At 37.1% G+C, this 72,089-nt stretch overlaps 1 protein-coding gene, 1 non-coding gene and 1 pseudogene across 2 annotated transcripts; all 3 read left to right on the top strand.

Annotated features, from left to right (window-relative positions):
• Positions 1 to 41,693: 41,693 nt before the first annotated feature.
• On the top strand, positions 41,694 to 41,801 carry LOC148579683 (small nucleolar RNA R71). Its single transcript, XR_015895782.1, has one exon. It is a non-coding gene; the product is annotated as a small nucleolar RNA R71 (small nucleolar RNA).
• Positions 41,802 to 52,002: 10,201 nt separating this feature from the next.
• LOC107620507 (arginyl-tRNA--protein transferase 2 pseudogene) lies at positions 52,003 to 53,622 on the top strand (annotated as a pseudogene).
• Positions 53,623 to 65,022: 11,400 nt separating this feature from the next.
• Positions 65,023 to 72,060, top strand: LOC107622768 (arginyl-tRNA--protein transferase 2). Its single transcript, XM_016324788.3, has 7 exons — positions 65,023 to 65,612; positions 67,171 to 67,498; positions 68,118 to 68,156; positions 68,663 to 68,813; positions 69,218 to 70,357; positions 70,675 to 70,987; positions 71,419 to 72,060. Exons 2-7 carry the CDS (start codon positions 67,384 to 67,386, stop codon positions 71,533 to 71,535), a joined length of 1,875 nt encoding a protein of 624 aa, XP_016180274.1. The 5' UTR covers positions 65,023 to 65,612; positions 67,171 to 67,383; the 3' UTR covers positions 71,536 to 72,060.
• The last annotated feature ends 29 nt before the right edge of the window (positions 72,061 to 72,089 follow it).

Below are 72,089 nucleotides of genomic sequence, written 5' to 3'. Positions count from 1 at the left end.
TTTTTTGAAAAGATATGATAGAAATTAGTTTTTGAAAAAGATTTGATTTTTAAAATCACAATTAATGACTTGATTCATAAGAAATCACAAGATATGATTCTAGAACTTAAAGTTTGAATCTTTCTTAACAAGCAAGTAACAAACTTCAAATTTTTGAATCAAAACTTTAATTGATTATGTTATTTTCGAAAATTATGATATAAAATAAGAAAAAGATTTTTGAAAATTATTTTTTTGGAATTTTCGAAAATAATCATGAATTTTGAAAAAGATTTTGAATTTTGAAAAAGATTTTGAAAAAGATAAGATTTTCAAATTGAAAATTTGATTTGACTCATAAGAAACAACTTGATTTTAAAAATTTTTGAAAAAGTCAACTCAAATTTTCGAATTTGATGAGAGAAAAAGGGGAAGATATTTTTTTGATTTTTTTTTGATTTTTTATGAAAACGTGAAAATTATGCAATGCATGAAATTTTTAGATCAAAACATGTGATGCATGCAAGAATGCTATGAATGTCAAGATGAACACCAAGAACACTTTGAATGTCAAGATGAACATCATAGACACAATTTTGAAAAATTTTTAATGCAAAGAAAACATGCAAGACACCAAACTTAGAATTCTTTAATGCTTACGCACTAAGAATTCAAGAATGCATATGATAAACATGAAAAGACACAAAACAAAAAAATCATCAAGATCAAACAAGAAGACTTACCAAGAACAACTTGAAGATCATGAAGAACACTATGAATGCATGATATTTTCGAAAAAATGCAAGATGCATATGCAATTGACACCAAACTTATAACATGACTCAAGACTCAAACAAGAAACACAAAAATATTTTTGATTTTTATGATTTTCTAATTTTTTTGTATTTTTATTTATTATTTTTTTTTTCGAAAATTATTGTGAAAAATAAAAATAAGGATTTCAAAATTTTTAATATGAATTCCAGGAATCTTGCCATGTTAGTCTTAAAGCTCCAATCAAAGGGTCAGGCATGGCTTAATAGCCAGCCAAGCTTTAATAAAAATATGAGTGTAATTCAGACATGACAAGCCTGACATACCCTATCCAGAAGGATTGGGCATGACTCCACTGAAGTGATTAGCCAATCCCAAAGCAGTTTGGGTATGGCTTTACAGCCAGATAGGCTTCAACATGCTTCATGAAACACTAGAATTCATTCTTAAAAATTTTGAAGCCATAGAATAATTTATTTTTGAAAACATTATTTTTAGTAAATTTTTTTTTTCGAAAACAAGTGAGGAATTTTTGAAAGATTTTTGAAAAATTTTTTTGAAAACAAAACAAAAAGAAAATTACCTAATCTGAGCAACAAGATGAACCGTCAGTTGTCCAAACTCAAACAATCCCCGGCAACGGCGCCAAAAACTTGGTGCACGAAATTGTGATCTCCAGGCTCGAACTATTCCTGGCATGTGAGCAACTTGGTACGCGTAATCGTGATTACACATTCATAATTTGTCACAACTTCGATACAACTAACCAGCAAGTGCACTGGGTCGTCCAAGTAATACCTTACGTGAGTAAGGGTCGAATCCCACGGAGATTGTTGGTATGAAGCAAGCTATGGTCACCTTGTAAATCTCAGTCAGGCAGATATAAAGTGATAAAGATGTTTTCGAATATTATATAATAAAATAGGGATAGAGATACTTATGTAAATCATTGGTAGGAATTTCAGATAAGCGAATGGAGATGCTTTTCGTTCCTCTGAACCTCTGCTTTCCTGCTATCTTCATCCAATCAGTCTCATTCCTTTCCATGGCTGGCTTTATGTGATACATCACCACTGTCAATGGCTACTTTCGGTCATCTCACGGGAAAATGAGCCAATGCCCTGTCACGGCACGGCTAATCGTCTGGAGGCATCACCCTTGTCAATGGCTTCATCTTATCCTCTCAGTGAATAATATGCTCACGCACCCTGTCACGGCACGGCTATTCATCTGTCGGTTCTCGATCATGCTGGAATAGGATTTACTATCCTTTTGCGTCTGTCACTAACGCCCTGCAATCGCGAGTTAGGAGCTCGTCACAGTCATCCAATCATTGAATCCTACTCGGAATACCACAGACAAGGTTTAGACTTTCCGGATTCTCTTGAATGCCGCCATCATTCTAGCTTACGCCACGAAGATTCTGGTTAGGAGATCTAAGAGATATTCATTCTAGCTTATTTCATGTAGAACGAAAGTGTTTGTCAGGCACGTGTTCATAGGGGAGAATGGTGATGAGCGTCACACATAATCATCACCTTCCTCACGTTCTTGGGTGCGAATGGATATCTTAGAAGCGAAATAAGATGAATTGAATAGAAAACAGAAGTACTTTGCATTAATCTTTGAGGAACAGCAGAGCTCCACACCTTAATCTATGGAGTGTAGAAACTCTACCGTTGAAAATACATAAGTGAAGGCCCAGGCATGGCCGAGATGGCCAGCCCCCTAAACGAGATCACAGGATCAAAATACAATCCAGGATGCCTAATACAATTGTAAGAGGTCCTATTTATAATAAACTAGCTACTAGGGTTTACATGAGTAAGTATTTGATGTATAAATCCACTTCCGGGGCCCACTTGGTGTGTGTTTGGGCTGAGCTTAAGTGTTGCACGTGCAGAGGCCATTTGTGGAGTTGAACGCCAGTTTTTGTGCCAGTTTGGGCGTTCAACTCTGGTTTTGGATCCTTTTCTGGCGCTGGACGCCAGATTTGGGTAGAAAGCTGGCATTGAACGCCAGTTTACGTCGTCAATTCTTGGCCAAAGTATGGACTATTATATATTGCTGGAAAACCCTGGATGTCTACTTTCCAACGCAATTAGAAGCGCGCCATTTCGAGTCCTGCAGCTCCAGAAAATCCACTTTGAGTGCAGGGAGGTCAGAATCTAACAGCATCAGTAGTCCTTTTTCAACCTCTGAATCTGATTTCTGCTCAAGTCCCTCAATTTCAGCCAGAAAATACCTGAAATCACAGAAAAACACACAAACTCATAGTAAAGTCCAGAAATGTGAATTTAACACAAAATCTATTAAAAATATCCCTAAAAGTAACTAGATCCTACTAAAAACATACTAAAAACAATGTCAAAAAGCGTATAAATTATCCGCTCATCACTAGCCTTAAGCGGAAAAATAATTATATATCCCAATTGAATCTTTGGTTAGCTTGAGGTAGAATTATGTGTTAATTGAGTATGGGAAAATTGTGGGAACAAAAGATAATAAGGGAATGTGTCATGATAATATAATGGGAATTTGGGTGCCTACTCATGTAGAACTATAAAAATTAAAAATCTATGTGCATTGATAAACTATGTTTATTTTTATGTTTAAAAAAATCCAAAAATATTCAATAATTAAATAAGGGGACAAAATTACCCCAATGCTAAGTTAAATTTCAAGGATCAATGCATATATGATAAATTAAAATAAAAGTTGATACATGAGTAAGGAATGTGAAAGGGAAATTTTGGGTAGCTAGGTATGAAATTTAAGTTATATAGAATATATATATGTGTGTGTGTGTGTGTGTGTGTGTGTGTGTGTGTGTGTGTGTGTGTGTGTGTGTGTTAGATGAAAGCTTTGGTTAATTAAAGATTCAATTTATAAGCTTACTTAGCCATATATGTACCCTTATCCTTACCTTGGCCCCATTACAACCTTGAAAAGACCTCATGATGTTTGCATTGGTACATTAAATATTGTTGATTGGTTAGGTGAAGAACAAAAATTAGAAAGCATGATTAGAGAAGGATAGAGTGATTACCCTATACACTAGAGAGATTAAGAGCGTACATACATCATCAGTGAGGGTTCAATGCTTAAATTCTATGTTCCCTGCTTTCATGAGCTACCTTCTTGCATTTTTATCTGTTCTTACTGTATAAGAATTGAATTAGTAGAACTTGATTTGTGATTGTCTTGAAGAGCTTATTTGCCTTTTGACCAAGTGGGCAAGAATCATATAGTTGCATTCACATATATAGGTTGCATTGTATTGCATGAGTTTTACATGTTCCTACTCATTTATTTTATCTCCTTCAACTAAGCATGAGGACATGCTAATGTCTAAGTGTGGGGAGATTGATAAACCATTATTTTATGGTTTATATTGTGTTTAATTGTGTGGTTTTATCAAATCTTTACCCACTTATTCATTAAATTAGCATGTATTTACAATTCCTTCCCAAAATTACTCCATGGTTGAAAACTTGCTTCCTAGAGACTTTTAATTATGTATTTTAGTTCTCCTTTATTCCATTCGATGCCGTGATCTGTGTGTTAAGTGTTTCAGGCTTTATAGGGCATGAATGACTTGGAGATTGGAAAGGAGGCTTGCAAAAATGGAAGGAACACAAGAAATTGAGGAGATGACCAGCGAGAAGTGACGCGGACGCATGGTTTACGCGACCGTGCGAAATAGAGGAAATTGCAGTTACGCGCTCACATGCCTGACGCGAACGCATGGATTGGAAACTGCACAAGTGATGTGAATGCGTGGACGACGCGCACGCATGGCAAGGCAAAACGCTAGATGACGCGAACGCCCGTATGACGCGATCGCGTGACGTGCGCGATCTGCAGAATTTGCTGGGGGCAATTTTGGGCCCTGTTTTGACCCAATTTTCGGCTCAGAAATGCATATTAGAGCCAGGAAACATGCAGAGACCAGAGGACAACATTCATTCCGCATAATTTTAGTTTTAGATCTGATTTTACTCCTCCTCTAGGTTTCCTCTACACACATTCATAGTTCTTAGGATTTCGTTTTTATTGCTTTTTGGATTGGGATATTGAGAAGAGTTATTACCTCCGTCAAGACTTCGTCATTCTAGTTTGTTTCCTTACTTGTCACTTACTCTTTCATATCCTTAATTTCTTCAGAATTACTATTGGATTATTTTTAGAATTTATTAATACAAGAACTATTTTTATTTTCAATTGATCTTTTGGATTATTATTTATCATGTCTCTCTTTATTTCTCTTCCTTATTTTGTGAAATTTACATTCATAATGAGCGAGTAGTTCCATAACTTGATTGGGAGATGATTGAAAGGAGAACATTGAGTTGGAACACTCAAGAGAAAAATTGTAATTGGGTCTATTGTTGGATTGCTCTCTAGTCACTGACACTAGTCCTTCCCAAGGGAGAGGATTAGGACTTGTGAATAGAAATTGCCTTCCAACTCGCTTGACTTTCCTCTACCTAGTAAAGGATAACTAAGCAGAAAAACCTTCAATTATCACTTTTATCTTGGGAAAACTCCAACAAGGATAGGACTTCTGACTAATCTACTCCCGGTCAAGGTTTTTATTTAAATTACATAAATTCTCTGATTTAATTTCCTGTCTATCAAACTCAAACCCTTTTAGAAAACATCTGATTAATAAAATAGCACATCTTTCTGCAACTCGTTGGGAGACGACCTGGGATTCATACTCCCAGTATTTTAATTCTAATTTTGTGACAACCCTTCTAAATTGATAAGCAGATTTTTGGTTGGTTAAGAACTATACTTGCAACGCATCTCTTATAATAATTTCTTAACTCGCCAATTTCCGCCACGTCAACCATACCTTAGCCGCTTTTCCGCTTAACCCGGAACACTTCCAAATCACCTTCCCACAAGCTCTCAAAGCTTTAACATCTCCAAGAATAGATTTTTAGCACACCAAAGCCCTTTTCTAAGCTTTCCAAAATCTCAATCAAGCTTCAACACACACATAAACACTTCCTAACCACAATTATCACATCCAAACACAACAACTCAATGCCCAAACATCATAAAGCCACAAATTCCACTAGGGTTGAGAGTCTTACCACACCCAAGAATCTAGGAGACAAGGTTACTCTTCTCCTTCAAGTTAGTTGGATCCTATAACATCAAAGAGCCCAAAATCTCAACACTTTTTTCCATTAAATTCAAATTTAAGGGCTGAAGAACTGGACTAAAATCATGGCTTACCTCACGAATAAAGTAGTGGGTCTTGTAGAGCTCGTCACGGTGAATGCGTGGCCGCAAACAGTGCGGTAATCGGAGCTCCGGATCACAAGTTATGGTAGTTTGAAGATCAAATGAGAGTTGGAACTTTGGAAGAGTGTTATTCCCCTTTCCCTTTCCATTTTTCAGCGTGTTCTTGTGTCTAGTGAGGAGAGAGAGTGCTGAAATAAGGATTTTAGGTTTAGTTTGGTTGGGGTTTAGGGTTTAGGATGGGTCCGGTTGGCCCGGTTTGGCCCGTTCGGTCCGATCTTGGGCCGATCTCTATAAAATTGGTATCGAAATTTTCGTCTCAATCTCCTCTATCATATTAAGCCATAAAAATCACATTTTTTGCTTTCTAGAATAAATTCTCATTTATGGACTAATTAGTCATTAATTAATCGGGTTTTACATTCTACCCATCTAATTGGGAATTTCGCTCACAAAATTCGAATTCAATTACCTGAGAATAATTGCGGATAGTCAGTTCGCATCTCCGACTCAAGCTCCCAAGTGTGCTCCTTAACACTGGATCGATTCCATGCCACTTTGACTAACGAAACTTGTTTTCCACGTAAACGTTTGATACTTGTATCGTCAATTCTGATCGGAGTCACTGGAAGCGTCAAATCTTCTCTTAACTGAACTTATTCAGGTTCTAACACATGGCTAGCATCAGGAGTATACTTCCGAAGCTGTAACACGTGAAATACGTTGTGCAGGTTCAAAAGGTGAGGTGGTAGAGCCATCTGATACGCCACCGGCCCAACCCTCTCTAGGATCTGAAACGAACCGATGTATCGAGGATTCAACTTCTTCGCTTTAATTGCTCTACCTACTCCTGTGGTTGGAGTAACTTTAAGGAAAATATGGTCTCCTTCCTCAAATTCCAAGGGCTTCCGCCTCTGATCGGCGTAACTTTTCTAATGACTCTGCGCTGTGAGTATCCTATCTCAGATTTTCTTGACTTGTTCGGTAGTCTCAGCTATCATCTCCGGCCCCAACAAGCTTTTCTCCCCAGCTTCATACTAACCTAGTGGAGATTGGCATTTCCTCCCATACAAAGCCTCATACGGAGCCATCCCGATGCTCGCATGGTAGCTGTTATTGTATGCAAACTCTACTAACGGCATATACCGATCCAAACTCGTCGGTTGGTCCAAAACACAAGCCCTCAACATATCTTCTAGTGTTTGGATCGTCCTCTCAGATTGACCATCTGTTTGAGGATGGTAAGCCGTACTCAAGCTTAATCGGGTTCCGAAAGCCTTCTGAAATACACCCCAAAATCTTGAAGTGAAACGAGGATCTCTATCAGAGATTATAGTAGCAGGTACACCATGAAGTCTCACAATCTCCTTTATGTATAACCGTGCTAGTTCCTCAAGGGTGTAATCCATCCGAATGGGTAGAAAATGAGCCAACTTCGTCAATCAGTCCACAATCACCCAGACAGCATCAAAATCGGCCCTAGTCCTTGGCAATCCAGACACAAAGTCCATCACAATGCTCTCCCATTTCCATTGTGGAACTTCTAAAGGTTGCAACATCCCGGAAGGTCTCTGATGTTCAATCTTCACCTTCTGACAAGTTAAGCATTTTGAGACGTATTCTGCCATATCATTCTTCATACCCGGCCACCAAAACATCGCCTTTAAATCATGGTACATCTTAGTACTCCCCGAGTGAATAGAGAATCCGCTTTTGTGTGCTTTCTTTAAGATATCTTGTCGCAAAGTGCCAACATCAGGCACAATGATCCTATCCTTGAATCTCCATAGCCCATTCTGATCCTCTGACACCCTCCACCACTTTCCTTGCTCAATAGCTGGCAACACCTTTGGTAACATGTCATCGTTTTCATGGGCCTTTGGTGCACGAAATTGTGATCCTTAACAACGGCGCCAAAAACTTGGTGCTCGGAACGTAATTCACACACTTTGTCACAACTTCGCACAACTAACCAGAAAGTGCACTGGGTCGTCCAAGTAATAAACCTTACGTGAGTAAGGGGTCGATCCCACGGAGATTGTTGGCTTGAAGCAAGCTATGGTCACCTTGTAAATCTCAGTCAGGCGGATTCAAATGGTTATAGAGTTTTAATAATTAAAAGATAAATAAAACATAAAATAAAGATAGAGGTACTTATGTAATTCATTGGTGAGAATTTCAGATAAGCGTATAGAGATGCTTTCGTTCCTCCTGAACCTCTGCTTTCCTGCTGTCTTCATCCAATCATTCCCACTCCTTTCTATGGCAAGCTTTATGTAGGGCATCACCGTTGTCAATGGCTACTTCCCATCCTCTCAGTGAAAATGGTCCAAGATGCGTTGTCACCGCACGACTATTTATCTGGCGGTTCTTGATCATACTGGAATAGGATTCACTAATCCTTTTGCGTCTGTCACTACGCCTAGCACTCGCGAGTTTGAAGCTCGTCACAGCCATCCCTTCCGGGATCCTACTCGGAATACCACAGACAAGGTTTAAACTTTTTGGACCTCAAGAATGGCCACCAATAGTTCTAGCCTATACCACGAAGACTCTGATCTCATGATCAGAAGGCTAAGAGATACACATTCAAGCTTGTTTGCATGTAGAACGGAAGTGTTTGTCAGGCACGCGTTCATAAGTGAGAATGATGATGAGCGTCACATAATCATCACATTCATCATGTTCTTGTGTGTGAATGAATATCTTAGAGAAGAAATAGGCTTGAATTGAATAAAAAATAGTAGCACTTTGTATTAATTCATGAGGAACAGCAGAGCTCCACACCTTAATCTATGGTGTGTAGAAACTCTACCGTTGAAAATACATAAGTGATGAAGGTCCAGGCACGGCCAAATGGCCAGCCCCCATAAAGGTCTAAGATAGCATAAAACTAATCAAAAGAACTCCCTTAACATGATAGTAAAAAGTTCTATTTATACTAAACTAGTTACTAGGGTTACAAAAATCAGTAAATGATGCAGAGATTCACTTCCGGGCCCACTTGGTGTGTGCTTGGGCTGAGCATTGAAGCTTTCACGTGTAGAGGTCTTCCTTGGAGTTAAACACTAGTTTGTAACCTGTTTCTGGCGTTTAACTCTGCTTTGCAACCTGTTTCTGGCATTTAACTCCAGAATAGGGCAGAGAACTGGCGTTAAACGCCAGTTTGCGTCATCTAAACTCGGACAAAGTATGGACTATTATATATTGCTGGAAAGCCCTGGATGTCTACTTTCCAACGCAATTAAGAGTGTGCCATTTGGACTCCTATAGCTCCAGAAAATTCACTTTGAGTGCAGGGAGGTCAGAATCCAACAGCATCTGCAGTCCTTCTTCAACCTCTGAATTTGATTTTTGCTCAAGTCCCTCAATTTCAGCCAGAAATTACCTGAAATCACAGAAAAATACACAAACTCATAGTAAAGTCTAGAAATATGATTTTTATTTAAAAACTAATAAAAATATACTAAAAACTAACTAAATCATACTGAAAACTATGTAAAAACAATGCCAAAAGCGTATAAATTATCCGCTCATCAGTCTTTAGGAGTTCGGATTTAAAGTCACTTGAGATCTGCAATCGACTCAAACATAGAGTTCCAGACATTTCTTGAACACTAATCTTCCGACTCTCGAATTCCTTGAGTAACTTCTCTTCTTGAAGCATCATCCAAGCCGCATACAAAGGCTTTCGACTTAACGCATCCGCCACTACATTAGCTTTCCCCATATGGTAATTCAACTCAAAGTCGTAGTCCTTCAGTAACTCCATCCATCTCCTCTACCGCATGTTAAGCTCTTTCTGATCAAAGAGATATTTCAAGCTCTTGTGATCAGAGAAAGCTCGGAACTTAACCCCAAAGAGGTAATGCCTCCACACCTTTAATGCAAACACAACCGCAGCAAGTTCCAAATCGTGCGTAGGGTAGTTAACTTCATGAGTTCTCAACTGCCGTGAGGCATATGCCACCACATTACGATGCTTCATCAGCACGCACCCTAGGCCCTTTAGTGAGGCATCACAATACACCTCAAACGGTTCGTTCGGCTCAGGTAACACCAATACAGGCGCGGTGGTCAACCTTTGCTTCAACGTTTGAAAGCTCTCCTCACACTCAGAAGTCCAAACAAACGGCGCATCCTTGTGGGTTAACTTTGTCAATGGCAAAGCTATTTGCGAAAACCCCTTGATGAATCTTCGGTAATAGCCACCTAAACCCAGAAAACTCCTTATCTCAGTTACTGAGGTTGGTTGCCTCCACTCCATCACTGCTTCCACCTTAGAAAGATCTACAGCTATCCCCTGTTTACTCACCACGTGCCTTCGGAACTTCACCTCACTCTTCTAGAATTTACATTTAGACAGTTTCGCATAGAGTTTCTTTTCCTTCAGTATCCATAACACGGTCCTCAAGTGTTCCGCATGCTCCTCTTCAGTCTTGGAATAAATCAGTATGTCGTCAATAAAGACAACAACGAATTTATCCAGAAACAGACGGAAGACTCTATTCATATAGTCCATAAACACTGTAGGAGCATTTGTCAATCTAAAAGACATTACAGTGTACTCGTAATGACCATAACGAGTCCTAAAAGCGGTCTTAGGGATGTCCTCACCCCTCACCCTTATCTGGTGATAACCGGATCGCAAATTGATCTTGGAGAAAACCCCAGCTCCTTGTAACTGATCCATGAGATTGTCAATCCTTGGCAATGGGTACTTATTCTTTATTGTGACCTTGTTTAGCTGTCTGTAATCCACACAGAGTTGCATACTCCCGTCTTTTTTCTTTACTAGTAACACTAGCGCACCCCACGGAGAAACACTTGGTCGGGTAAGCTCTTACCCAACAGATACTCTAACTGAGACTTTAGCTCGGCCATTTCCAGTGGTGACATCCTACAAGGAGCACTCGAGACTGGTCCAGCCACAGGCACCAACTCGATAGCAAACTCAACCTCTCGGTTAGGTGGGAATTCATCAATATCATCGGGAAACACCTCTGAAAACTCACACACAACTGGAATTTATTCCAATCTTTGATCATCACCCGAAACACCCGCGGTTAACAACAGAATACCCTGACATTTGGCCCCAGAATAATTCACCATCATAGAATTCAAGTAATAACTATTCAACACAACTGGCCCTTCTGTATCTTCCGGCATAAAGTACACCGATTTTGTAGAACAGTCAAGCAGAATATGATTCTTAGATAACCAGTCCAAACCCAAGATAAGATCAAAACCGGTCATCGGTAAACAGATTAAATCATGAACAAAATCACGTTGCTGGACCCTAAATGAAACTTGCAGGCATCCTAGCCTAGTTATCATGGCTTCATGGGTGGCATTATACACCTTTAGGTCATAACCTAAGACTACAATCTTCAATCCTAACTCACTAGCCTTTTCAAATGCAATGAATGAATGTGTTACTCCCGAATCAAATAAAGCATTTAAAACTTGACCAGCCATTTCACAGTTACCTCGGATAAGTGTATTGGATCCCTCGGTACCAATAGCCGAGGTGGTGAACACCCGACCAGACTGCTGTGCTTTCCCTACACCTTGCTTTTGCTTCTCCGGACAGTTTGCGGCTTTATGCCCCGCCTTACCACAAGAATAGCACAAGCCCCATCCGGCCTTGCACGGGGCTCCCGGATGGTGACTCCCGCACCTAGCACAAGCTTGCTCATTCTGAGGCTGCTTCCCAAACCTTTTCCCTTGGGAGTTGTTGTTGTTGGGCCTCTTGAAAGAGCCTCCTCGCTTGAAAGGCGGACCTCTATAAGCAAAGCTCTTCCCTCAATTCTGTGGGAATGGTCCCCTATGACTTCCTCTCTCCGCAGCCGCCTTCTTCACACACTCCTCAGCAATCCTGCTCTTGTTCACCAACTCTGAGAAAGTTCTGATCTCCATTGGCCCCACTGAACTAAAGATATCGCTCTAGAGTCCTCCTTCATACTTAATGCACTTCCATTCCTCAAAGTCTCCGGGAGCTCCCTGACACATACGGGAAAACCTGAATAGCTCCTCAAACTTGTCTGTATACTCAGATACGGACATAGCACTCTGTTTTAGCTGTAGTAGCTCGAGTTCCTTGGCCATCCTGGCAGAATTTGGAAAGTACTTTTTATAGAACTCCTCCTTGAAGGCATCCCAGATGATAGGGTCATCACCCTGCTGCAGGAGACATCAGACTCCTTGCCACCAATGCGATGCTTCCCTAGTGAGCAAATAGGTAGCAAACTCAACACACTACCCTTCAGGTACCATCTACGCTTGCAATGCTCGCTCCATAGCCTGAAACCAGGTATCGGCTTCAGTCGGGCTAGTGGTTCCCTTGAAATTAGGTGGGTTAACCTTCAAGAAGGTTGCCAGTGTCATTGGGTCCTGAGCTCCACTTCTGCCATTGCCATGGTTGTTCATGTATTGTCCAAGGGTCGCAGCAGTGGCCTTCATAGCAGCAGCCATATTCTTTAACGCCGCCATAAAATCTACCGGGTTATTTGGGTTAGCTCCCGGTCCCAGAGTACTAGTACGACCTCTCCCGCGACCTTGACCACGTCCACGAGGCGCCATCTGGTTCTTATACACACCAAACAATCGATATTAAGTTGATCAATCTCAATATCGGAAGTCTAGTACTTCAAAGTCCCAAATGCATGCTCATGAACGTTTATGCCAGTTATATCAATTAGATATCCTAATAGCACATAAACACAGACACAGAGAATGCACAGAAGCATAGTCATTCCGTCCCTCAAGCTCTACAAGAACGAACTGTACTGATACCATAATGTAACACCCTACCACACAGAGCCTTATGCTTAAGTCATAAGACAGAGGTGGCAAGGTATTACAACCTCTAAAAATAAAATTTAGTACATATAGTATTGTGAAGAATGTTTATAACTAGGAGCCTTTGAAGAAAAAGGGATAAAACAAAATTGTAACTCGAAAGGCACAACACTCCGATCGATAATGTCACGAAACACATAAGGGTAAACCAACGCGAAAATGTATATAAAGAGTGCCAAAAATACAAATATCCAAAACTCAAGATCCAGTTGCGAAGAAAACCGGCCCGAGCATAGAAGTATATATATATATATATATATATATATATATATATATATATATATATAAAGTAAGAAACCCAAAGAAAACCCAAAGGGCAATATATATATATATATATATTATTTAGTGGAGATAAAAGTATCTAAGTGAAAACATAAAACCAAAGTAAAGTCCCAAGAAACAAGGATCTTCGCTAATCCAGAAGTCTCCAACATGCCTCAGCGAGGAGCCTCACGTCCTACATCTGAAAACCACAAAATCCGCATGGTGAGAACCGGAGGTTCTCAGTATGGTAATAATGCCCACATATCTAACATGTAATGTCCTGGGAAAGCCGAAGGCAATCCTAGAACTTCCACCAGATAAATCAAAGCTTATAAATAGACTAAACTATAAATGGCAACTGACTAAAGATCTTCAGTCTAACTAATACTTCCCTTTCTAATTCCTGCAGACCACCCAACCGCCAGCAGTAATATAATATAACAAACACAATTATATTAGACAAGAATATATACAGATAGGAAGTAGTTATGACATTTAGACAATTAGCAGGTAATATGCAGTCAATTAGGCAATTCTAAACAATTCACATAGTATGCATATGATGAATGCATGTCCTAATGGCTGATAAGTCTCATCTATTAGTTATAAAGCCAACCCGACAAGTCCTGGTAGCTAACCATTGGACTGTCCCTCTGTCATGCATCCCCAACTCGAGTTATACTCAATCATAAATCATAATTCATATCCAACACCCTCACTGGTATATATTCATGGGGGCGAGCTCATCCGAAACTTTTACAGTGTCCGACCACACTTACGATATAGGGTCAGCAGAGTATCGAGTCTCCACCTGGAGCACATGGTGGCTAGCCACTGCTTTCTTCCAGGGAAACTCGTATCTCAGATAGTGGAAGTGCAACAATCACATTTCATTCAATACGAATATATGCAATCATACTCAGCTATAATTCACAATGGCTCAGCCATAATCTGGAAATATCTCAGCTATCCGGCTCATAATACAATCCATAACCAACCAATTTATTAATAATCACAGCCATTCGGCTCATGGCATATAAAGCACTTCCACCACCATCCTCCGTATCTCGTACATTCATCTTTGATCATCATTGATCGTTAATTCTCCCATCGCTAGGCTTATCATAATGGTTTAAGACATAAGGGGTGAGATAAGAGGTTTAGAAGTATGAAATTTGGCTTTGAAAACTCAAAAATTAACTTTAGGATGAAAACAGGGTTGCGCGTGCACGCGCACGCGTGGAAGGCAGCAAGATACAGTGATGCGTACGTGTCCCCCACGCACACGCGTGGAAGGCAGCAAGATACAGTGACGCCTGTGCGTCAGCCACGCGTACGCATGGGTGCGTTTTGTGCCCCAGGCACAAAACCGGCACAACTCTTGGGAATTTTGGCTGGGCAACTATGTTAGCTCATCGATGCGTACGCGTCGGCCAGGCGCACGCGTGGATGGCGAATATTTGAAAACGATGCATGCGCATCGGCCACGCCTACGCGTGGGTGTGCGTTCTGCCAAAAATTTTATTAAGTTAAAAAGCTGCATAATTCACAGTTTTAAACCCCAATCTTCCGACGGGCATAACTTCTCCGTTTCAAATCATTTTTCACCCGTTCTTCGAACGGCATAAACATTTCGGATCCAATTTCATTTCTAAACAAGTTTGGCATAAATTGGGAATCCAGAGTCCAAGTTATGATCCATCAAAGTATGCCCAAAAACCACATTTTCATACAAAATCACAAAGTGCCATTTTCAAAACAACCAATTCCACCCCTTTTTTAAAATCAACCAAAACATACCAAAAATTAACCTCAAGCCTCCTGAACTCATACATTGACATTTCTATCAAATCATAACCCACCAATCCATCATTTTAACCAATCTCAACCAAGTAACTCAACTTCAAACACAATATCATAATATACATATTTTTTTATCCCAATTCCCAACAATACCATTTCCAATTAACTATCAATACACACAATCAATATCACCCTCACCATTAATATGGCTTCACCCACAACTCAACCTCAATTAATCATTTAGAATATATCAAAACATGCATATATCTCATGCATCACCCCATCAAAACATCAATATTCATTAATCACATACACAACCAAATAATTTATCTCAACCATTCCAACAACATCAAACATTCAAATCCTATCTTAGGGCCTCTAGCCTAAGTTTTTACACCACATTACATTTTAGATACAGGAAACCGAGACCATACCTTAGCCGCTTTTCTGCTTAACCCGGAACACTTCCAAATCACCTTCCCACAAGCTCTCAAAGCTTCAACACCTCCAAGAACAGATTTTTAGCACACCAAAGCCCTTTTTCAAGCTTTCCAAAATCTCAATCAAGCTCCAACACACACATAAACACTTCCTAACCACAATTATCACATCCAAACACAACAACTCAATACCCAAATATCATAAACCCACAAATTCCACTAGAGTTGAGAGTCTTACCACACCCAAAGATCAAAGAGACAAGGTTACTCTTCTCTTTCAAGTTAGTTGGATCCTATAACATCAAAGAGCGTAAAATCTCAACACTTTTCCCATTAAATTAGAATTTAAGGGCTGAGAAACTAGACTAAAATAGTGGCTTTCCTCAATAATAAAGTAGTGGGTCTTGTAGAGCTCGTCGCGGTGAACACGTGGCCACAAACAGTGTGGTAATCGGAGCTCCAGATCAAAAGTTATGGTAGTTTGAAGATCAAATGAGAGTTGGAACTTTGGAAGAGTGTTATTCCCCTTTCCCTTTCCTTTTTTCAGCGTGTTCTTGTGTCTAGTGAGGAGAGAGAGTGATGAAATGAGGGTTTTAGGTTTAGTTTGGTTGGGACAAGGGCCTAATATGGGTCCGATTGGCCCAATTTGGCCCGTTCGGTCCAATCTTGGGCCGATCTCTATAAAATTGGTATTAAAATTCTCGTCTCAATCTCTTCTATCATATTAAGCCATAAAAAAAATCACATTTTTGGCTTTCTAGAATAAATTCTCATTTATGGACTAATTAGTCATTAATTAACTGGGTTTTACACTTATTCTTTGGATTTAGACCATCATCACAAGCTTCAAATAGGAAAACTCAAGGATCCTAAGTTATGCGCCACTCAAGGAATCTCAAGGCAAACTCCAAAGCCCTCACGCCAAACGCCAGGCATTCCATAGCACTTCAAGTTAGGCGCCACCAATTGCATCCAAGGTGTGCTCTCACATGTATTTAATTTATATTTAATTTATTTTTAAAAAGATATTAATTAGATTTTTAAATTTAATTTCTAAATTAATTCGGTTAGATATAAAAGGAGAAAAAATTCAATCCTTCGGGCTTTTCTTCTCTTCTCCTATTTTGCACTTTACACTTTTCAGTTTTTACATCTTTTAGGATTCTCTGCACCATGAGCAACTAAACTTCCATTGTTAAGGTTAGGAGCTCTGTTTATTTGAATGTATTAATAACTATTGTTTTCTACTTCTGATTAATACATTGATTTACATTTAAGAATCTGTTTCGTTTTTCATCCTACGGATTAGAGTTATTGGAAAATAACTCTTTTTTAACTTGAATTCTTATTGAATCTTGGAAAAATTATCTCATCTGAATAATAGCTTGAAACTGAATTCTCATAACTCTCTAATTATCTGGATTTATGTGATACGTGACATATAATCATATCATCTTTGGATCTTTAGAGTTTTGTGTGGCTTATAAACTAGGGTTTGAACTTAAACCCTCTAATTAGATTAAGTGACCAAGGAATTGGTGGTTAATTGAGTTAGAGGAGAATTAAATTACCAAGGAATTAGAGTCTAATCATTTAAAGTTTGCTATGAATTGAATCTTTGTATGATCAAAGTGGTTAATGAGAATTGTTAATCCTGAAATTTGAACATCTCCAAAACCTTAACTATTTTCTCATATAATTCTCACAACCAATTTACTGTTTGTTTTCTCAATTTCTCTGATTATTGTTTAATGCAATTTGAACCCAAAACACTCCTTTGTTCTTGTCTGACTAAGTAAATCATTTAATTATTGTTGCTTGGTCCATCAATCCTCGTGGAATCAACCCTCACTCACCTGAGGTATTACTTGGTACGACTTTGCGCACTTGTCGGTTAGTTTGTGATTTTCTAAATCCACACCAGTGGGCTAATCACCAGTTCATAATTTTACCACTTTTAAACTCAATTATGTCAAAAGTATAGTCTAAACTTGCAACCAACTTACAATCAAAGTTTAGAAGGTTGTCACAAAATTAAATCAATAATCAGGAGTTAAATTCTGAGTCATTCTCTTTTGGACTTGTAATTGAATACACATAATTGGCTATAGAATTTGGGAGGTTGAATAGGAATGTGAAAAGGTAAGGTAACTAGAAATTAAAGAGAAACTAACAATTAAATAGCAATAAGAAAAAGGCAATAAGGAAGTAAACAACTATCTAGTAAGTATGCAATTAAAAGGGAAACAACTAAGAAGTAACTACACTAGGAAACAATGGAATTAAACTAAAAGAACTAAGAGAATAAAATCAATAACAAAGATAGTAATCAAATACTTAAAAGGCATTGGCTAGAGCTAAGAGTTTAGACTTCCTATCCTTATTATCAACCATAAATATGGTAATTATTAAGAATTATTTTCACTTCGTTATTCCCTGTGTAACAACCCGAATTTTTATGCCGACATAATGTTTTTCAAAAAATGTTATTTTCAACAATTAGTTTTATTTCGATGAGTTAATTCCGAATTTCAAAGTAAAATAAATGATAATATAATTTTATTATGTTATTAATTTATTTCACATGCTATAATTATAATAGAACTTAAATAATAATAATATTATTATTATTAAATCCGATATTTGCCGATATAAGTAATTATCAGTATTTCTTAATGAGTTAAGAGTTGCTAATGCTTTATTAAATATCTTTCATCCTTAACTAATGTCATTTATATTATTAATTCATATATATTTAATCCTCTATATATATATATATTATTACTTGTGTAATAATATATTCAATTTTTAAAATTATTCATTTAAAATATTTATAACTTGAACCGCTAACTCAATAACTCCAAAACTTGACACCTAGCCACTATATTACCATTAATTATTATCATTACCATTAGTTCCATTCACTTGGCCGAAGCCTCTAAGAGAACAAAGAAAAAGAAAATGAAAATGTGGTTTATATGCATATGTACATATATATAATCATGACACATGTTTCATTCATTTATTAACCATGACACCTAATAACACTTAACACCACAAATCCTCATATATCACCATCAGCTTTAATCATCTTCATTTTTCTTCCTTCTCCACTGTATGAACTTGAAAGAAAAGAAAGAGAGACCGAGAGTGTGCTTGAAAAGAATCGTGACCTCCCATAAACTTTTGACTTTGATTTCTTATGATTCATAACTCCAATAAAAAATCTAATCCGATAAAAAGTGTTTGTATCTTCCTCCTCTATATGTTGGCGTCACTTTTATTCGGTAGAAGTTGATGGTAATGTAGCTCCTCTTCCCTTTGAGTTCAGCCAATTGGAGTTCTAAGAAGCACATACGATTTCTGACGTTTTCTTCTTCATCAGCTCGGTCAAAAAAATTTTTCAGAATTTTCATTGTTTTGATTTCGTATAGAGATAGAGTTTCGATAAATTTTCACTGATTAAATTTATATTTGATAAGTGAATTGATATTGTAATTGATTATTGATTGAATTTGCTTGAGATTATGTTGAATTTTTGTGAAACTTTGATAATTAGTGATTGATGATGGTTCGGCCGGGGAGGAGCAGCCCAAACTGTAATGCATTAATAAGATTTGGGTTGTCACAATATTAAAAATTAAGTAAAATTTGATGAGGTTTAAGTGGCTAAGTGATTATATAAAAGTTACAGTGAATCGGTAATCGTAAAACTCAAAAAACAGATTAAGATTTAAAATGTATATTTTAAAAAGAAAATAAAAAGAATTTCAGTTCTTTGTGAAGAGAAGAAACATCCATAAAGAATTATTTTTAGGGGATATAAATGTATTTTTATGAAAAGATTGAGTTTAATATTATAATTATATAAGTTTTCGGGTATTTTGGGTAATAAATAAAGTTCAAAGATAAAACGGGTATTTTATAAAAGTTTGGGATTATTTTTATAAATATGAAACAAAGAATGAAGTTTTAAATATAATTTTATAAAATATTAAGATCAAAAATAAAATATTAAGGAGATCGTAGTTTAGAAAGTAATTAATAAAAGTTTGAAAATAAGGTTTTATAAAATAAGTTTTAAGAGTATTATAAATATTATTTTAAATATTTGTTTAAAATTACTCATTTATATTAGAGTAAGTTATTATTATAATTATTACTTATCAAACATATTATCATATAAGAATATTATTATATGTATTATGAAGAATAAACCAAAATAAACTTAAAAATTTTAGAAAACATCAACTTAATTAAATAACCTTATGATTTTTTTTTCATAAGATATTTAGTGAAATATGAGGGAATAGTGCGAGATAGTTTAAACTATTGAGGATAAATAAGTAAAAGACTGAAGAAAGAGAGAAGATAAATCGACACGTGTGATTATGAAAAGTCACGAGAGGGTGAGAATAGTATCGTTATGGTGCCAAAGGATAAAAGTTAACAAGTCATGGGCTTTGTATATGAATGATTGTGCAGGAACGCCCGTAAATATGGAATTGCTTCCAAGAGAAAGGGTTACATGCTTCAACTGGAATCAGCACCTGCAAGTACTTACAGAGGTCATGTTCGACATACTTCAGCTGGAGAATCAGCGCCTGCAAGAAGTAGAAACTTGCAGAGGTTATGTCGCTAGAATGCCTTATCCGATTTGCGAGTTGGATTGCATCGGGTGCAGGTTGAAACCGACAAATGAGATCATTACCTGTGATAGGACTAGGCATGCATCATATTTATTTGTGCATTTGCATTTTACTTGATAATGTAAAATTGTTTGTGATTGTCTTCTTGTGTTTGCATATTCCTTAATGGTATTCTGAAATATTGTGACTGATTATTTCTCTGTAATTCTTGTATATTTGACTTGAATTAATTGAACTGTGATAATTCTGATTTAACTAACTACTCCTGACCCTACTAAGAACCCCCAGTTTTTATCCCTTCCTTCCCCATCAGATGTGATTGAGATTTCCTCTGACGACGACCGTTGATGCTTGGAAGCTGAGGATGTGGCTTTTGGGAGCTTTTGTGTTAGGCTAGCTTTTGTGTTTAGTCTCTCACTTTTGATTAGACTCACTGAGAGAGTAGGATGTATATAGATGACTAGGCAAGTTTTTGGGAGCCAACTTAGGAGCTTCTTATATGGACCAGGTCCCAGAGTGTTGATTATGTATATAGTAACAAGATGTGAAGGGTTATACGCTATATATATATATATATATATAATATGTATGATGTATATTATCTCTATCTCTGATGGTTGTGTTATTTTATTATACTTATTTAATTATTTCAGTTTTTCTGAAAATTCGATCACTCGCTAATACGATTACAGGCTTAATATTAAATACTTAGTTAACTTTTAGGAAAGCAGGTTAGTGACGCTTGATTTTCAGTATGATCATGACGTACTAAAAATTGTGTTATTACACCCTAACATCGGAGAAAAGTCAAGTAGGCATAATTGATCTCAATCTACAAATTCTAATAAACTTACCAATCAAATTTGGTAAAAAATTAGTGTTAGTGGAAACCAAATCAACTAACAATCCTCATTTACCACTAAATATTGGACATTGATAACTCAAGGATCCCTAATCACTCAACCCCAAATCAAGAGTTCAAAAATCTACTCCATATCTAAGGTAAGTATTTCATCGAACACTTGGTGAGCAATAAGAGAAAATATCATAAAATTGTGAAAATTAATCAAAATTAAGTCCAATTACTAACAAATATCAATAAGAGCAACTCAATTAATACATATAAACCATAAAAATATCAATGTATTAATAGAAATTCAAAATTTAACAATGTTCATGAACTAAGAAAATAACAAAGTAACTCAAGTAATTCTAAAAAAGATTAAAGTGAGAGAATAAGAAAATTAAAGCAAACTATAATTAAACAATGTTAAAATTCAGAATTGATTGAAAATTTGACAAGAACCTAGAAAAAATCTAGAGAGAATTATGAACCAACTATCCAAAAACTATGTAGAATGATGCCCCCTTAGTGTGTGTTTATCCCCCTTGGATCTAGGCCTCTAATACTTCAAAATGGGGTTGAAGTGGGCCAAGAATTGACTCCAAAATTGCTGTCATATGCGTCTTCAAGTGAGACATGCACTGTTTGTCATATGTACGCACGCACTATGAGTACACACGAATTGAGGGGAATGCGTACGCATGATCTATGCATACACTTGATAGCCAAAATTCCAAATCTTCAATTCTTCATGATTTCTTCACTTTTGCATGCTTTTGCTCTATCTTCTAAGTCATTCTTGTCATATTAACCTGAGATCACTTAACAAATACATCACGGCATCGAATGGAATAAGAATGAATTAAAATTGACAATTTTAAAGGCCTAAAAAGCATGCTATTAACTCTTAAGCGCAATTTAAGAAGAAATCATAATAGCATGCATTTTTGGTGAATAAATGCAAGATAAGTTGATAAACTCCACATTTTCTATCCAAAAATTATCATGAAATAGGGTTTATCAATCTTCCCATACTTAGACACTAACATGTCCTCATGCTAAGTATCAAAAGACAAAAGGAATTGAGAAAATAGTAATACTTATGAAATGCAAACCATCTATATGAATGCAACTAATATACCTAACGTCAATATGCTTCTATCCACTTAGTTACAAATAAATCAATTTTCAAGAACATATATTAGCACATAAGACCAAAAGCAATGCGTAATAAATACAATCCCACTTATTTAAGTTCCAAAAAAAATGTAAACAAACTTGTAGGATGATAGTTCATGAAAGCTGAAAACATAGAGTTGAGTAATCGAACCCTCACTAGATGTTTTTACACTCTAGTCTTGATAAACCACTATTTCATGGTTTATCTTGTGCTCAATCGAGTAGTTTTTATCAATTCTTTACCCACTTATTCATACTATTCGCATGGTTTTACATTTGCCTTCCTAATTATGTGCTTTGATTGAAAACATGCTTCTTTGGCCTTAAGTTCCCTATGTTTAATCATCTCTTATTACTATTAGATGCCTTGATATGTGTGTTAAGTGATTTCAGAGATTACAAGGCAGGAATAGCTCAGAGGATGGAAAGGAAGCATGCAAAAGTGGAAGGAATACAAGAAGTTGGAGAAATTGTTAAGCTGTCCAACCTGACCTCTTCGCACTCAAACGGCTATAACTTTAGCTACAGAGGTCCAAATGACGCTGTTCCAGTTACGTTGGAAAGCTAACGTCTGAGGCTTCGATTTGATATATAATTTGTCATAGCTGCTCCGAAGCCAGATGACGCGAATGCGTGGATCACGCGGACGCGTGACCTGGCAAAAGTGCAATCCGCGCAAACGCGTGGACGACGCCTCCGCGTCACTATGCCGCGACCTGAACGTACCAGAATACGCTGGAGGCAATTTCTGGGCTATTTTTGACCCAGTTTTCGGCCCGAAAAACACAGATTAGAGGCTATAAAGTGGGAGAATGCATTCATTCATGAGAACAAGCTCATAATTCATAATTTTAGTTCTAGATGTAGTTTTTAGTGAGAGAGGCTCTCTCCTCTCTCTTAGGATTTAGTTTTAGGATTTAGGATTATTTCTTCTTCATCACAGGTTCAATGTTCCTCTTATTTATTTTCTACTTTTATTATATACTTTTAATTATTATTTATCTTTTCAATTTGGCTTATGCTACATTCATGTTATGATTTTCTTAACTAATATTATTTGAGGTATTTCAGATTTAAGATTGTTTTACTTTAGTTATATTGATGCTTTTAATTTAATTTAGATATTTTCTTCCTTTTGGCTTTGGTTAAGTAATTGGTAACGCTTGATCTGTCAAATAAAGTAGTGGTTGAAATTGGGAGTTGCTCCAATAACTCTAGTCTTTCCATAGGAATTGACTAGGACCTGAGGATCAAGCTAATTAATCCACTTGATTTACCTTCATAGTTAGAGGTTAACAAAGTGGGATTAAAATCCAATTCTCATCACAATTGATAAGGATAGGACTTCCAATTCTAATACCTTGCTAAGAGTTTATTTTATTATTTCTATTTTATTTTTCTTATCATTTAACATACTGGTTTCTTACTTTCAAAACCCCCAATTTACAAGACTCATAACCAATAATAAGAACATACTTCCCTGCAATTCCTTGAGAAGACGACCCGAGGTTAAAATACTTCGGTTATCAATTTATTTAGGGGTTTGTTACTTGTGACAACCAAAACTTTTGTAAGAAAGGTTGATTGCTTGGTTTACTAACTATACTTGCAACGAGAGTTTACTATAACTTCTAAACCATCAATCTTCAGTTCTTCAAAATGGCGCCGTTGCCGAGGAATTGCAAACGTGTGCCTTATTATTGGTTATTGTAAATATTTGTTTTTTACTTGTTTATTTGTTTTTATTTTTTTTTTATTTTTTACTTTTTCATAAATTAAGAGGTTATTGGTTTTTATTTAGTTATTAAAAATTTTTTCAAAAAAATTTGGTGTTCATCTTGATCTTCAAGTTGTTCTTCGTGTTCATCTTGACCTTCAAGTTGTTCTTAGTTGTTTTCTTCGTTTTGATCTAAAAATTTTAAGTTTGGTGTCATTTTATTGTTTTTCTCTTTCCTCATTAAATTCAAAAAAATTCAAAATTTCAAAATTTCAAATTTCAATTTTCAAAATTCAAATTTAAAAATTTAAAATTCAAATCTCAAATTTCAAATTTTAAAATTTCAATATTTAAATTCCAAAATTCAAAATCCAAATTTTAAATTTTAAATTAAAAAAAATTTTAAAAATCAAACCTTTTCAAAATTTAAATCTTTTTCAAATTTTCATCTTATATTGTTAACTTTTTCAAAATTCAATTTTCAAATTCAAAATTTAAATTTCAATAACCTTTTAATTTAAAATTGTTTTTATTTTCGTTTTTAATTTTTATTTGATACTATGAAATCTCACCCCTTTGGTTATGAGTCTGGTTACAATTATGTTGCAGGAAGAAGAAATTACAATGAGAATAGGCATCAAGATTGGAACAATCAAAGATGGGAGGAGCCACAAAGATTTCATCAACTGTCATGGCAACAACCACCTCCAATAGACTATCAACAACCACCACCATATGCCTATAAACCCTTTCCTCAACATGACTTTGGACCACAATACTCACAAGCCCCTTTACACCATTTACCTCCATATGACCCTAACCCACATCCACCATACCAACCACCTTATGAACCAAATGAACCATACATAGATCCACCCCAACCTCCATTAGATAACAATACACTCATCTCTAACATCATTGGTCTCACCTCTACACTCCAAAATCTTATATCCCGCATGAACCAACCCTATACCTCCAATATTCAACCCTCAAGCTCTAGTGCACTTCCTTTTCAATCATATAATGATCTTTTCATCCCATCACCACCCTCCATGGGAGAGCACCAACATCCATCAATCCAAGAGCAAGATGATCCCAATTATGCTATTGATACGGAACAGGAAAGAAGGAATCATCTTCGCGAATCCATACTTCATAAGGAGCTAGAGGAGGCCCTACGGGTAAAGGTAGGAGAGACCCTTGAAGATGAAAGAGTAGTTGAAAGTAGTTATCATGGAAAGAAAATCATCGAGGATGAGTACGATTTTATACTTAAATAACTGGACAAAGCAGCAATTATTAAAAAGGAAGAAGTGGTTGCAAACTTAAGAGATGTTGTACCTCCATTGGAAAGTCCAGTCATAGAACCTCCTTCCACGGTGTTTAATGTTGATGTTGAGGAGAGCGTACAACCTCCAAGGCAGATCATGGTTGAAGACTTTGTAGAGGTTGATCAAGAGATGGAGATTAAAGAAGAAGAAGCACAGCCTCCCATGCCCTTGGTGAGCAATGAAAAAGAGATTGAATTGGAAGAAAGCTACGAAGAGGAAGAGGTTGATATTGAAGAAACTTGCAAAGAGGTGGAAGTTGTCAAAGAAGAGCACAAGGGAGTGGAGCTTACAAATTCGTTAGAAATACCTCCCCCTAAGTTGCCATCATCCTTCACAACATTTAAGTGGGTAAAATTCATATCCCTTAGCTTTCTAATTCCACTTGAATATGGGCTACTGGAGATGGATGGTCAACTTAGAGCTCTTTGTGGCATTAAGAGTAAGAGGAAGATGGTTAGTGGTTGGAGTTGTCAAGCAAGGTTCAACATGATTGTATGCTCAAAGTTTAAATGCAAGGGTTGGTGTAAAGCTCAAATGAATGGGTCTAGGAAGTTGTTTGGCCGCTTTAGTGAGAATTCAGATTGCTTGCTACCTAGATGGAATCATAATGATCAACAAGAAGACGGGTGCAAAAGCAAGATTTGGGATCCCGGAATTCATTCTGGCAATCAACACTCTTGGGGCCTTGTCACTTGCTTTAACCTACTTGAAGGCTTTCTGCGCCTAGTTTGGGATCCTGGAGGCTGTTGGCATTCCAAACATTGGTGGAGATTTCTGAATGAATTCAAGCACAAGCCACCACAACAGGAAGCTCACCAAATGTCCAACTTAAGGACTTTAACTAAAAGTGCTAGGTGGGAGACAACCCACCATGGTATGATCGTTCCTTTTTCATTTTTTATTTAGTTTTATTTATTTTCGAGTTTTATTTTATTTTATTGTATTGAACCTGGAGTTTTGCATAACATTCATATTAGCATTGCATTCTGCATACTGCATTATTAAAAAAAAATTCGCACACGGCGCGACAGCGTCGCCGACGTGTCCGCGTCACCAGTGCGTTTGGAAGAAAAGGAAAGTGAACAGAGAGTCACGCGAAAGTGTGGCTGGAGGCGTGCCTTTGGCACAAATTAATCCACGAGACCGCGTGGATGATGCGTTCACGTCATTAGCGAAATAGCCTCCCCACGCGTCCGCTTCACCCACGCGAACGCGTGGCCCTGTAAAATCGACGTAAAGGGGTGCATGGCAGAGAGTTATGATGGAGCGGGGCTGGAATGGTGCTAGCAGCACAAGCCCCACCATGCGAACGCGTCACCCACGCGTCCGCGTCATATTGAAAATAAGGCCACCCGTGCGATCGCGTCAACCACGCGACCGCGTCACCCAAAAATTTGGCGAAAAGAGTTTCGAACAGAGAGTTGTGCGAACGCGAGGCTGCACTCGCGCCAATCGCACAAATCAGGCCACGCGATCGCGTGACCTACGCATCCGCGTCACCTGACCTTATCGCGCACCACGCGACCGCGTCGCCTGCGCCGCACAACTTATCCAGATCAGCGCCAAATATCATATCTTTTCTTCCCCCAAATCCTAATTTTTCTTTTCCATTCTTATTTCTTTCTTCTTTTCTTCTTCCTTCTTTACTTTCATTCTCTTTTACTTAATTGCATACTTTCATTCATTGCATTTTAATTTTGTGCATATTTTTATTTTCTTTTCTAAATTTATTATTTTTTTTTCCATTGGTGTTACAATTTTCTTATTCAACTGTTGCATCTTTTCTTGAATTTATTTTGGTGCTCAGTGACTTGTTTTACACTGTTGGATAATATTATTTAAGTCAATGCTAATCTTTTATGATATTTGTATTAATTTTGCACTGACATTAATTTATATTTTCTTGCACTCTCTTCCCCATTGTTACAAATTTTGTACCACTGGTATGCCATGGCTTCTATTGTTTTCTCACGTACATGTTGAAGCTTCCATGTAAATGAGACCCTTTTCATTTGGCATTAACCCACCCATACTTCATTTATTTTCTTATCTCTATTTCTGGGTTACTTTTCTTCCCTTTTTCTTTCAGGATGGCCACCCGGAAGGGAACCAAAAGACGTTTACATGGGAAAATAAGACAAGTCCATCTGCACAATCTTTGAAGAAAAGCGCCAGTTGGAACAACCCGTCCACCTGCACATCTCAGCATGCACCGAGGAGGGTGCAATCTTTAAGTGTGGGGAGGTCGATACTGATCTCCATGGGTTAGTTACTCTTCTATCTCAACACCAATGGTTTATTTTCCTTGTTAGTTGTTGTATTTACATGTTTGATTGCATGATTATTTGATTTTGTGCATATTTTATCACTTGGTTGAAGTAATATTTTCTTTTTCAAGAAACATTTTAGAGCATTTCACTAATTTGAATAAAATTTAATGTTAAACTTGTTTGAAAAAATATTATACTGGAACATGGTTTAGAGCTTGAACACACAAAACCTATGAGATTTTTTGAGCCTATTTGAATTGGTTGCATTTTACCAACCAATGTTTTATTTTTGGTGTGTGTTTTTCTCTCTAAAATTGTGATCTTTGTCTTGCTTAATTCTATATTTCCATGGTTTGATGTATGCATGCACTTATATGATTGAGGCCTTTGTTTCACTGAGCTTACATACCCATATGGCCTTACTCTTTCATTATTCTTTGCAAACCAATGTTGAGCCTATTATACCCCTTTGTTCTTTACTTTAGCACATCATTAACTCTAAGAGGAAAATAATAATGTCCTTAATTTAAATCCTTGGTTAGCTTAGACTAGTGAGAGTGCTCATGAATTAAGTATGGGGAAAATTGAATTTGGAAATATTTGGTTTGAGAATTGAGTATGTTAGAATTTTCTGAAAATGTGAAAGAAATGTTTGGGACATGTTCATGCATTCAATAATTTAATCATATGCATTGAGAAAAACAAAAGAAAAAAAAAGAGAAGTGAAAAAAAAAGAGCAATTAAGCAAAAAGGGGACAAAATGCCACAAAAGTAAGTGGTGAAAGCAATGCATATGTACTGTACTTGAAATTAGAATGCATGAATATGTGGAAAACATGGTTAATGGATAGTTAGATGTGGTATTATGATTACATGGATTGTCTAAAGTTAGGTGAAAAGTTTAAGTTAATTAAGGATTCAGATTTTAGTCCACTTGACCAAATACAATCCTACCTTGACCCTAACCCCATTACAACCCTTAAAAGACCTCTTGACTTGTGTATTTGTGCATTAAATTTTTGTTGATTGGTAGAAGAAAAGTGGTGCACGAAATTGTGATGTCCAGGCTTAAACAATCCCCGGCAACGGCGCCAAAAACTTGGTGCGCTGATCTCAATACATAATTGTCACAACTTCGATACAACTAACCAGCAAGTGCACTGGGTCGTCCAAGTAATACCTTACGTGAGTAAGGGTCGAATCCCACGGAGATTGTTAGTATGAAGCAAGCTATGGTCACCTTGTAAATCTCAGTCAGGCAGATATAAATTGATAATGGTGTTTTCGAATATTATATAATAAAATAGGGATAGAGATACTTATGTAATTCATTGGTAGGAATTTCAGATAAGCGAATGGAGATGCTTTTCGTTCCTCTGAACCTCTGCTTTCCTGCTACCTTCATCCAGTCAGTCTCATTCCTTTCCATGGCTGGCTTTATGTGATACATCACCACTGTCAACGGCTACTTTCGGTCATCTCACGGGAAAATGATCCAATGCCCTGTCACGGCACGGCTAATCGTCTGGAGGCATCACCCTTGCCAATGGCTTCATCTTATCCTCTCAGTGAATAATATGCTCACGCACCCTGTCACGGCACGGCTATTCATCTGTCGGTTCTCGATCATGCTGGAATAGGATTTACTATCCTTTTGCGTCTGTCACTAACGCCCTGCAATCGCGAGTTAGGAGCTCGTCACAGTCATTCAATCATTGAATCCTACTCGGAATACCACAGACAAGGTTTAGACTTTCCGGATTCTCTTGAATGCCGCCATCATTCTAGCTTACGCCACGAAGATTCTGGTTAGGAGATCTAAGAGATACTCATTCTAGCTTATTTCATGTAGAACAGAAGTGTTTGTCAGGCACGCGTTCATAAGGGAGAAGGATGATGAGCGTCACACATAATCATCACCTTCATCACGTTCTTGGGTGCGAATGGATATCTTAGAAGCGAAATAAGATGAATTGAATAGAAAACAGAAGTACTTTGCATTAATCTTTGAGGAACAGCAGAGCTCCACACCTTAATCTATGGAGTGCAGAAACTCTACCGTTGAAAATACATAAGTGAAAGGTCCAGGCATGGCCGAGATGGCCAGCCCCCTTGATCTAAGAACAATGCGTTCAAAGATGATCCTAAGATCCTAAGATGATCAAAAGATGCCTAATACAATAGTAAAAGGTCCTATTTATAATAAACTAGCTACTAGGGTTTACATGAGTAAGTAATTGATGCATAAATCCACTTCCGGGGCCCACTTGGTGTGTGTTTGGGCTGAGCCTGAGTGTTGCACGTGCAGAGGCTATTTGTGGAGTTGAACGCCAGTTTCTGTGCCAGTTTGGGCGTTCAACTCTGGTTTTGGATCCTTTTCTGTCGCTGGACGCCAGATTTGGGCAGAAGGCTGGCGTTGAACGCCAGTTTACGTCATCAATTCTTGGCCAAAGTATGGACTATTATATATTGCTGGAAAGCCCTGGATGTCTACTTTCCAACGCAATTGGAAGCGCGCCATTTCGAGTTCTGTAGCTCCAGAAAATCCACTTTGAGTGCAGGGAGGTCAGAATCCAACAGCATCAGCAGTCCTTCTTCAACCTCTGAATCTGATTTTTGCTCAAGTCCCTCAATTTCAGCCAGAAAATACCTGAAATTACAGAAAAACACACAAACTCATAGTAAAGTCCAGAAATGTGAATTTAACATAAAAACTAATGAAAACATCCCTAAAAGTAACTAGATCCTACTAAAAACAATGTCAAAAAGCGTATAAATTATCCGCTCATCACAACACCAAACTTAAATTGTTGCTTGTCCCCAAGCAACTGAAAATCAAATAGGATAAAAAGAAGAGAATATACTATAAATTCCAAACTATCAATGAAACATAGCTCCAATCAAATGAGCGGGACTTATAGCTTTTTGCCTCTTGAATAGTTTTGGCATCTCACTTTATCCATTGAGGTTCAGAATGATTGGCATCTATAGGAACTTCAGATTTCGAATAGTGTTATTGACTTTCCTAGTTTAGTATGATGATTCTTGAACACAGCTTTTTTATGAGTCTTGGCCGTGGCCCTAAGCACTTTGTTTTCCAGTATTACCACCGGATACATAAATGCCACAGACACATAATTGGGTGAACCTTTTCAGATTGTGACTCAGCTTTGCTAAAGTCCCCAATTAGAGGTGTCCAGGGTTCTTAAGCACACTCTTCTTTTGCTTTGGACCTTGACTTTAACCGCTCAGTCTCAAGTTTTCACTTGACACCTACACGCCACAAGCACATGGTTAGGGACAGCTTGGTTTAGCCGCTTAGACCAGGATTTTATTCCTTTAGGCCCTCCTATCCACTGATGCTCAAAGCCTTGGGATCCCTTTTTTATTTGCCCTTGCCTTTTGGTTTTAAGGGTTATTGGCTTTTTCTACTTGCTTTTTCTTTTTCTTTATTATTATTTTTTTTCTATTTTTTTTCGCCCCTTTTTTTTCTGCAAGCTTTGTTCTTTGCTGCTTTTTCTTGCTTCAAGAATCGTTTTTATGATTTTTCAGATTATCAAATAACATGTCTCCTAGTCATCATTCTTTCAAGAGCCAACATATTTAACATTCTTAAACAACAACTTCAAAAGACATATGCACTGTTCAAGCATACATTCAGAAAACAAGAAGCATTGTCACCACATCAATATAATTAGGCTAAGTTCAAGGATAAATTCAAAACTCATGTACTTCTTGTTCTTTTGAATTAAAACATTTTTCATTTAAGAGAGGTGATGGATTCATAGGACATTCATATCTTTAAGACAAAGTTACTAACTACTAATGATCATGTAATGAAGGCACAAACATAGATAAGCACATAACATAGAAAACGAAAAACAGAGAAAGCAAAAACAAGGAATGAATCCACCTTAGTGATGGTGGCGTTTCCTTCTTGAGGAACCAATGATGTCCTTGAGCTCTTCTATGTCTCTTCCTTGTCTTTGTTGCTCCTCCCTCATTGCTTTTTGATCTTCTCTTATTTCATGAAGCATGATGGAGTGCTCTTGATGTTCCACCCTTAGTTGTCCCATATTGGAACTCAATTCTTCTAGGGAGGTGTTGATGTGCTCCCAATAGTTTTGTGGAGGAAAGTGCATTTGAGGCATTTCCGGAATCTCATGGTGATGAGCTTCTTGCACCTCTTGAGCTCCATGACTGGGCTCTCTTGCTTGCTCCATCTTTTTCTTAGTGATGGGCTTTTCCTCTTTAATGAGGATATCTCCCTCTATGTCAATCCCAGCTGAATTGCATAGGTGGCAAATGAGGTGAGGAAAGGCTAACCTTGCCATGGTGGAGGACTTGTCAGCCACCTTGTAGAGTTCTTGAGGTATAATCTCATGAACTTCCACCTCTTCTCCAATCATGATGCTATGGATCATGATGGCCCGGTCTATAGTAACTTCAGACCGGTTGCTAGTGGGAATGATTGAGCATTGAATAAACTCCAACCATCCTCTAGCTATAGGCTTGAGGTCCAATCTTCTTAGTTGAACTGGCTTGCCTTTGGAGTCAATCTTCCATTGAGCTCCTTCTACACATATGTCCATAAGGACTTGGTCCAACCTTTGATCAAAGTTGACTCTCCTTGTGTAGGGGCGTGCGTTCTCTTCCATGTATGGCAAGTTGAACGCCAACCTCACATTCTCCGGACTAAAATCTAAGTATTTCTCCCGAACCATTGTAACATAGTTCTTTGGATCCGGGTTCTTATTTTGATCATGGTTCTTGGTGATCCATGCATTGGCATAGAACTCTTGAACCATTAGGATGCCGACTTGTTGGATGGGTGATGAGATATTTTGGTGAAAAATAAATTTCTCCCAAAATACCCAAAACTAACCGGCAAGTGCACCGGGTCGTGTCAAGTAATAAAAACTCACGGGAGTGAGGTCGATCCCACAGGGATTGAAGGATTGAGCAATTTTAGTTTAGTGGTTGATTTAGTCAAGCGAATCAAGATTTGGTAGATGGTTTTGTGACTTGCAGAATTAAATTGCATTGAAGTAAAAAGAACAAGAAATAAATTGCTGAAACGTAAAGAACAAGAAATTAAATGGCGGAAGCTTAGAGTGCAAGAAATGTAAATTACGGAATCTTAAAGCGCAAGGAATGTAAATTGCTTGAAATGTAAAGGGGATTGGGATATGGATTTGTAGAAATTAAACAAGGAAAAATTAAATTGCATCAAACAGAAGAGGGAAAGGGAATTGGGATTGAACCGGATATGAAGCAGAAAAGTAAATGAACATAGAAAGCAGTAAACAGAGAAGTGAAATGGGAAATTTAGATCTCAGGACCCAGAGACTAGAAAACCAAGTCTAGATCTCAATGCCTTCCTAGATCCAACAAGAACAATTTGCAAGGAAATTGTAAATGGCAAGGAAAATAGATAAAGAGCAATTAACCGGAAATGAAATTCAATTAACAGTAAAGAAACAGAGAGATCCAAGATTGAGATTGAAACAGAATTTCTTCAATTCTCCAATCCAAGATCCAAGACAAGTGTAAAATGAAATTGAAAGCAATGAAAGCAAAGAAATTAAAGTTCACAAGCTCTCCGAAAACTATTATGAAAATTCCAAAAGGAAAGCTCTCTGAAGAACTTGAATTCTATCCTATTTATACACTTTCAAAAATGATCTTCAAGCCTTGAGTTGGGCCTTTGCTCTTGGTGGAATTGGGTTGAAAGAGGCCTTGGTTGATTGCTCTTGAAGTTTGGAGAAGAACCGAAGTGAACCAATTGAACCGGTTTTGAGGTTAGCAAAAGTTGGACCAAAAGTTTGAGCCAAAGTTAGGGGTCTAACTTTGGCTCCAACTTTTCATATCAGCTAGCACATTTTACTGGTATGAACGTTGGTGCCAACGTTAGGGGTCTAACTTTGACCCTAACGTTGGCAATGCCTTGTGTGCTAGTGGCACCAACGTTAGCCACCAAGTTAGGGGGCTAACGTTGGCGCAAACTTTTGCTCCTTCCCCATTGTAATTCATGTGCCAACGTTAGCCTCCAAGTTAGGGGGCTAACGTTGGCGCAAACGTTGGTGCCCAGGGGAGAAATTCTCAAGTTCCAACGTTAGCCTCCAAGTTAGGGGGCTAACGTTGGGGCTAACTTTTGCTCCTCTTCCTTGAATATTCATGTGCCAACGTTAGCCTCAAAGTTAGGGGGCTAACGTTGGCGCAAACTTTTGGAGCCCAGGGGAGAATTTTCAAGTTCCAACGTTAGCCTCCAAGTTAGGGGGCTAACGTTGGGTCCAACTTTTCAACCAAAAGTTTGTGCAAAAGTTTGATGCTAACTTTAGGTCCAGCTTCTTGCTTCCTGGTTCAATTTCACTTATTCCATTGTCCTCTCTTCACTCCTAGCTATTCCTTCTTGCTTCAACCTTTCTCCAAGCCTTCTTCACCTATCATTAATCAACCAAACTCATCAAAGCTATGCTCAAAATCATGAGATATTCATTCTTTCATAATATGCAACAAATATAGCATAAAACCTCATGAAATGGCATAAATTCATATATGGTTGGTTCAATCAAAGGAAACATGAAAATCTACTCAATTAGCTTGCTTGTAGCTCAAGAAAGTGCATAATTCTAATGAAAACAAAAGAAAAAGACTAGCTAAAATAGGCTAGGATGACTTGTCATCACAACACCAAACTTAAAGCTTGCTTGTCCCCAAGCAAGAAATAGATTTATGCTCCAAGGTTCTTTCAATTAAGATGGATTGAGGAACACTTGTAAAGTGCAGTGAGTGAAGTGATCAAGTATCAGTGGGGTGAACTCTAAATCATATGCTCATGCAAGGGCTTCAGTGGTCACTAGTCCTTACATATTGGGAGTCGTAGGTCTTTAGGATTTTCATCCAAATGGTATCATAGAGATCTCTTTATATGTAATCACCTTGAAGCAGCTTATAGTTTCTGTGCTTTGGCCTCGACTCTAAGTATCATGTCTCAAAGCGGCTCTTTAGATAAGCTTTCAATCAATACTCCTAAACCAGTTGGTTTTAAGGTATTAGGTGTTAAAGCACCCCTAAGGATTTACTTGCTCAAGCCTCTTTCCTTGACACACTTCAACCACAAGCATTTACTAGGATAACAACTCTTTGAGTTTTTGTTTCTTTCTTTCTTTTTCTGCCTAGTAATTGATGCTCAGAGCCTTGGGCCATATTCTTTTTGTTTTTGTATTTTCTTTTCTTTCTTTTGTTTTGTTTGCTGCTTCTTGGATCAATAAATTTTTTAGAATCTCCACAATACTTCTTTGAACTTCATGTCCCGCCTATGAGCTCCCATGCAAGTTTTCACAAGCATGCAACCTCAATACATAATCATACAACTAGAACCAACACTTCTCCTAATCTTTTGCTTGCCTCAAAATTGTTTAATTCCTCAATCTTTCTTCTCAAAGAACTTTCATGTGATGCATTTCTTGGAAATTGAGTGCAAACAAGTTTTGAAGATGAGAATGTTGTAAATGATCAAACATCTTGCTTATTGAATTATAAAGAAAGACTATGCTATGCAGGCAGGGGTAGATCAGAATACAATCCAACTTTCAATTACAGCAACAATTGATGCAAAACAATGACTTAACAATACAACCTGTTGAAGTTTACTTGCTTTCCTTCTTCTCATCATCATCATTGCTGGCCTTTAGGTTCATCTTTTGTTTCTTTGGTTGATGATGCTTAATCCTTCTAACAGCTTGTATGGACCTCTGTAATGATATTGAAAGTTGCTTGTTTCCCAAGCACTTGAAAAATGGTTAGCTTGCATGATTTATTTGCGGGCTTTTTGAACTTACTTTGGTGTGGGAACACCAAACTTAGTACCTTGCCGATGCATTAGATTAACCATGTGTGAAACTCTTTTTCTTCTTCTTCAAAAGCAATAAAAATGAAACTAGGAAACAGCAGAATAGTTAACTAGTTTATCCAACATACTTGAAGCCAGCATTATGCAGAAAGTGAGAATGTGTTTTATGATGAGATTTTGGTGGAACACCAAACTTAGAATCCTTCATTCTCCCTTAGATTGTTTTGGTGTGCAACACCAAACTTAGCTTCTTGCATTATAGATAAACTAATTAACCTTTTTATTAAAATGGTTATGAAGGGGAAACTACCTCAGGTTGGGTTGCCTCCCAACAAGCGCTCTTTTATTGTCACTAGCTTGACATCCTTCACTCTGTGCTCATGGAAGTTGAGGCTTCTGTTGCCTTAGGTTTCCTCCTCTTGCTATGGGCTTCCTTCCCTCTATTTCTCTTTCCATAGCCTTCTTATTTTCCTCCATGACTCCCTTCTCTTTCAACACAGAATCCTTTTCATGGCTATTTGGGTTCAGAGTCCCCTTTTTCTCACCCAATTCAGCAAGGTTTTGCACTAATTGTTCCACCTGCCTTTCAAGTCTTCTAAGTGAAGCCTCCTGGTTCTTGCTTATCATCTCTTGATGCTTCTTTATTTCTTCCCGCTCTATTGCCATCATTTCTTGAATTTTGATGGACCTCTCCATCAGCATTTCTAGAATATAAATCCTTTGAAAGGTTGGAAGTGGTTGTGGCAATTGTGATGGTTGATGAAGGTCATTTTGAGCGAATGGTGAGGTAGGACGGGGTTGGAAGTGTGTGTGATTGTTGTTGTGGGGGTGTGTTTTAAGTTGATTTTTGAAGTTGGGATTGTTGCAGTTGAAGTCCCTTGGTCTTTGGTTTTGGTTCTCAACCCCCCTCCCATTAGAATGAGTTCTCCAAGGTGGATTGTACACATCATTCTGAGGTCTGTTCTGGAGCATGCTAGAATGATTGCTTGGAGCTTGTAGTTGCTCATAGCTTTGTTGCTCATGGTTAATGGCCCCAAAGCTTTGTTCAGCTTGATTACACCCATATGAGCTTTGAGTCAGGTTGTATGTATGTACTACAGCATGTCTCAACTCAGTGATTTTTTTAGCCATCATATCTAATTGTTGTAGAGTCTGCTGATGCATCTGCTTGTTTTGACTTATTACTGCACGAGCACCTTCAATTTCTTTCTCTAATGGATGCACTTCTGCCTCTTGCTTAACAACTCTTTGTGATGGGTTAAATTTGACTAGGAGTCCATTCCTCAGTTCTTCCCATCCGATAATGCTTCCTTGTGGAAAAGCTTCAAACCATTGGGCAACATCATTCATGGCTATGGATAGTTGCTTCGAACTATGGGTTATATTATCATCCAAGGTGGGGGTATTACTCTCATGATTGCTAGAATTTGTTGAGTTCCCTTCCATGATCTGCACAGTCACAACCAATTCAAGTGAAGATAGAGCATATTTAGACCAGGATATGATTGAAGGATCAGTTGACACAAAGTATCAAACAGTTGGCAAACTTGAGAGAGTAATGAATGAAAACCACTCCTCTCGTTTGTTTTTCAAGCTATGAAAATCATATTCAGCAGGATGAGCCAAGAAATTTTCACTCTATTGCTAGAATGAGGTTTCTATTAGCTCAGGCAAAACTTCAAACAGTTAGTGGGTTAGTTAAAATTAAAGAAAAAGTGCTTGATCTAGATTACCACCTCACTTAATCATTGTCAATCTAATCAATCCCCGGCAACGGCGCCAAAAACTTGATGAGATATTTTGGTGAAAAATAAATTTCTCCCAAAATACCCAAAACTAACTGGCAAGTGCACCGGGTCGTGTCAAGTAATAAAAACTCACGGGAGTGAGGTCGATCCCACAGGGATTGAAGGATTGAGCAATTTTAGTTTAGTGGTTGATTTAGTCAAGCGAATCAAGATTTGGTAGATGGTTTTGTGACTTGCAGAATTAAATTGCATTGAAGTAAAAAGAACAAGAAATAAATTGCTGAAACGTAAAGAACAATAAATTAAATGGCGAAAGCTTAGAGTGCAAGAAATGTAAATTGCGGAATCTTAAAGCGCAAGGAATGTAAATTGCTTGAAATGTAAAGGGGATTGGGATATGGATTTGCAGAAATTAAACAAGGAAAAATTAAATTGCATCAAACAGAAGAGGGAAAGGGAATTGGGATTGAACCGGATATGAAGCAGAAAAGTAAATGAACATAGAAAGCAGTAAACAGAGAAGTGAAATGGGAAATTTAGATCTCAGGACCCAGAGACTAGAAAACCAAGTCTAGATCTCAATGCCTTCCTAGATCCAACAAGAACAATTTGCAAGGAAATTGTAAATGGCAAGGAAAATAGATAAAGAGCAATTAACCGGAAATGAAATTCAATTAACAGTAAAGAAACAGAGAGATCCAAGATTGAGATTGAAACAGAATTTCTTCAATTCTCCAATCCAAGATCCAAGACAAGTGTAAAATGAAATTGAAAGCAATGAAAGCAAAGAAATTAAAGTTCACAAGCTCTCCGAAAACTATTATGAAAATTCCAAAAGGAAAGCTCTCTGAAGAACTTGAATTCTATCCTATTTATACACTTTCAAAAATGATCTTCAAGCCTTGAGTTGGGCCTTTGCTCTTGGTGGAATTGGGTTGAAAGAGGCCTTGGTTGATTGCTCTTGAAGTTTGGAGAAGAACCGAAGTGAACCAATTGAACCGGTTTTGAGGTTAGCAAAAGTTGGACCAAAAGTTTGAGCCAAAGTTAGGGGTCTAACTTTGGCTCCAACTTTTCATATCAGCTAGCACATTTTACTGGTATGAATGTTGGTGCCAACCTTAGGGGTCTAACTTTGACCCTAACGTTGGCAATGCCTTGTGTGCTAGTGGCGCCAACGTTAGCCACCAAGTTAGGGGGCTAACGTTGGCGCAAACTTTTGCTCCTTCCCCATTGTAATTCATATGCCAACGTTAGCCTCCAAGTTAGGGGGCTAACGTTGGCGCAAACGTTGGTGCCCAGGGGAGAAATTCTCAAGTTCCAACGTTAGCCTCCAAGTTAGGGGGCTAACGTTGGGGCTAACTTTTGCTCCTCTTCCTTGAATATTCATGTGCCAACGTTAGCCTCAAAGTTAGGGGGCTAACGTTGGCGCAAACTTTTGGAGCCCAGGGGAGAATTTTCAAGTTCCAACGTTAGCCTCCAAGTTAGGGGGCTAACGTTGGGTCCAACTTTTCAACCAAAAGTTTGTGCAAAAGTTTGATGCTAACTTTAGGTCCAGCTTCTTGCTTCCTGGTTCAATTTCACTTATTCCATTGTCCTCTCTTCACTCTTAGCTATTCCTTCTTGCTTCAACCTTTCTCCAAGCCTTCTTCACCTATCATTAATCAACCAAACTCATCAAAGCTATGCTCAAAATCATGAGATATTCATTCTTTCATAATATGCAACAAATATAGCATAAAACCTCATGAAATGGCATAAATTCATATATGGTTGGTTCAATCAAAGGAAACATGAAAATCTACTCAATTAGCTTGCTTGTAGCTCAAGAAAGTGCATAATTCTAATGAAAACAAAAGAAAAAGACTAGCTAAAATAGGCTAGGATGACTTGTCATCAATGGGATTTGTTAGAACTTCCCAACCTCTTCTTTGAATTTCATGTCGGATCTCCGGATACTCATTTCTTTTGAGTTTAAAAGGGACCTCAGGGATCACCTTCTTCTTGGCCACAACATCATAGAAGTGGTCTTGATGGGCTTTAGAGATGAATCTTTCCATCTCCCATGACTCGGATGTGGAAGCTTTTGTCTTCCCTTTCCCTCTTCTAGAGGATTCTCCGGTCTTAGGTGCCATCAATGGTAATGGAAAAACAAAAAAGCTATGCTTTTACCACACCAAACTTAGAATATTGCTCGCCCTCGAGCAATAAACAAAAGAATAGAAGAAGAAGAAGAAGAAGAAATATGGAGAGGGAGAGGGAGATGTGGTTTCGGCTAAGGAGAGTGTAGAGGGGTGTGTTGTGTGAATTTGGTGAAGAATGGAGGTCTTTATATAGGGAATGGAGGGGGGATTAAGGTTCGGCCATATGGGTGGGTTTGGGTGGAAAATTGGTTTTGAATTTTGAAGGTAGGTGGAGTTTATGAGTTAGGTTTATTGGGAGGAGTGGGTGGATGTGAGTGGTGAAGAGGTGATGGGGAAGAGAGTTTGAGGTGATTGGTGAAGGGTTTTTGGGTAAGAGTGTTTATGGGGTTGTGTGAAAGAGAGTGGTGAGAAGAAGTGAGTGGAGGTAGGTGGGGATCCTGTGGGGTCCACAGATCCTGAGGTGTTCAAGGATTTACATCCCTGCACCCATTAGGCATGTAAAAATGCCTTTGTATCCAACTCTGGGCGTTCAGCGCCAGGTTGGTGGCCATTTTGGAAGTTCAACGCCCATCTGTGTGCCGTTTCTGGCGTTGAACGCCAGAACCATGCCTGTTCTGGCGTTCAGCGCCCAGAAGCTGCCCATTTTGGGCGTTTAGCGCCAGAACCATGCTCTGTTCTGGCGCTAAACGCCAGACAGATGCTCCTCCAGGGTGTAATTTTTCTTCTGCTATTTTTGATTCCATTTTCAATTTTTATATTTATTTTGTGACTTCACATGATCATGAACCTAAGAAAACATGAAAAACAATAAAAATAAGAATTAGATAAACATTGGGTTGCCTCCCAACAAGCGCTTCTTTAATGTCAATAGCTTGACAGTGGGCTCTCATGGAGCCTCACAAATGTGCAGAGCTTTGTTGAGACTCTCCAACACCAAACTTAGAGTTTGGATATGGGAGTTCAACACCAAACTTAGAGTTTGGTTGTGGCCTCCCAACACCAAACTTAGAGTTTGACTGTGGGGGCTCGGGTTGACTCTGCTTGGAGAGAAGCTTTTTCTGCTTCCTCTCCATGGTTGCAGAGGGAGATCCTTGAGTTTTAAACACAAGGGACTTCTCATTCCATTGAAGGAATATTTCACCTCTGTCAGCATCAATCACAGCTCTTGCTGTGGCCAGGAAAGGTCTTCCTAGGATGATGGATTCATCCTCTTCCTTTCCAGTATCCAGGACTATAAAATCAGCAGGGATGTAAAGGCCTTCAACCTTTACTAACACGTCCTCTACTTGTCCATATGCCTATTTTCTTGAGCTGTCTGCCATCTCTAATGAGATTTTAGCAGCTTGCACCCCATAGATTCCCAGTTTCTCTATTACAGAGAGGGGCATGAGGTTTATTCCTGAACCAAGGTCACACATAGCCTTAAAGATCATGGTGCCTATGGTGCAGGGTATTATGAACTTTCCAGGATCCTGTCTCTTCTGAGGCAATGTCAGTTGATCCAGATCACTTAGTTCATTGATGAACAAGGGAGGTTCAACTTCCCAAGTATTAATGCCACATAATTTGGCATTCAGCTTCATGATTGCACCAAGAAACTTGGCAGTTTGCTCTTCAGTAACATCCTCATTCTCTTCAGAAGAGGAATACTCATCAGAGCTCATGAAGGGCATAAGGAGGTTCAATGGAATCTCTATGGTCGCTAGATGAGCCTCAGAATCCTTTGGTTCCTCAGAGGGAAGCTCCTTATTGACCACTGGACGTCCCATGAGGTCTTCCTCCTTGGGATTCACGTCCTCTCCTCTCCTCACAGGTTCGGCCATGGCGCTTATGTCAATGGCCTTGCACTCTCCTTTTGGATTCTCTTCTGTATTGCTTGGGAGAGTACTAGGAGGGATTTCAGTGATCCTTTTACTCAGCTGGCCCACTTGTGCTTCCAGATTTCTAATGGAAGATCTTGTTTCATTCATGAAACTTACAGTGGCCTTAGATAGATCAGAGACTAAGTTTGCTAAATTAGAAGTATTTTGTTCAGAGTTCTCTGTCTGTTGCTGAGTGGATGATGGAAAAGGCTTGCTATTGCTAAACCTGTTTCTTCCACCATTATTAAAGCCTTGTTGGGGCTTTTGATCCTTCCATGAGAAATTTGGATGATTTCTCCATGTTGAGTTATAGGTGTTTCCATAAGGTTCACCTAAGTAATTTACCTCTGCTATTGCAGGGTTCTCAGGATCATAAGCTTCTTCTTCAGAAGATGCCTCTTGAGTACTGTTGGATGCAGCTTGCATTCCATGCAGACTCTGAGAAATCATATTGACTTGCTGAGTCAATATTTTATTCTGAGCCAATATGGCATTCAGAGTATCAACCTCAAGAACTCCCTTCTTCATAGGCGTCCCATTACTCACAGGATTCCTTTCAGAAGTGTACATGAACTGGTTATTAGCAACCATGTCAATGAGTTCTTGAGCTTCTGCAGGCGTTTTCTTTAGGTGAATGGATCCACCTGCAGAAGTGTCCAGTGACATCTTTGATAGCTCAGATAAACCATCATAGAATATATCCAGGATGGTCCATTCTGAAAGCATGTCAGAAGGACACTTTTTGGTCAACTGTTTGTATCTTTCCCAAGCTTCATAGAGGGATTCACCTTCTTTCTGTCTGAAGGTTTGAACATCAGCTCTAAGCTTGTTCAGCTTTTGAGGAGGAAAGTACTTGGCTAAGAAAGCCGTGACCAGCTTATCCCAAGAGTTCAGGCTGTCTTTGGGTTGAGAATCCAACCATAATCTAGCTCTGTCTCTTACAGCAAAAGGGAAAAGCATGAGCCTGTAGACTTCAGGATCTACTCCATTAGTCTTAACAGTATCACATATCTGCAAGAATTCAGTTAAGAACTGAAAAGGATCTTCAGATGGAAGTCCATGAAACTTGCAGTTCTGCTGCATTAGAGAAACTAACTGAGGTTTCAGCTCAAAGTTGTTTGCTCAAATGGCAGGAATGGAGATGCTTCTTCCATGTAAATTGGAATTAGGTGCAGTGAAGTCACCAAGCATTCTCCTTGCATTGTTGTTGGGTTCGGCTGCCATCTCCTTTACTTGTTCGAAATTTTCAATCAAGTTGTCTCTGGATTGTTGTAATTTAGCTTCTCTTAATTTTCTCTTCAGAGTCCTTTCAGGTTCTGGATCAGCTTCAACAAGAATGCCTTTTTCTCTGTCCCTGCTCATAAGAAAGAGGAGAGAAAAAGAAAAGAAGAGGAATCCTCTATGTCACAGTAAAGAGGATCCTTATTGTTAGTAGAAGAAAAAAAGAAGAAATTCGAACACAGATAGAAGAGGGGGTTCGAATTTGGTGATGATGTGAGGAAGAGATGTTATTTAATGAATGAATAAATAGAATAGGATGAGAGAGAAGGAGGGAATTTTCGAAAATTAATTTTGAAAAGGAGTTAGTGATTTTTTTTTTTGAAAATAGTTTTTGAAGAATGTTAGTGATTTTCGAAAATTTAAAAAATAAAATAATTAATAAATTAAAAAAAGAAATTTTGAAAAAGGGGGAAGATATTTTCGAAAATGAGAGAGAGAGAGTTAGTTAGGTGGTTTTGAAAAAGTTAAGAAACAAACAAAAAGTTAGTTAGTTAGTTGAAACAAATTTTGAAAAGATAGGAAGTTAGGAAGTTAGAGAAGATATTTTGAAATCAAATTTTTGAAAAAGATAAGATAAGAAGATATTTTGGAAATTAATTTTGAAAAAGATTTGATTTTTTTAAATCTCAATCAATGACTTGATTCATAAGAAATCACAAGATATGATTCTAGAACTTAAAGTTTGAATCTTTCTTAACAAGCAAGTAACAAACTTCAAATTTTTGAATCAAAACATTAATTGATTATGTTATTTTCGAAAATTTGATATAAAAATAAGAAAAAGATTTTTGAAAAATATTTTTGGAATTTTCAAAAATAACTAAGAATTTTGAAAAAGATTTGATTTTTGAAAAAGATTTTGAAAAAGATAAGATTTTCAAATTGAAAATTTGATTTGACTCATAAGAAACAACTTGATTTTAAAAATTTTTGAAAAAGTCAACTCAAATTTTCGAATTTGATGAGAGAAAAAGGGAAAGATATATATATATATATATATTTTTATTTTTGAATTTTTATGATGCAAGAGAAAAACAAGAAAAATGATGCAATGCATGAAATTTTTATATCAAAACAATGAATGCATGCAAGAATGCTATGAATGTCAAGATGAACACCAAGAACACTTTGAATGTCATGATGAACATCAAGAACATATTTTTTTTTGAAAAATTTTTAATGCAAAGAAAACATGAAAGACACCAAACTTAGAATTCTTTAATGCTTAGGCACTAAGAATTTAAGAATGCATATGATAAACATGAAAAGACACAAAACAAAAAATCATCAAGATCATACAAGAAGACTTACCAAGAACAACTTGAAGATCATGAAGAACACTATGAATGCATGATATTTTCGAAAAATGCTAGATGCATATGCAAGTGACACCAAACTTATGATATGACTCAAGACTCAAACAAGAAACAGAAAAATATTTTTGATTTTTATGATTTCTAATTTTTTTGGATTTTTTTTTTTCGAAAACTATATGAAAAAGAGAAAATAAGGATTCCAAAATTTTTAATATGAATTCCAGGAATCTTGCATTCTTAGTCTAAAGCTTCAGTCCAGGAATTAGACATGGCTCACTAGCCAGCAAGCTTTCAATGAAAGCTCCGGTCCAAAACACTAGACATGGCCAATGGCCAGCCAAGCTTCAGCAGGTGATTGAGGATCAGCAGCAGGTTGATTAGCAACAACTAGCTTGCTCTTGATAACAAATTGCAAGCCTCAGTCCAAATAAATTTAGACATGGCTTTACAGCCGGCCAGGCTTCACATGCTTCATGAAACACTAGAATTCATTCTTAAAAATTTTGAATAAAATTTTTGAAAACATTTTTATTTTATTTTATTTTTTTTTTTCGAAAACAGATGAGAGATTTTTTTTGAAAATATTTTTGAAAGAAATTTTGAAAATAAAATAAAAAGAAAATTACCTAATCTGAGCAACAAGATGAACCGTCAGTTGTCCAAACTCAAACAATCCCCGGCAACGGCGCCAAAAACTTGGTGCACGAAATTGTGATGTCCAGGCTCAAACAATCTCCGGCAACGGCGCCAAAAACTTGGTGCGCTGATCTCAATACATAAATGTCACAACTTCGATACAACTAACCAGCAAGTGCACTGGGTCGTCCAAGTAATACCTTACGTGAGTAAGGGTCGAATCCCACGGAGATTGTTGGTATGAAGCAAGCTATGGTCACCTTGTAAATCTCAGTCAGGCAGATATAAATTGATAATGGTGTTTTCGAATATTATATAATAAAATAGGGATAGAGATACTTATGTAATTCATTGGTAGGAATTTCAGATAAGCGAATGGAGATGCTTTTCGTTCCTCTGAACCTCTGCTTTCCTGCTACCTTCATCCAGTCAGTCTCATTCCTTTCCATGGCTGGCTTTATGTGATACATCACCACTGTCAATGGCTACTTTCGGTCATCTCACGGGAAAATGATCCAATGCCCTGTCACGGCACGGCTAATCGTCTGGAGGCATCACCCTTGCCAATGGCTTCATCTTATCCTCTCAGTGAATAATATGCTCACGCACCCTGTCACGGCACGGCTATTCATCTGTCGGTTCTCGATCATGCTGGAATAGGATTTACTATCCTTTTGCGTCTGTCACTAACGCCCTGCAATCGCGAGTTAGGAGCTCGTCACAGTCATTCAATCATTGAATCATACTCGGAATACCACAGACAAGGTTTAGACTTTCCAGATTCTCTTGAATGCCGCCATCATTCTAGCTTACGCCACGAAGATTCTGGTTAGGAGATCTAAGAGATACTCATTCTAGCTTATTTCATGTAGAACAGAAGTGTTTGTCAGGCACGCGTTCATAAGGGAGAAGGATGATGAGCGTCACACATAATCATCACCTTCATCACGTTCTTGGGTGCGAATGGATATCTTAGAAGCAAAATAAGATGAATTGAATAGAAAACAGAAGTACTTTGTATTAATCTTTGAGGAACAGCAGAGCTCCACACCTTAATCTATGGAGTGCAGAAACTCTACCGTTGAAAATACATAAGTGAAAGGTCCAGGCATGGCCGAGATGGCCAGCCCCCTTGATCTAAGAACAATGCATTCAAAGATGATCCTAAGATCCTAAGATGATCAAAAGATGCCTAATACAATAGTAAAAGGTCCTATTTATAATAAACTAGCTACTAGGGTTTACATGAGTAAGTAATTGATGCATAAATCCACTTTCGGGGCCCACTTGGTGTGTGTTTGGGCTGAGCCTGAGTGTTGCACGTGCAGAGGCTATTTGTGGAGTTGAACGCCAGTTTCTGTGCCAGTTTGGGCGTTCAACTCTGGTTTTGGATCCTTTTCTGTCGCTGGACGCCAGATTTGGGCAGAAGGCTGGCGTTGAACGCCAGTTTACGTCATCAATTCTTGGCCAAAGTATGGGCTATTATATATTGCTAGAAATCCCTGGATGTCTACTTTCCAACGCAATTGGAAGCGCGCCATTTTGAGTTCTGTAGCTCCAGAAAATCCACTTTGAGTGCAGGGAGGTCAGAATCCAACAGCATCAGCAGTCCTTCTTCAACCTCTGAATCTGATTTTTGCTCAAGTCCCTCAATTTCAGCCAGAAAATACCTGAAATTACAGAAAAACAAACAAACTCATAGTAAAGTCCAGAAATGTGAATTTAACATAAAAACTAATGAAAACATCCCTAAAAGTAACTAGATCCTACTAAAAATATACTAAAAACAATGTCAAAAAGCGTATAAATTATCCGCTCATCAAAAAGCAAGCCTTAGAAAGTAAGGTTAATAGAGAATTGAGAGAATTGAACCTTAAACACTTGAGTGATTAGAGTGTATACACTACCAGTGAGGGTTCGATGCTCAATCCCTTGTTCCCTGCTTTCATGAGCTATTTTCTTCTTGCAAGTCTATTTGTACTTCATTTTTATGATTTGAATTAGTGAAATCCAGTTCATGTTTGTTCTTGAAAGGTTTATTTACTTTTAAATAAGTAGGTAGAAACATTTTGCATGTAGTTGCATTCATATAGATAGGTTGCATTTCATATTAATCTACCATTCCTCTTCACTCTCTTATAACTTCTCCTGAGCTTAGCATTAGGACATGCTAATGTTTAAGTGTGGGGAGGTTGATAAACCACTATTTCATGGTTTATCTTGTGCTCAATCGAGTGGTTTTTATCAACTCTTTACCCACTTATTCATACTATTCGCATGGTTTTACATTTGCCTTCCTAATTATGTGCTTTGATTGAAAACATGCTTCTTTCACCTTAAGTTCCTATGTTTAATCCTCTCTTATTACTATTAGATGCCTTGATATATGTGTTAAGTGATTTCAGAGATTACAAGGTAGGAATGGCTCAAAGGATGGAAAGAAAGCATGCAAAAGTGGAAGGAATACAAGAAGTTGGAGAAATTGCTAAGCTGTCCAGCCTGACCTCTTCGCACTCAAACGGCTATAACTTTAGCTACAAAGGTCCAAATGACGTTGTTCCAGTTACGTTGGAAAGCTAACGTCCGAGGCTTCGATTTGATATATAATTTGCCATAGCTGCTCTGAAGCCAAATGACGTGAACGCGTGGATCACGCGGACGCGTGACCTGGCAAAAGTGCAATCCGCGCAAACGCGTGGACGACGCCTTCGCGTCACTTTGCCGCGACCTGAACGTACCAGAATACGCTGGGGGAGATTTCTGGGCTGTTTTTGACCCAGTTTTCGGCCCAGAAAACACATATTAGAGACTATAAAGTGGGGGAATGCATTCATTCATGAGAACAAGCTCATAATTCATAATTTTAGTTTTAGATGTAGTTTTTAGAGAGAGATGCTCTCTCCTCTCTCTTAGGATTTAGTTTTAGGATTTAGGATTATTTCTTCTTCATCAGAGGTTCGATGTTCCTCTTATTTATTTTCTACTTTTATTATATACTTTTAATTATTATTTATCTTTTCAATTTGGCTTATGCTACATTCATGTTATGATTTTCTTAATTAGAGAAAATAACCATTTTTAACCATGAAAGATTCGAACACTGACATTTTTACCCATAAAAGATGAAAATTAAAATTATACCCATGAAAGATAGGCTTTTGTAGACAAAATTGTCCGAATCCTAAAAAATTAAATACAATTCCCAAATTATCCTCATAATATATCTTAACTCTAACCTCTAATTTTACCCCATATCACTATTCCTCCGATCTCAAACCCTACCACCACTTTTATCCACAACTACATTACTGCCGCCATCACCATCACCATCACCATCACCATCACCACCGCCGTCACTTGCGAAGTGCCAATCGGAGAAGCCAGGGCCCACGGGAATTTCGGTAGCGAATATGGCACGGAGGTCTAGCGGGAGGGCGAAACCGAACTCGGCCTCGGCGCGTGCGAACTCAGTGTCGGAGAGACCCGATTGGACCTGAACACCTGACTTGCGTAGAGGCTTTATGACTTTATCGATGAGCGAAGAGAATGAAAGGAGGCCATTTTTTACCGGGAGCAAGGATGGTGCAGAAGTGGTTAGAACGGATGCGGCCTGGGACGATAGGCAACACAAGCCCACTATGTGGGCCAGATTTAGACCAGTCATCCTCTGGTTCACGTCCACTATTATGTTGTGTTTGCTGAAGTGGGTATGTAGTGTTGTTGTTCTGTTTTTTGTGGGTATTGGGGTTGCAGTTCTGTTATGTAGTTTGTTTTGGGTGTTTCATGGAGAGAAAGAGCTTTGTGGCAGAAGAAGAGTTGAAATGCTTAGGAAGCCAAATCAGAAGAGGATTATGAAGAATAAGGTGAAGGAGAAAACGAGGCCAATGGTACAAAAATTGGAAAATGGTGAAATCTTTTAATTGTGTTCTTTCTCTTTGCTATCTGGGTATTTTTTATTTTGGAAAAAACAAAGCAATTCTTTTTTTTTCCGGTTTTACATGAAATGGAATCTATGATTGGATTTTGATAAAAACAGAAGAGAATGTACGAGAGATAAATAAAGTTTTGGATTTGGTGAGTTTTATGATGTGTGTGTTCTACGTCTTCATTGATGATGATAATGGATAGTGATGGTGGAATTGAACGTGTGTTGGGGTAGTGTCTAGGAGCAGTAGAAGTGGTGATGGCACTGGTGGTAATGGTGATGGCGGTAGTAACGGTAGTAGTTAGAGATGAGATCGGTGGTAGGATTTGAAATTGGAAAAATGGTGGTATAGAGTAAAATTAAAGATTAGAGTTAGGTTATATTAGAGGATAATTTGGGAATTGTATTTAATTTTTTAGGATTTGAATAATTTTGTCTGCAAAAGTCTATCTTTCATGGGTATACTTTTAATTTCCATCTTTTATGGTTAAAAATGTCAGCATTCAAATTTTTCATGGTTAGAAATGGTTATTTACTCTTCTTAATTAATATTATTTGAGGTATTTCAGATTTAAGATTGTTCTGCTTTAGTTATATTGATGCTTTTAATTTAATTTAGATATTTTCTTTCTTTTGGCTTTGGTTAAGTAATTGGTAACACTTGAGCTGTCAAATAAAGCAGTGGTTGAAATTGGGAGTTACTCCAATAACTCTAGTCTTTCCATAGGAATTGACTAGGACCTGAGGATCAAGCTAATTAATCCACTTGATTTACCTTCATAGTTAGAGGTTAACAAAGTGGGATTAAAATCCAATTCTCATCACAATTAATAAGGATAGGACTTCCAATTCTAATACCTTGCCAAGAGTTTATTTTATTATTTCTATTTTATTTTTCTTATCATTTAACATACTGGTTTCTTACTTTCAAAACCCCCAATTTACAAGACTCATAACCAATAATAAGAACATACTTCCCTGCAATTCCTTGAGAAGATGACCCGAGGTTTAAATACTTCGGTTATCAATTTATTTAGGGGTTTGTTACTTGTGACAACCAAAACTTTTGTAAGAAAGGTTGATTGCTTGGTTTAGTAACTATACTTGCAACGAGAGTTTACTATAACTTCTAAACCATCAATCTTCAGTTCTTCAAGTCTCTTTAGTGTTTATGGTTGATTCTCTCAATTCTCTTCTAATCTTGCTTTCCAAAACTTGTTTTTCTTCTAATAATCGACAATTATTTAATGCATGCATATAAGTATTATGAAGACTTATAAGAGGTTGTAATGAGTTAGGGTCAAGATGGGGATGTATTTGGCCGGTGGACACAAAATTCAAACATTTGATTAGCTTAAACTACCACCTAATCTAAGACACCCTATTAGTCCCAATGTGAAGTCCCAATTACCCATGGTTCACTCATGTATTTTTCAAGATTCATCACATTTGCATTTACTTTCCAAAATTCTATTGGGGTATAATTTATCCCCTATTTATTTTCCTTTTGTTTTCTTATATACAAATATATACACTTATTATTTTACTCTTTTTTTTTCTTTTTTTAGAATGAACGTAAGATATAAAAAGGGTAAATGCACATGGTTTAAATATTTACTACATGAAAATAGACTTACTTCCCAAAAATTCTCAATAAACCCAAAGTATACCTTTCTTTTCTACCAAGTTTCCAAATTTCCTTTCCCAAGCTCGCATAATGCACTCACGCACTAATCTAAGTAAATCAAAGATCTGAATAAGAATATTTATTGTTTTTACTTAGGGTTAGTGATGGGTTAAACATTAAGAACAAAAGGAATTAAATAGACTCAAAATTACTAACAATGGTAGATAAAAAGGTAGGCTATTTGGACAAGTGAGTTAATAAGAATTGATGGCCTCAATCATATAAATGCTTACATACAAAAAATTATTGGACATATAGAATCAAACAAGTTAAATATTACAGTCATAGAAAGAAAATAATACAGAAGAATAAAATATTGGTTGAAAAGATGCAACCAAACATTTAAGCTCAAATCTTACTTGATTTGTGTGTTCTAACTCTAAACTTTATTACAAAATTATTTTTCTTTGAGCAAGTTCAGTAAAAAGTTCTAACTCAAATAAGCATAATGCTCTAAAATAAATATTTTGAAAAATCCTTACTCTAACTAAGTGACCTAAAACCTAAAAAAAAAAAACTTTCTCTTTCTCTCTCTTTTTTAAGGAGGTGTTGGATGAAAATGAAAAACCTAGGTTCCTTCCTCCTATTTTCTAAATGTTTTAAATTTTATACATGCATCAAGGGAATAAAACCTAGTTCTCATCATTTGCATTCATCCAATCATATAAAAAGATAAAAACAAAATACTAAAATAAGAATTTATACAGACCAAATTGAATAAAATGCACTAGGACTAAAATAAAGACTTAGTTATATACAAAACAATTAGAATACAAATAAACTCAAAAGAGATTTAAAGTATCAAAATACTAAAGAGTAAGTCAGAAAGCATCATAATAATCAAAATAAAAGTGCAAGTGTCTGGAGTAGAAGTTTTTCACCCAAAAAATTGGTCACCAACGTCCCCACACTTAAAAGTTTGCACGGTTCTCCGTGCATGCGATGATGAACAAGAGGGAAAAGTTGTCTATGGATCTCCACCTCCAGTGTCCTCAGGCTGGTGTGACTGGGGCGCCTCTGCGTCCACTGCCTAATCTCCTTCTCCATTATGGTCTGAGGTGGTCTCTAGTGTATCCGGTTCTTCCGGCGGAGGATTGCTGCCACTAGACAGCTTCTTCAAGTACTCATATAGTCGCTTATTGTGATGTTCTACTTGATCAATCTTCTTGAAGAACTGCTACACGAGCTAGTAGATGGGCTGGGATGCTTGTGATGTGGCTGCTAATAAAGGTGGTGCAGAAGCTGATGGTGCTGATGGCTCTGACAGGCATGCTGCATTTGATGGCCGGATCTTTCCGCCTCTTTTGGTAGTGCTCGAAAGTTTGTACCAATGTCCATGAGTGATATATATCTTATTCTTCGGAAGGACTGGCTCCTTATCACTATCCTCCCATTGCACGCCAACGTAGAAGGATAAGCGGGTAACCAAAGCGGAAAATGGTAGGTTGCCGATGGCTGGTGCTCTTACCATGGCCTCTCTGATGAGTCTTAAAAGGTTTAGAGGTTTTCTTTCCAAGATACACCAAAGTAGAATAGTCATGTCTGTTGTGACAGTGGTATTGTATGTGCTTGGCATCACATAGTTGGACATAATTTGCTGCTATAACCGATCTTCTATGGTCAATGCCTTGACTAACCCCTTGGCTTTATCTTGTCGACCCTATAAACCCAACTACTCCCAGGTTTGGCAATTATTTCCAGTATTTTATCCCAGTTAAAGGTCAACATCTTCCGCTCACCTTCTGCCTTCTCTTAGGCATCCGTCCCCTTTGGCCACGGCGGAAGACTGAGTGCCTCTTGGATTGCCGCTTCCATCACTAGCACTTGCTTTCCTTGTAGAAATACTGAGTGCAAAGCTACTGAATGGTAATTAGCATAAAATTTCAGCACTCATGTCAAGTTCATAGGCCCCAGATCCCTATCCAAGAATATCCAACCACGCTGCTCTATTCAGTCCTTGGTGAAGTGGGTTAGGCATCATGGAATCATCAATTGCCTCTCACAGGGGATGCCTCTCTCCTGCAGCTTGTTTAACTCGCAGTAGCGGTTGAAAAATCTAGTCGGGTCGATCAGAAGATTGTGCTTTTCGATGTTATCATCGAGGTCAACACCTTTGGGCTCCTTTTCAGATCGTTACAAAGCAGACCACTTGCTTTTGGCAGTGGTGTTTTGTGCCTTCACGCTATGGTGTTTCTTTTTCTCCCAAAAAAACTTCATCTGTATAGGTATTTAGATGGATCCTTGGATGGCAAAAGAGCTAATACATCTAAGAACGCAACTACTTCAAAGAAGTCAGAAAGTTGTGTCCATCATAAGGTCTCAACACCCAAGTCAGAAGAATCTCTATTTGCCAGCAAGGAAAAACAAAATGAGGTTGAAAATATTTTGCATCATTTATCAGATTAAATTAATAAAATAGTATAGATGTTGATTGAGAAGCAGAAATTTCCTTCGCATATTGTGTTACCAAAACCTTTAGTCAGAAAGGTTTCACAAGGGAAGAAAAAATTACTAGCCAGTGGTTCAGAAGATATGTTATATAGTAGCAATATAGCATTTCAAATTGCAGCCTCTATAAAAAGAAGTCATTCAGGTGACAAGAATGCGGAATAATTCCCAACCATCACAAAATGGTGAAAAGGAAAATGCATCATCTCCCAAAATTATTGCAGAAAGGTTAGTAGTGCCTTTAGATCCGATGGTAAAATGTTCTGGGTTGTCTATTAGGGCTTGCAATGGGCATATCAATTTCTCTGCTCCTACTGAGCGAGTTTGCCAGAGTGAGAGTGTTCAAAGTGCGGAAACTTCTAAAAAATCTGGAATGAAGCATGATATTGGTGGAAATTGTCTGAGTAGTCCTCAACATTATCAGGTGAAAAAGCGAAAGTTTGAGATCAGAATGAATAGATCCAGTTTTGATCCAGAAGAATTTGCTCTGTATAGGCGATATCAACTCAAAGTACATAATGATAAACCAGACAATATCACAGAGACCTCATATCACAGGTTTCTGGTTGATACTCCATTATTATTTGTTTCTCCTACCGGTGATAGCACTTTTCCACCTTGTGGCTTTGGCTCTTTCCATCAGCAATATTTAATAGATGGCAAATTAGTGGTAGTTGGTGTTATAGATGTCCTTCCCAAATGTTTGTCAGGCAAATATTTATTCTGGGATCCAGACTTGTCCTTCCTATCACTTGGCAAGCACTCAGCACTTCAAGAAATAGGTTGGGTGAAAGGAAACCAGCATCATTGTCCTAGTCTTCAGTACTATTACTTGGCTACTATATTCACTCTTGCAACAAGATGAGATACAAAGCTTCCTATCGTCTATCAGAGCTTTTGTGCCCACTTCGTTATCAGTAAGTGAATTCATTTTGGCATGTAAATGAAGCCACTTTGTCATACTGCTGTTTATAAATTAATTTTTTCAGGTTTTACTTTTTCTCAATCTCTTTGATTTTCTTTCTAGTCTTTTTTTATTTTTCACTCTGATTAACAATTTGGTGCAATCTGGCAATGTCTATTTCTTTTGGCTTGATAATTTGAAAGGACCAAGTTGCACTAGTATAATCCTGCCATGTATAAATATGAGTGTTATCTGGTTTACTTATTCTATACTTTAATTTTATTGTGCATTAGTTTTATTTATCATGACTGACAGCATGCATAATCTCTAGGTGGGTTCCATTTGACATTACAAGGCCCTTGCTTGACAAAAGGCCTTATGTTGTCTTATCGGATTCCTCCGTTTTAAAAAATGGTAATTCTTTCCTCCCTCAAGCTACTGAAGATTCTTAAATGGCTCGGAACCTGGATTGGATCTTTTACATGAGTGTCTGTATAATATACACAATTTATTATTAGAGTATACATTTATGTTAAAGTAATGTAAGGGTTGTATGACCGTAGTTTCCCTCTAAATGCTTATATGAAAATTTGTAGATATTATATGTTATGTTATGTTTCTGCCAAATACTTATAATCACTTGATCTTTTTTTGTTTTAACAACTCACACTATTGTAAAACGATGCGTAAAATCCAATTACAACTAATGCTACAGGATCAATATTATGTACCTAAATATAGAATCTAGAGTTCTATAGGTAGACTGAAATAGTAGCACCTAATAACTGGCAATTGTTCGAACCTGTCAAAAGTTTGGATGTTACAATATGAATTGCTTTTATTGTATCGAGATTCATTGGACCATCTTTCATGCCACTAACATTGATGGATTAGCAATCATATTCTTCAACATCGATCATGCCTTTCGAGGAGCTAGTTGTTGTGTGGTGGATTTGTGCTGGTGTTGTTCTACATCCAATATTATTAGTAAGGGCTAGTAACAGAAGACTGGAAGTATAATACTTATTCTCCCAGTCATTTGCATCATCTCCACTCATAGCAACCACTTTGACCATATTCGAACCAGTTGTCTTTCCAAATGCCTTGTCATCCAACATCTTAAGATGAGTCACAACATGATAAAAAAATATGGATGACATTGTGATTATCACAACAATGCTTGACAATGACTAGAAAGTCATAGTCAACCTCCATCTCCCTTTAACTATTAGTTAAGTTCTATCCAAATTTTAACCATTAACATTTCTCAATCTTGTCATAACCAAGCTCTTTATAGAAATACTTGTCCCACCAAATCTCCCGTGTATCTTCATCGACGCCACTTAATACACATGTATACGTTGTTTTGGTTATAATTAGCTCTTCTTCCATTGCCATCAAGTAGAAAATCACCTACTGTGATGTAAAACAAATATCATAGGATACTTCATCTATATTTTAAAAACAACACAAATCACTAAAATGACACTTCTTAGTCACTGAATCATTAAAACAAATAGAAAAGGAAGGATTGAAAAGATGATGATGATGATGGAGGATACTGTCTACACAATAAAGGAAAAAGAAGAAGAGATGAAAGAATGAGAAAGAGAGAATTAAGGTTAAAGAGGAAATTAATGTTATTTGATTTGGTAGTGAAACTGTATTAGTGAAAAAATATACAAGGATGAAATTAATTACATAAAAAGCTTGGCCTAACATAATTAAGTGAACTTTTGAAAGACTATTTTAATTATTAGATAAAATTTGAGAGATTATTCTGGTCGTTTACTATAATAATTTACCTTTTCTTAAACTATAGAGTAAATACTTAATCGGTCATTATTTATTCAAATAAATGACAACATGACTATTAACAAAAAAAAAAAACACGTCCTGACTTATTATTTTGAGACAATGCGACCATTTGTTAAAAATTCTATCAAATGCTAACAAAATTTAATTTAATGACGATTTTGTTTGTAGTATATGGAGTTTTAAACCTTACCAACTATTATTCATTTTATTTTTGAAAAAAAATTCTTTATTGGTGGTGGTTTGGTAAAGAAGGACCATTTTCAATAAATAATACCCAAAAAAGGAGAAACAAGTGCAGTGCAAAAATTTTTCGATAAAAAAAAGAAATAGTATAAATCAAGTAAAGGAAATGATGACACTTTTTTTTGGAAGGTGTAAAAGAAGAAAAAAAACTTAAAAAAGAATGGAGAAAAGGAGATAATGATGTTGTAGTAAAAAAGATAGTTGTGGTGATGAATATTAGTGACATAATAAATGGGAGTGCATGGCATCATAGTCGGATAAACTCTCATCCTCCACAGGTACGTCCCAGCACGTGACTCATTTATTGCAAATTGCTGGGGTGATTTTTGGGCCTCCAGGGCCCAATTTTGGGGCTTTCTGAAGCTGATTGAGTGTTATATGAAGGAAGGTCTTACTCCATGTGAGGGAGTGGGAGAAATTAGGGTTAGATTAGCATTATGTAGGTTATTCTCTAGAGAGAGAAGCTCCCCCCTCTCTCTAGAATTAGGGTTCTTTAGTTTAATTTCTTGTAATTTCTACTTTTAGTTCTTGTTTCTATTTACTTTTCCTTGTCATTTATTGTTATTGCTTCTTTGTTCTTCTTCATTTCTCTTGTTATTTCTTCCATTTTGCCATTTTTATGTTTTATGATACTCTTGTTATATTTTACTTTCAATTAATGCAATTTATGTTTCCATGTTATTTATTGCTTTCTTTACTTGTTATTGTTATTTTCTTGCTTTGGTAGCTTTAGAATTTGTTTTTAATGCATTTTAATATTATTTTATTTTCATGCACACTAAGTGTTTGATAAAATGCTTGGCTTAGTTTTTTACTTAGTTTTTCTCCACTCTTGGCTTGAAATTGTTGACTTTGGTGCTCCTTGAGTCATTGATGTCTATTCTTGCTTGATACATTAGAGTAGTTAGTTAATTTGGTCTCCCTTGACTCTTTGTGACCCCCTAGTGTTGACATAGGACTTAGGGATTGAAATTAACTATGCCTATTTGACTTATCTTCGATGTAAGGTTGAGTAAGTAGGATTTACTCTTCATAATCATCATATGTTTGTAGTCAACGGCTAGGATAGGTAGCCTTAGTCCTCAATTACTTGCCAAGAGGTTTCTTGCATTTTGAAGTTTTATTGCTTTGAGTTTTACTTGCTTTCATTTACTTTCTTGCATGTTAAGTTACTTTCTTGCCATTTCCTTTCCTTGCATTTAATTGCTTTAACTTTTATTGCTTTAATGTTTGATTTCTTGCACGTTTAATTCCTTGGTTAAGAAATTGGGTGTTTGGGTGGAATTGAGTTGTGGATGTCCATTCCGCATTGTGTGAGAATAGTTAATTGGTTTGGTTTCCATTGACGCTAGTCTTTCACTAAGTGATTAGTGAGTTGACTAGGACTTATGGATTGAGATCAATTACACTTTTGACTAATTCTCAAGGAGGATTGACTAGTTTGGATTGATTCCACACAATTACCATGTTTGTGGTCCACAACTAGGATAGGAACCCTAGATTATCCACTTCTTACCAAGTATCCTTTAATTGCTTTTTTTTTTTAATTCCTTGCATGCTTGTTTCAATTCTTGCTATTTACATTTCTTGCTCCCTTGCTTTTATTCCCAATCCCCCATGCTCTCTCTCAAATAGCCAATAATTATACATTTCATTGCAACTCCTAGGGAAGACGACCCGGGTGTTAAATACTCTCAGTTATTTTGTATTGAATTTATTATTTGATCTTGAGAATTCATTATTGGTCTAGACTATACTTTCAACGATGGAATTCTATTTTGTGAAAATCTAGACTAACAACAATTCTTTTTATCAAATTTGGCGCCGTTGCCGGGGAGTTGCAATGGTGTAAGGTTAGTGGCTATTGTATATATGTTAATATATAAATAGCTTGCTTTTTGGTTGTATTTTGTTTTTGTTGATGGTTAGGAATGGGATCCCGGAGGACATTGCAAATTCTAGCATTGGTGGGAAAGTCAAGCACAAACCATAGCAAGGGCTCTCCCAATTGTCTAACTTAAAGACATTAAATAAAAGTGCTTGGTAACATTGTTCTAACTCTTCTCTTTTTGTATATATTTTGGCTTAATTGTATGTTTGCTTGTTTTGGTTAGCTAAGGATTAGTTTAATTTTGAGTTGGTTATGTTAATTTTGGTTTGGATCATGAATTTATAGGTTCTTGCATGTTTTGGTGTTTGGTTTTGATTGAACTAAGGCTTGGTACCTTAGAATTTTGAAGAAAATTTTTTGCAAAACAGGGCATCTGTGCGTACGCTTGTACTTGTGCATGCGCACAAAATAGCTATTTTCTGCTTCCTGTGCGTGCGCACTGACCTGTGTGCACACACACATGATTTTGCCCTCTGTTTACAGCGCCAGCACGCCTTGTGTGTGCGCGTTCCCCCTACTTTCTGCGACCTGTGCGTGCGCACCCACCCGTGCGTACGCACACATACCCTTTTTGGCACAATTTGTGCGGACGCACAGACGTGTGCGTCCGCACGATAACTTGCAACCACTCTGGTGGGAGTGTTGGCACAGCTTGTGCGTTTGAACCCCTGCCCTTACGCTTATGTGCGCGCGCACATGTGATCCTTCCCAAAAAAAAAACCTTCCTGTGCGGGCGCACACCAGCGTGCGCACGCACAAACCTGGGAACCCCCTCTGCTCGCAGCACACGCACCCCTTGTGTGTGGGAACACCCCCTCTTTTCCCTTCTGTTCGCAGCGCCCGCACCTGTTGTGCGCGCGCATAACCCATTTTTCAGCCTTGTGTGCGTACGCACACCCCTGTTTTCTCCCACTTTACTTATTTTCTTCTATTCTCTCTGCCGTTTCTCTTTTTTCCCTCTCCACCCCTCTTTTCTCTTACTTTTGCCCTCTTCTCTGCTTGCTCTACTTTGTTTTGTTTTCATTTCATTTTTGTTTTAGTAATTATATTAGTTTTAGTTTAATAGTTGTTAATTGAATAAATTACAAGTGTTTAATTAAGGTTGATTGGGTTGCTTCTTGTTTGAATTTTGATTTCATTGTTGATGGATATGTGCACTAAGTATTAAAGCTTTGTTTTATTGCCTAATTAAATTGTGAGTTTGATTCATATGTTGTTGCGACCATATGTGTTAGACTTTATCCTTGTTTGGCATCTCGAATTGTGCACTTTTACTTTAGTGAATTGAGTTGAGCTACTTAGTCATCATGGTTCTTAAGTGAATATAATCACATAACAAGGTATTTGTTCCTTGTTAATGCTTTGCATTTTTTTGAGTTGACTTGACTTGATTCTTATCAAGACTTGTCACTTTTTGTACAAGCACCTTATACATGTGATTATTTCCTTATTCCTACGAGTAAATAAGTAGTCTCTTTTCATCATTGAATTGGTTGTTGTTGATTGTACCATTTTCTATTCACCATGCACTTTCACTTGCACGACTTCGATAACCAATGTCTTATATACTCAATTCACTTTAGTTGTGGTTACCTAGGTTGTTTGTGCCTTAAGTGTTGCTTCTTCATCACTTGCAACCTAGACCACTTGATTGAGGAACATGCTATTTCTTTTGCTTTTGTGGTTATTGTTTTACCCGATCAATGTGTTGTGTTCTAAATTGTGCGCGCATTTAGAATACACACATTGCATTTTATCATACCTCACACAACTTACTTTTCCTTAATTGTTGTTTGTTTGTTTATATAGCAACCCGAAGCCCCCGGAGCCCACTAGCTGAAGGCGGAGTCTTACAGTCCTTCACCCCCGGATCAAGTGCATGCACGGAAGACCGTGCATTATTTAAGTGTGGGGGAGGATTGCCAACTTCAAGGGGGGTAAAATTCCTTTTCATAGACACTTCGCAACATTCTTTTCTGTTCTTTTTCTTCAATTTTCGCAATTTTTGTTCTTATTTGCATTTTGTTTGGTTTAGTTTGTTTGTATATATCTTCTTAATGCTTATAGTTATATGATAGTAAATACTTACATGTTGCATGTTAGATTAAATAAGTTTGGTAAAACAACAAAGAATTTTCAAGAAATCTCTTTTTGGGCATTCCATTGATTAGATCCGAAACCATGTTTTTGAACTTGCTTGAAGTATCTTTTTATGGAACATAGAAATGAGCTTGAACAAATACCAAGTAAGATTTGAGCTTAAAGTGTGTGGTTGCATATTTTCAATCACAAATTTTGTTCTTGTGTGTTATAAACTCCTTTTATGATTGTGATCTTTGATTTGCGTTAGTCTATATGTCCTATATTTGTTGTTTTGAATGCATTTAGTATGACTGAGGCCATTTTTGAATTGAACTCACTTAACCCATATGGCCAACCCTTACATCTACCTTTGAAACTACTTTTTGAGCCTTTTAATTCCCCTTTGTTCTAATTTTAAGCACATCATTTGTCCTAAGTGAAAAACCAATATTGTCCTTGAATTGTATCTTTGATTAGCTTGGGTTTGAGTGTGTGTGTTAATCAAGTGTGAGGGAAAATTTGTGGAAAAACATTGGTAGTTAGTTTACTTTGGGTTTTCATTGAGAAAAATGTTGGAAAATGGGTAAACACTCATGCATCTATTAAGTAAGACATATGCATCTCTCTCTTTTTGTTGATAAAAGGAAAATTTTGGTGTATATACCTTTTGAAAAAAAAAGAGAAAAAAATGATAATAAGAATGTAAATAAAGGATGCATATGTGTGTGTGAATTGGAAAAAGAATGCGTGAGTGAGTGTGAGAAAAGGAAAAGAATAGGAAGTTAGGTTGTTTTTTGAGTGTAAATAGGTTAATATAGGATTAGGTGGGATACTTGAGCTAATCAAAGATCCAATCTATTAGCCCACTTGACCATATTAATCCTACCCTTACCTAAGCCCCATTACAACCCTCAAAAGTCCTCATGATATTTGCATTCATTCATCAAATATTAGTCGATTGTTAAATGACTTGCAAATCTTTGAGAAACATGATTAAAGGAGAATTGAGTGATTAAGCCCTACACACTGAGCGATTAGAGTGTAAACACATCCGGTGAGGGGTTCAATCGCTCAATTCTATGATTCCATCTCTTAGGCCTTAGCTGGTGATCCGAGCTGTTTCCCTCTCGACGATGAAGCTTATCCCCCATCGTCTCACTGGCCGACCTTGACCCTTATATTGTGACTTCTTGCAAGTTGTTGAAAGTAATTTTTGAAAATTTCAAATCAAATCTTTGGATATTGATCATATTGCTATATTTGCTTTGTCCTAGCCCTTGGCTTTGATTTGGATTGACTGAGATTCTTTTGTTTGTTTTTGCCAAACTCAATAGGAATCATAATATAGATATAGATAGATAGCATTTAGTGTAGTTACGTGCATGTAGTTAGTTGCATTAAATAAATTGCTTTCCCTCCTTATTCTTCTCCTTTTATTGTGATTAGCATGAGGACATGCTGTTGTTTAAGTGTGGGGGAATTGATGAGTCCATATTTTTCGGTATATTTTGGTTTGATTTGAATGGATTTCATCATATAAACCCACATTTATTCATCCAAATAGCATGCTTTGGTGTTCTCTCCCTTAATTGTGCCTAAATGTGAAAACATGCTATTTTATGTCTATTTTAATCACTTTTATCCCACTTTTATGCCATTCGATGCCATGACATGTTTGTTGAGTGATTTTAGGTCCTAAAGGCAAGTTTGGCAAGGAAAAAGTGGAAGGAAGCATGTACAAAGGGAGAAAACATGAAGAAAACAAAGGAGAAGTACACATTGGAGTGTGCGTGTGCACAACCTAGTGTGCGTACGCACAAGAGCCACAAAACCATGTGTGCGTACACACGACCACCTGTGCGTACGCACAAGAAGAAAATTAGCTTGTGTGCGCGAACACGTCCCAGCGCGTGACTCATTTATTGCAAATCGTTGGGGGCGATTTTTGGGCCTCCAGGGCCCAATTTTGGGGCTTTCTGAAGTTGATTGAGTGCTATATGAAGGAAGGCCTTACTCCATGTGAAGGGGGGATTAGGGTTAGATTAGTATTATGTAGGTTGTTCTCTAGAGAGAGAAGCTCCCCCTTTCTCTAGAATTCGGGTTCTTTAATTTAATTTCTTGTAATTTCTACTTTTAATTCTTATTTCTATTTATTTTTTGTTGTCATTTATTGTTATTGCTTCTTTGTTCTTCTTCATTTCTCTTGTTATTTCTTTCATTTGGCCATTTTTATGTTTTATGACACTCTTGTTACATTTTACTTTTAATTAATGCAATTTATGTTTCCATGTCATTTATTGCTTTCTTTACTTGTTATTGCTATTTTCTTGCTTTGGTAGCTTTAGAATTTATTTTTAATATATTTTAATATTATTTTATTTTCATGCACACCAAGTGTTTGGTAAAATACTTGGCTTGGTTTTTTACTTAGTTTTTATCCACTCTTGGCTTGAAATTGTTGACTTTGGTGCTCCTTGAGTCATTGATGTCCATTCTTGCTTGATACATTAGAGTAGTTAGTTAATTTGGTCTCCCTTGACTCTTTGTGACCCCTATTGTTGACATAGGACTTAGGGATTGAAAATAACTATGTCTATTTGACTTATCTTCGATGTAAGGTTCACTAAGTAGGATTTACTCTTCATAATAATCATATGTTTGTGGTCAATGGCTAGGATAGGTAGCATTAGTCCTCAATTACTTGCCAAGCGGTTTCTTACATTTGAAGTTTTATTGCTTTGACTTTTACTTGCTTTCATTTACTTTCTTGCATGTTAAGTTACTTTCTTGCCATTTTCTTTCCTTGCATTTAATTGCTTTAACTTTATTGCTTTAATGTTTGATTTCTTGCACGTTTAATTCCTTGGTTGAGAAATTGGGTGTTTGGGTGGAATTGAGTTGTGGATGTCCATTCTGCATTGTGTGAGAATAGTTAATTGGTTTGGTTTCCATTGACGCTAGTCTTTCACTAAGTGATTAGTGAGTTGACTAGGACTTATGGATTGAGATCAATTACACTTTTGACTAATTCTCAAGGATGATTGACTAGTTTGGATTGATTCCACATAATTGCCATGTTTGTGGTCCACAACTAGGATAGGAACCCTAGATTACCCACTTCTTACCAAGTGTCCTTTAATTGCTTTCTTTTTAATTCCTTGTATGCTTGTTTCAATTCTTGCTATTTACATTTCAGAGCTCCCTTGCTTTCATTCCCAATCTCCATGCTCTCTCTCAAATAGCCAATAATTGTACATTTCATTGCAACTCCTAGGAAGACGACCCGGGAGTTAAATACTCTCGGTTATTTTTTATTGAATTTATTATTTGATCTTGAGAATTCATTATTGGTCTAGACTATACTTTCAATGATGGAATTGTATTTTATGAAAATCTAGACTAACAACAATTCTCTTTATCACCACGCCCCACTGTCAGCCCCACCACTATCGGCGTTAGCATGACAATTAGCGGTTGCCATCCTCGTTGCTCGAATGTCTGCTCTTCTCCTCACGTTGCCAAAAGGTCAATTCAGAGCTACTGTTGGCATCACCGTCTCTGTCTTATTCGTCAAGCTTGCCTCTATCCTTATCATCATCGGTCGTTCTGAACTCGTCGTCTCTATCCTCATCGTCGAACATCTGGCTTACTACTTTGGATTCTTGTCTTTGGTTGCTGAATAGAATAGATTCTGGTTGATATAATTGTCAAAAATAGTGATAAGTTCAATTTTGGATTCTAGATTTTGATGGCTGAGATTTTATTTTACTATATGTAATTTGTATTATTGTTGGATTATCATGGCTGAGGTTTTTTTTTTTTGGATTTTGGATTCTGATTTATTTTGCTGTATGTAATTTGAATTCTGGTTTTATTTTGTATTGGTTATGCCTAGGGATGTACATGACATGACCCGACCCGAACCCAAATACTTTGGGGCTAATTTGGTGTGATTTCACTAGGTGTAGGGCTGGATAAGGGGTCTCAAAAATAGACCCGGTCATTATTTAGGGCCGGGTCTGAGTCAAGGTGAACCTGGCTTCACCGGCCCATGTGCACCCTAAGGGGACTATAAAAGGTATATATGTTTTAAATTAATTTCAATATTATGTTATATTAATTATAAGCTTATTGTTTTGTTTTTAATCACACTTGTTAAATTAGAAATAGATAAAAAAAGTATGAAATTAGAATTTATGGATAAATTGAAGTTCAAATATGGATATCAACTTCTCCATAACAAGTATTTTTTTTCCTTTATAAATAAGTGCATCATAATTTTTTGACATAAAATTTATCAAGACCCGGACTTTACCGGTTTAGACCCAGTTTTAGTGTGATCCGAAAGTAGTAAGATTTCACCAGATCTAGGGCTAGATAAAGATCTTAAAAATAGATCCGCTCATTATTTAGGGTTGGGTCCAAGTTAAGGCGAATCCGGCTTTACCCCGGCCCATGTACACCCCTAGTTATGCCTGATGTTGTAATTGAATTCTCAAATACGGCTTCTTTTGGTAGTACTTCTGAAGATGGTGGCTTTGGGTTACCTGTTTATGATGGAGACATTCGAATACTTAAGGATGATTGTGATTTTTTTGTTTTGTTGAAAACTTATTTGTTTAAGAGTAATTACCCAAATCAGTCCCCAAGAATTTTAAAAGCAGATATTTTAATTCTCAAGAAAAATTAATACACAGATCAATCCCCAAGGTTTTACTCCGTCAGACAAATAAGTCCCCAGTTCAATTTTCGACAGAATAATTACCTAGATCAGTCACTAAAAATTTTATAAATGGATATTTTAGTCCCTAAATAAAATTAATATACAAATCAATCCCAACGTTTTTTACTGTCAGATATAACAGTCCTCCGTAAAAAAAAATTATTATTATTATTAATTGCATAATAATACATAACCATATATTTTTTTTTTATATTTTTGGACAAAAGTAATGATAAATTTATTCATTAGATTCTTATGTATGTATTTATAATATAAAAAGTATATATATATAGTCACCCAATAATAATAATAATAATAATAATAATAATAATAATAATAATAATAATAATAATAATAATATTCAATAAAATTATTATAAATTATTCTATAAGAAATTTAAAGTTGAAACCATTTGATATTTCTGTATTTAATATAATCAAAAGATGTCTATTTTAAAAAATATGTTTGTATTAAAAGAAAATGTTTTAATTTGAATTTCAAAACATTATTATTCACCTTACTTGTTTCTAACGAAAAGAATGTATTAATATGCTAGTGTTGTTGTCCACATGCACAAAGCTAAGTTAATAATAATGAAAGTTCACATATAGGGAAAGTAAAATGGATGGGGGACTGCCTCAGAGAGAAAAATGTTCCCGAGATTAATTTGTGTATTAATTTTTTTCGGGACTAAAATGTCCGCTTTTAAAATTCTTGGAGACTAATATGGGTAATTACTTTGCCGAAAAATAAACTGGAGACTGATTTGTGTATTAATAAAACTTTGAGGATTGATCTGTGTATTAATTTTTCTTAAAGACTAAAATGTCTGCTTTTAAAATTCTTGAGGACTAATCTAAATAATTACTCTTTGTTTAATATTATTTTTTTGGTGGTAGAACTATGGTTCAAAAACCGGATCTGACCGGCCAGTGGATCGGCCAACTGCGAACCGTATGCTAATATGGTTCGGTTTAATACCAGAAACTGTCTTAAAAACCGCTCGAGAACCGTTAAATCGGCCGAGAACCGACCGGTCGAATCAAACCAGGATCCGGCCCGTTCTCATAAAATGTTGTCGTTTTGCGTTTAGGTAAAATGAGAAAGCCAGGTTCTCCAGTTCTCTTCTCCCTCGAGCCATTCCCATTCCTCCCTCGTTTCGTCGGTCTCTCATTCCCCAGAACACGCCCCTGGGTTACAGCGCCGCTGCCGCCGCAAGGAGTGGAGTCTGCACTTTGTTTGCTCAGCCGCAGCTTCTTCCAATCCACCACCGTCGTGCTCGTCGCCTGGCCTCCGTCTCTGTCGCGCTTCTGCCCCTCCAACTCCTTCGTTTACGGTAAACCTAATTTCCCCTAAGCTGCATCTCCTTCTTCTCGAGATCTCCACTTCTCATCCCTCACTCCCTCGAAGCCGCCGTCCCCACTGCAACTCGTCTCGTGTCGTTCCGACGTCGCGCAGCCACTGTTCCGTCGCGTGGGATCTGTTTCACCGCGCTCCATCCTCCTCTGCTTCAGTTCCGCCACGCTCCACCCTCCTCTGCTCCAGTTCTGCTGCGATCCACCCTCCGAAACTCCAGTTTTTGGCGGTCTAGGCCACCCCTTCTCCAGTTCCGCGGCGGTCCAGGCCACTTCTCCAGTTCTGCCGCGTCCAGCCCTCCCTGCTCCCTCACCTCTGTGCTCTAGAGGGTATTGTTTACTGTAATTGTTGTTTTAATTGGTTTAGGATAGTTAATCTGTGATTTTTCTTCTTCAATTATTGTTGTTGTTAATGTGGTTTAAGATTGTTGATCATGTTTTTGATTCTGTTGTTCTGTTGTCTTTAATTATATTTGTTTCATTGTGATTTTTTGTTCTTGAACTTGTTAAGTTGATAATTGTTAAATTGTTGGGCGGCTGCTGTTTTAATTTGCTAAATTGTTAGGTTGTTGCGATTTAATTTGCTGAATTTTCCACTCAAGTGTTGTTCATGATTATTTGCTAAATTGTTGTTTTGTATCTATTATTGTCCTTGAGATTATTGGGTTGTTGTGTTCTTCTCACATTGATAATTTGCTAATTTGCTAAATTGTTGTTATTGTGATTTTTGAGATTGAGATGGTCATTGTTTCTTGTTATTGGGTTGCTGGTTTTTCTATTCGGGGCTTGTTCTTGTTAATTTGTTAAATTGTTGTTGTTATGATCCTTGCTATTGGAATTGTCTTTGTTTCTTGTTATTGTGCTGATAATTTTTAGGAATGAATGATAGTATCAATCAAGAAGTATTTAGAGATTGTCCTCCTTTTTGCAAATTTGATGATTGCTGACAAACTTTGATGCCCATTTCATGTTTGGTTGTTTCTTTTGTTATTTGACTTTTGAGTTTGTATTTGGATGAAATTATAATATTGTGGTTGATGTAATACTTTTAATTTGGATGACATTTGAATGTTTATATTAAACTATAATTATGTTTTAGTGTGTTTATTTATATTTTATTTATTATTTTAAATTGTTTTGCCGGTTGATCACGGTTGAACCGGTTGAATCAGTAAACCAGTAATAGAGCGGTTTAATGACCCGTCCGGTTTTTAGAACTTTGAGTAGAACATTTTGTGTTTGTCATTTATGTGTGTTTTGATTTTCTTTAGTTAAGTTATGATGTTTGAAGTTGTTTTTAAACTTTAATGATAAATTATGAATAATTTATTGTGTGAAAGTGTGAAATTTTGAATTTGTTAGCGTAGAAATCATGGAATTTAAATATTTGAAATTATATATTGAATATTTTTTATAATTTTATTGTATATTTAATTAAATCGGTTCGACCTTGGTTAGACCATTTAATGACTGGTTTGGTTCTCGCAACCTTGGTCTATATATAGCGGGATATGTATGCCCATAATTCGATCCCGTCTCACTCCAAACAAAAAAACACTCCGCTCAAAACCCGGAGTGGTAAGTAATTACCTGCTTCAACTGGATATGGATAGAGCGATTATCTGCAAGTACAAATTGCATTATCACCTATAAATGAAAAAGCTGATAGTATTGGTGATGGTGGTTAGTCTTTTTGTTGTATGAATTTAAAATTTTCATTTATTATAAACAAAATTGTTATTAAATTAATTTTTATTAATATTTGACGTGGTATGTGGTTATCTTTTTTTTTTTTTAATCACATCTAACAAAAATCGAATTAGGTGTTTACTAAACTTTATATTTTTTTCACATTGACATGTTCTTTTACGAAAACATAAAAAAATAGAAAGGAAAACTGAAAAAAAACAAAAGAGAGGAAAGTGCAGAGGAAGCAAACTGGAAGTAGTGTGCGTGTGCGTGTCTGTGAAGACTGAAAGAAGCTTCTGATTGCTGTGGCCGCTACAACACAAGTCACCCAAGGAGGAATCCACATCCACAAGTAACCCAAGAAGAAGAAGAAGAAGAAGAAGAAGAAGAAGAAGAAGAAGGAGGAGGAGGAATGGCAAGCAGCAGCAGAACTAACCCGCGAAAGGAAAGCGTCGTCGTCGATTGTGGTCGCCGCCGAACCACTTGCGGCTATTGCAGATCGCCCCGCCGCTCTAGCATCTCTCATGGTACCCCCTTCCCTTTCTCTCAATTTTCCCTTTTTTAATATATAGTGTTCATTTATTCAATTGCTTCACGAATTATTGTTTTTCTATTAAGAAAACTCTCTTCGATTTCTCGATGTTGATTCAGGATGATTATCGGTGTTTGAACTATTCTTATGGGAAAATTTTTAAAGAAGTTATGTAATAAAATTGAAATTCTTAGTGTCTGAATTGTACTTGTGCTATAGAGAGAGCTAGCAGCTATGAGATTCACTTCTAATTTGGTTTGATTTTGCCATGTTTGTTTTGTTGGTGTACGTAAGAAAGAATTATTTAGTTTCGGTTTACCACAGTTTGTTGTTTGGTGTAACAAACTACGAACAATGTTCATTACTTCATTTGATGGTGTATTATTGAACTTTGCATGAAAATTGGTAGATACCATCTAGTTTTTAGAGTCTTATAGGGGTGTAATTTCCAATTTGGAAAATTCATTTATGTAGTTAAAATTTTGTTGATAAATTTGATTGAGAAGTTTTTCCCTTGTCTCTTTTTTCTTTGGATTTCTATGGACTCCCGTTTATGATGCTATTAACATAACAATTTTCTAACTAGTTTCTTTTTTCTATTATTCTTGTTGCAGGCTTGTGGGCGCATAGCCTTACTGTGGATGACTACCAAGGTATGTGCAACTTGTACATTGTTTGTCCATGATATGTTTCTCAGTTCGTATATCCACCTATTCACTTTCCCTTTTTCTAAATAAAGAAAATGTTGAGTGCTTTTTATGCTTTAATAGTTTTTTCTTTTGTAGTATGCTTTTGTTTGTAAGTGGATAACAAGCTTGATATTTACATTGTGAGGTGGTTCTAGCTGTCTTTAGGTTTGGAACAATGTGTTCATTCTTGATTGAAGTCAAAAGTGGTTCTGGTTTGTTCAATGTTTTACTCTTTTAAAGTGTTTATTTTTGAACAAAATGTGTTGTGTGATGCTATTATTTTTATATTGAAGTAGTAATCTTTGCATGATGATCTACTTCTTGCTTCCTTCTTTATTGTGTAAAGTTATAAATTTACTTCTGACATTTGGAAAGATTCTTGCCTTTTTCCATTAGTTTTATGGTAAAACAATGCTTGCATGCATAAATTTCTCATATGAACCCAGTTTCATTTTGATATCTTTTGCTAGGACTTCTTGATCGGGGTTGGAGAAGATCTGGATGTTTTCTTTATAAGCCAGAGATGGAAAGGACATGCTGCCCTTCTTATACAATTCGTTTGAAAGCAAGCGACTTTGTTCCTTCCAAGGAGCAGGTTCGTGTATCTAGACGATTGCAAAGGTATGCTTGCATAATGTGATATTTCTTGAGGCAAACACATTGTAACAAACTAATCATTGAAGTTAGAAATTCCCATTGTATATTTTTCTTGAGGCAAATACAATGTAACTTACTCTTTTAAGAAACCGAAAACCTTTACTTATTTATTTATTGGTTTATAAGTCACTATTTTCTATGGTCGTTGGGATGCGAGATGGCTGAAAATTTGAATTGCATCAATATATTACCTTAATAAGTTATGGTCTGCTTCTTCTTTCCCTTTTTTAACACTTAAGTGGGGTCTTCATTGGGGTTGAATATATTGGATGTTAGTATTTTCTAGTATAAGTATTTCAGATCCTTAGATATCTGCAGTCTGGAAATCTCCCGTTTCTTTTTCTCCCCTTAAACCTTCATCTGTATAGGTATTTAGATGGATCCTTGGATGCCAAAAGAGCTAATACATCTGAGGACGCAACTACTTCAAAGAAATCAGAAAGCTGTGTCCGTCATAAGGTCTCATCCCCCAAGTCAGAAGAATCTCTATCTGCCAGCAAGGAAGAGCAGAATGAGGTTGAAAACATTTTGCGCCATTTATCAGATCAAATTAATAAAATAGTACAGATGTTGATTGAGAAGGGGGAATTTCCTTCTCATATTGTGTTACCAAAACCTTTAGTCAGAAAGGTTTCACAAGGGAAGAAAAAATTACTAGCCAGTGGATCAGAAGATATGTTATATAGCAGCAATATAGCATTTCAAATTGCAGCCTCTATAAAAAGAACTCAATCAGGTGACAAGAATAGGAATAATTCCCAACCATCACAAAATGGTGAAAAGGAAAATGCATCATCTCCCAAAATTATTGCAGAAAAGTTAGTAGTGCCTTTAGATCCGATGGTGAAAAGTTCTGGGTTTTCTGTCAGGGCTTGCAATGGGCATATCAATTTCTATGCTCCTACGGAGCAAGTTTGCCAGAGTGAGTGTGTTCAAAGTGCTGAAACTTCTAAAAAATCTGGAATGAAGCGTGATATTGGTGGAAATTGTCTGAGTAGTCCTCCACATTGTCAGGTGAAAAAGCGAAAGTTTGAGATCAGAATGAATAGATCCAGTTTTGATCCAGAAGAATTTGCTCTGTATAGGCGATATCAGCTCAAAGTACATAATGATAAACCAGACCATGTCACGGAGACCTCATATCGCAGGTTTCTGGTTGATACTCCATTATTATTTGTTTCTCCCACCGGTGATAGCACTGTTCCACCTTGTGGCTTTGGCTCTTTCCATCAACAATATTTAATAGATGGCAAATTAGTGGCAGTTGGTGTTATAGATGTCCTTCCCAAATGTTTGTCAAGCAAATATTTATTCTGGGATCCAGACTTTGCCTTCCTATCACTTGGCAAGTACTCAGCACTTCAAGAAATAGGTTGGGTGAAAGAAAACCAGGCTCATTGCCCTAGTCTTCAGTACTATTATCTTGGCTACTATATTCACTCATGCAACAAGATGAGATACAAAGCTTCCTATCGTCCATCGGAGCTTTTATGCCCACTTTGTTATCAGTAAGTTAATTCATTTTGACATGTAAATGAAGCCACTTTGTCATGCTGCTGTTTATAAATTAATTTTTTCAGCTTTTACTTTGCCTCAATCTCTCTGCTTTTCTTTCTGGTCTTTTTTGATATTTCACTCTGATAACCAATTTGGTGCAATCTGCCAATGTCTATGCCTTTTGGCTTGATGATGTGAAAGGACCAAGTTGCACCATCGTAGTCTTGCCATGTATAAATATGGGCGTTATCTGGCTTACCTATCGTAAACTTTGATCTCATTGTGCGTTAGTTTTATTTTTCATGACTGACAGCATGCTAATCTCCAGGTGGGTCTCATTTGACATTGCAAGGCCCTTGCTTGACAAAAGGCCTTATGTTGTCTTATCAGATTCCTCCGTTTTAAAAAATGGCGATTCTTCCCTCCATCAAGCTACCGAAGATTCAACAGAAAGGCACCTTGATGACATTGACCAAGAAGATGCAAATGATGTCCGAATGGATGAGGATGAACAAACCGTAGACTCTGAAGAAAGCTCTGACGATGAACCTGAACTTGAAACCACTGCATATGGCAACGCGGAAAATTGTGATGTCAGCAGAGTTTTGGTTGGGGTAGAGGGAACTTGTTTGAGATACAGGGTATGCTTGTTAATTCTTTGGCGCATACATTTTTTTAGCTATTATGACAAATTGTAAAAAAAATGCAAAAAAAAAAAAAAAAAAGCTTCAATGAGTCTAGGCTTGTGATAAGTGTTTCAAAATTCATATAACATAACCAGAATTCAATAAATGGTTGAAAAGCTCACCCTAGTCCTTAGGTCCCCTTGAATAAATATGGGTTCATGATGAATCACCCTTCATGAAATGAGATTGCTCAAGTTAGAGCAATGTAGAAAGGGAGCAAGAAAACCGATATTTGTAGGGTAAACTATTCATTTTTTTTTTTTTTTTTGTTAAGGTAAGATACTTTGTGTTTTAACAACAGAAACTACTGCATGATTTGTGTTTTATACTATCTGACTTGCTCTTGGTGTTCTTTCTTGTGCATACTGAACCTTTCATATCTGAAGGATCTGCGAAATGCCTTTGGTCCTGAGGGGAGGCAGTATTTGGAGACCCAGCTGCAGAAATACAAGAACGTCGTGGGTCCAGAGTTATCTGAGAGAATGGTCTATTCTGTTGGATAATTTGAATCTTAGCTCATGAGTTTTGACAAGACGATAGTGCCAATATCCCAAGGAAAAGAAAGAAATATCCTCTCCAAATAAGTTCCATGTGTTTTGGGTGCTCATATGGTGTCGTGTTTTCGACAAGACGATAGTACCAATAAGAATACTATTTAAGGTGATAGTTTAAGTTCGTTAGTGACCATAATTCAAAATCTTGATTCTCGTATTGGTTGTGACCATATTTATGTGGTGCTCAACTGCTCAGGGAGCAAACAACAGGTGTAGTTGAATTAGGCCCTTGTTTTGTCTCTAGGAGTGGTATTGGTAACAAAAAATCAACTGTTGGAACCCTGATTTGGGGCTAATAGATTGTTTTTGTTGAAGATTTGTTGTTGCCCATTCAAATTTCTCATGCATTTTGCACATATGAAATTGAATGGAATATTTCTTTGGCAGCATTAATTGCCAAATGTGGAATGCAATGCAATGCATAGTGCTGTCAGTTGAATATCTAATAAGACTAATGCACTACTTTGACACTAATGAGTTTCAAATTTCATATCAAATTTATG

This window comes from Arachis ipaensis, chromosome B10 (assembly GCF_059453495.1).
Source record: "Arachis ipaensis isolate K30076 ecotype BB chromosome B10, ASM5945349v1, whole genome shotgun sequence".
Classification (NCBI taxonomy): Eukaryota; Viridiplantae; Streptophyta; class Magnoliopsida; order Fabales; family Fabaceae; genus Arachis; species Arachis ipaensis.
The sequence above is the reverse complement of the archived record's forward strand: the minus strand, read 5'-3'. Positions and strand labels throughout refer to the sequence as shown.

Bases quoted from the DNA above. Each gene is read 5' to 3' on its own strand.
- LOC107622768 (XM_016324788.3), top strand. From the start codon at position 67,384: ATGGCAAGCAGCAGCAGAACTAACCCGCGAAAGGAAAGCGTCGTCGTC. The intron at 68,157-68,662 runs GTATGTGCAACT...ATCTTTTGCTAG, and splicing joins TACTGTGGATGACTACCAAG to GACTTCTTGATCGGGGTTGG. The intron at 70,358-70,674 runs GTAAGTTAATTC...GCTAATCTCCAG, and splicing joins TTATGCCCACTTTGTTATCA to GTGGGTCTCATTTGACATTG.